Here is a 60,948-nt window from a genome sequence, read left to right as displayed (position 1 = left end):
CTGCCGCGACGCCGCTTTACTGCTGAGCGCCGGATATGACGTCACATACCGGCGCTCAGCATGAACCGCCGGCACCGTGACAGAGGTAGAGGCCTCATGGAGGAGACTGAGGGGCAATTGCTCCCCTGTAGAGACACCACTGGTGGTAACCAGCAGCAATTTACCACTTTTACTTGTTGATAAAAACTTATCTGATCAGCTAGCTAGTCCAAATGGGGAAAAGCCAGATCCCTGCTATCATGCCAGGTTCAGTCTCTATGATTCCACTATATATTGTTTCTTTAGAATTATGATGTTATTAACCCCTTCTTATGTAGGCCTACCTTGTGTTATATTGTATAGTCACTTACATTGGCTAAATGATGTGCTTGTACATCTGTGTATATACAAGTAGGGCTGCAACTAACGATTATTTTCATAATCGATTAGTTGGCCGATTATTTTTTCGATTAATCGATTAATCGGATAAAAAAATGAATGTACATTTTTCATTTATTTAAAATAATTTAATAAACAAATGATGTTAAATACAAACGCAGAATAAAAAAAAAAACGGATAAAATGCATTTCTTGTCTTTATTTCCCAACCAGCTCCCCCAATTTATGCACAATTGAGCACAGGCTTGCCACGCTGCCTCCCACATATACCACTCCACGCTGCCTCCCACATATTCCACTCCACCCTGCCTCCCACATATACCACTCCACGCTGCCTCCCACATATACCACTCCACGCTGCCTCCCACATATTCCACTCCACCCTGCCTCCCACATATGCCACGCTGCCTCTCACATATTCCACTCCACTCTACCCCCACATATGCCACTGTGCCTGATATGCCTTATACCCCCTGATACACCACTCCATCCTCCCCAGACATGCCACACTGCCTCCCAGACATGCCACGCTGCCCTCCCCACATATGCCTTATATATATCGTATATGCCTTATACCCCCAGATATGTCACTCCATCCTCCCCAGATATGCCTTATACCCCCAGATATCTCATAGTCCCCTCATAGTCACAGACCCGTTCGCATCACACTGACACCATACTTTTATAAATAAGTACTGGGTTAATCTTCACTGCCCCCAGGATTTAGATTCCCCTTAGTCTGCCCCCCTTTACCTCTAACTGCACCTTAAGTTAACTTTATTAAATTAACCCTCAGTCCTCATCATTAAATTAACACTAAACACCCCATTAACCATAACTACCCCTAAATTAACTCTAAATACACCATCAAACACAACTACCCTAAATTAACCCTAAACACCCCATCAACCACAACCCCTAAATTAACCCTAAACACCCCATTAACCACAACTGCCTCAAATTAACCCCAAACACCCCATTAACCACAGCTGCTGCTATATTAACCCTAAACACCCCATTAACCATAACTGCCCCTAAATTAACCCTAAACACCCCATTAACCATAGCTGCCCCTAAACACCCCATTAACCATAGCTGCCCCTAAACACCCCATTAACCATAACTTCCCCTAAATTAACCCTAAACACCCCATTAACCATAACTGCCCCTAAATTAACCCCCACCTCCCCTAACTTTCAGCAGCCCAAATATTAATTTTATACTTACAGTTAGATGAGTGTCACAGCCATGTGGTTCTGGCCTTCTGGGAGAAGGAAGGGGGCGGGGCCAGTTGTCACAGTGATTACAGGGAGGGACTGGTAAGTAGGAGCTGCTGCTGTGAGTCACTGAAACGGTTTATATAATGAGGGGTATTTTTCATTTTATAATCGATAAAAATCGATTCAACTAATCGATAATGAAATTCGTTGGCAACGATTTTCATTATCGATTATTATCGATTTTATCGATTAGTTGTTGCAGCCCTATATACAAGCACGTCAGCTGGCTAAATTTACTAAGGGGGTCAGAGCTTTTTATTAATTTGGTTTGTAAACTATAATAATACAACTTAATTTATACCACAGCTATCTGATGGGATGCAGTTTTCCTTAACATTTTCTTCACCAAGGGAGTTTTGTGCCCAAAAACCAGAGCATTTTTATGCTATGCTCCCTTAACCATGGTTCTCCTTTTTAAGGAGAAATTGAGTTTTCTTTTGATACCATTTTTAGACAAGTCTGAGTCATCAGCCTATTTAAAATTATTTAAATTACATTAGATTTTTATTTTTTTTGATGTGCGTCTGAAAATGTTTCGCCCCTCCTCTTATGGGGAACACCTCTCTTGAGCCGAAAGCCTCCCGGGAGCTCTTGAGTAAATCTGCAGAACCTTCAGAGTGGCAAGAGCAGATCTGGGAGAAGTAAATAATTCAGACACACACAAGGTGTTCGTTCTCAGTCACTTCTCAATTTATTCATTGTTGCGAGCGGTTTAAATACTATTTCAGGGAGACTGCTACAAAACCATTCACAAAGAAAAATGTAACACTCAGCATATAGTGGGTACAACTAATCCACATCAAACATAGACTAAGGTAAAAAGTTCTTATTTACACAAGAGTAAATATCTTCCTAGCATACAGACAGGTAAACATATGTTATCTTGTTACTTAAGGATGAGAAAGAAATCATTAACAAGACTTGTCTATGTTGGCAAAAGTGTCTACAACAACATGTATATTTAATACAAAATGGTGTTCATTTAAATTTCATATTTACCGTGTCCTCTGTACTGTGAAATCTACAGGTAGCGATAGGATCGCGCATTACTTCCTTTCTTCATGATGTTCAATGCCATGATGGTTTTTGGGCTCTTCATCACAGCATGGAAGGTCATAAAGGTTAAGGGGTTAAACTAGGTTATCTATAAATATATTAACTTGTCTTGAAGAAATTAATGTGTAATCTAGTAGTAAAACTGCAAAAATTGGCTCAGGCCCCCGCGTGGACCAATTATTTTATAGTCAATTTATAGTCAATGTTGAGGTCTTTTTATTACAATTCTGCACACAAAGTGGGTTGGCGTAGGTGAACGTTAGTGTTTGCCATGTTCAAATAGAGCAGATCTAAAAGTTGCCTGTTTTGACACAAATTATTCAAGACCCAGGAAAAGTTAATGGGATTTATTAAGACATATTTTATTAATTATGTCAAACACCAAGGCGCATGTTAAAAAATACATACCATTCTTCTCTGTATTACTCAATGTACTAAAATTATTTCGCATTTTTTAAAGAATACATCAGGAATTGTACAAATTTATTGAAAGCTTTCACAATACATCTAAACGAAGAGTCATTCTTCTCATAGCCTGTGTACATTGGGTTGTGACACCATTCCATCTGTATGTACATGTCCTTCAACAATAAAGCTGAACACTGGTTTACCTGTAATGAACATGTATCTTTAGATACTTAAAACAGAGAAACAAAGCACACTTGCTATAGACACTAAAGATACGTATGATCTAAATTTGTTCAGCTCTCTTTGAAGTACGTAAACACTAGCTTTGAAGGTCACCCCAAAGAATTAACTTGCACAGTGTAACCGTTTTCTGCCAAACTAAGGTAAAAAACAAAACTACATTATCTAATATATAACAGTATTTGAAACTTGGAATATTTTTATTTTAAAACTGCTATTTATTTAAGCAAAATGTTTAGTAGCTAGTTTTATACACCTTTTACTGACCCATATAAACGGATTTGGAATCTGGCCGGATAAACCGTTCTGTCCTCAGAGAAATAAGGCACTGCTGTAACAGTATCTAACATATACTACTATTCAGCTATTTAAAATTGCATTAAAATGTATTAATACTTAAATATAAATATCCTATCTTCCTGCTTGGTCTCAATAAATTACCAGCAGATTAATAAAAATTAACAAATTAAATTAAAACTTTGCTTAGCCATTTAGATGACAAAAAGCCATTTAGATGACAAAAGGATGAGCGCAATGCAGTGCTGTGCATTTAAGATACATCTTGAAAATAAGACCAGCGGCAGAGTCCTGCTCTGAACTTTAAGGCTGTAAACATCTATTTAAATTGAAAACATGTAAACACTTTTTTCTTACAGGTAGGTATATTTTATCATAGTAAAAAAAATGCATAAAATTCTACAGGTTTAAAATAATGTATGGTTTCCAGATGGATTTTGCTAGCAACACACTTAGTCCTTGGCTGACTGATGTGAGGACATGGAGATCTCAGATTCTACAGCACAAATACTTATCATTTGTTCAACTGTGCGGAGTGTATGGACGGGCAAGGGATCAAATGACAGATCTGCGTGGAATGTCTCCATTCATTAGACCTCTACGAAAGGAGTCGTATTTGCCAGGTTCAGCAGTAGGGGATGTTGGTGCTACTTTATACACAACCATATAAAATGAGTCACTTACCTATATTGTATCTTTACAATATATCAGGAGATAGAAAATGTGCACACCAGAATCCTGGAGTTAGGAGACTAAAAATGTAAAAACTTAACTAAGCTCAATGTAATTCCTATGTATAATTACCGTTAGATGGTTAATGCTCTAATACTGAAAATCATACATGAAATAAATAAGGGGATAACAAAATGTTAAATGAGAGTAAAGCTAAACTATTTAATGGTATGCGCTTCCAGATTCTGAATATTCACATTTGTAATATTCTTATTCGGAATAAGTAATCTCAAAACCCTTTGTGGTTTACAAAGGGTCAATCAGCAAGATTCCCATTTCTTCAGGATTACCTTTGCATACCTGGCACCACCCCTGAGGATCCAGTTTCTGGTTTGCTGTACTGCCGCTGCTGATTACCATTAGCTTATTCTCTGTTTAAGCACCGATAGTCCTTTAACTAAGATATTTTTCTTATCTAAATAGAGCATTCTGATGTGATTGGCTTCCTCATTATCAGCGTGGAACACAGGCCATGACAAAATTATTAATAAAATGGTAACCGGATATTTACAGTGCTGATCAATTATGTTTCCTATCAACAGACTATCATAAAATGAGAAGGATGCAACATTAAAAAAAATTCAATGCAGACTGTACAGGCATGTTCATAGTCGATGACACTGTACCAGACTAATAAAAAGGGGGTCATCTAGTCCTTTTTAGTTTCCTTCTTATCCTTGGAAGGTGCAGTCCTGAAGCTGTTCCACACTTCAGTGTACAATAGAGTTCCCAAGAACACAAAAAGTGTGCCAATCCAGTGCCAGGTGGTAAAAGGGTTACTGAAGTAAAGTATTGAAAAAATGAGGCTAAGGAACTTGCGAAGTGTGACAACCAGGGTGACCGTGAGAGATGGACACTCAGTGGTAAGGGTAAACACAGCTCGGATGCAAACATATCTGAGCAACAAAGTTAAGGAGAACAGACAACACAGGTTACAGAAGCAAGTACCATGTATTCATATTGTACCTCAGCACAGTATACTACATGTGCCCATAACCAGGATTTCTACTGAATTCATTCAGTTTCCTGCATTGTAACATTTAACATCTAATGCAGACTTCAATACAGTACGCCAAAGTAGCAAAACCATCAATCATACATTTGATTGCTTTTCTGTGGTCCCTACGTGAGCAGCAAGAAACCCCAGAGATGGGTAAAGCTGTGTGGCAAGGATACTGAGTGATTACGTTCATTAGCACATAAAACCACATGATCGGCATCTGTACTCCCAGAACGGGGACCTGGAACAGCTCTGCAATCAATAAAGCAAGGATGGGTTAACCATATGGGAATCTTTAAATTCTCAGAAAAATAACAGCAGGACAAAATAATGGCCTTCTTGTAGTGTTCTGCATATGACATACGCAGACCCTTAATTCCATATCTTGTGGTATTTTGATATGTAACAGGAAATAATGGTGGAACCAGTCATGCTAAGTAAGTTTAGACCTTCATGCCTGGAAAAAAAGGAACACGCTTCAGAAAGAAATGAGAGGTCGCAAGTAACGGAACACGGAGGATTGTGTCTAACCCACAGCACAAGCAGCGTCCCGCCGACAGCCTGAACACCTACCGCTCTTGGTGAACATAACCGCGTGATTATAAATGTCAGGAGCTAGGAGCAGGAATCCAGGCAGAGGCAATGCGTGCTGTCAGAGAAAAGAACACGTGAGAGAGATGATTTAATTCTACCATAAAGCTCAGGAGTTATATCAAACAAGATTTTCAATTTTTTAGGATCACCGTCTAGAAATACACACATAAGAACATAAGTACATGCTAAATTATACACAATAAATTAGTATATGTATGGTGATTTTGCACTGTACACCAAACCAGTGTAGCGTCTTTCACTACACCATGAATATTCAAATGACATACTGTATTTCACTGAAAAGCCCAGAAATCTTCTCCTGCAAGAGGGGCTGCACACATGCTTCATAATATATGTTTAAATCAGGGAGATACTATTTTATCAACATTATGGATATGTAAATGAATGACATTTAATATACACTATATAACTGGGCAAAAAATACCCCTACATTATGTGTGCTGGTTTAAATGTACATACACCTAAGAAGCGCCGCACAGTGTATTGCAGTGCAGCATAATTTGCATTCATAAATGTTAAAGCAGTAAATAATACAATTATAGCCATGCACTAGAACTATTCTTGATGGACAGCCGAATGTTATAGAATAAACCTCCTCTAAATGTAGTCTTCTATGTAGCTCCGGTACACTTCCCGCTGTTAACCTTACGTTATAAAATAATGCCTCTTTGGAATGCTTCCCGTATTCCTTATACAGCGTTTCCTGAAAGATTCCCATCCTGGCGGAAACTAGAAGGGCGAAGGTCAGAGCTGCAATACCTGCAGGGGGGGAAAAGTCACATAAGCACTCACTAAATGGATTTAACTGAACAGAAACATAGAGGCATAGAAAGGGACTTTACATTCATGCTACTACAGTGACTGAAAGTGTGGATGTCCCATCATCTCAATTAAAAATGTAAAAAACGACTTGTTTTCAGATGGCGATTGACAGGATTCCTGGCCTGTATGTGACCTGTAAGGGATGGGTGTGTGCAGCCTTGCTCTACTCTCAATGGGACGAGTTGCCTTGAAAAGCAGCAGTACTCATTAAAAAAGGTGACCGTGGCAATGGCAGTATTCATTTTACCGTATATGGTTTCCTAACCACAACAATTACTTTTGCATTGCTCTTTAAATCAATAAAATGAACTTTCAATGAATCAACTTAACTGGTAGTAAGGTTTGGCTTTTCAAAGTCTCGAAAGACCATGGGCTCAAGGCTTGGACCCTAGCCTTCAATAATAATTGAATTAATTTTATCATCTTGAACGTCCAAGCATGCTGCGTTCTAGAAATACTTTTCTTAGTGTAAACGTTTGATGGAAAGAACGGGAAACACTTACCTAGAAGCCACCATAAGAAGGCAATAAACCCATCTTCCTCAGTGTCAGATGGATGGGATGCCTAGAGGAGTGGAAAAAATTTAATATACTTCATATAATGCACCGTCATTCTAGTGACAATATTACTTTCACTAGATACGCGTCACTAGGCTTCTGGTTAAAAATAAACCCCACAATTTTCATATCTGATCAAAATAAATGCATACAAAAATATCACAGAAAGCATTACCACTTGCTTCGCAGACATTAATGTGCAAATAAAGATCCCCATAGACACCAGGCCAATAGACAGGTACTTGGATGTACTGTATCTGGGGAGAAATAAAAGAAAACATACACTTCACGCATATGATATTTTTTTACGGCTAAAAATACAGATAATCAATGGCATCGCACTTCATGGCAATACTATCCAGGTATGTAAAGAATTATGATGGCCATTAAACATACTGAGATAACGAAATCTAGAAGGCTATTGGAGTGAACAAATAATAGGGGATTACAGGTGGGGATTCCGTTACAGATTGATAGAAGATGTGGGAAGGCACTTGCTTAATAACAACTAGATAAACATGCAGAAAATAATGGGTTAAATGGAACAGGGTTGACAGCTGTGGAAACAAGGGGTGTACGTTTGAAGTGCAGACAATTATTTGATTAAATATCCTTCCCACGGTACAAGTTAGCTGCCTGAGATGGCCTTACTTTCTTAGTGCATTTTACATACAAATTCATGACAAATCCTTCATTTTGATTACTTGGTGAGGAAGCTGCATATAACACCAGTTACTGTACACTGTCACTATGGGCTTTTCTGCTAGTGAATTAAGCCATTACAGTAGCAACCCTGCATTGATTGATTGAGTGGTACATAATATTGTACAGATTAGGTCTCTTACCTATTTTTAAGAATAATGATGCCGAGTATCATATTTGCTATCAAAGATCCCTGGAATACAAGAAAACCTGTTAGTTGAGTGAGTTCCATCATCTGTTACATTCCAAAAATGAAATCGAGTGAGATGGAAGGTGTCTAATTAAGTGGCAAACCTCCTAAGTGTCTTGTTATTATGCTAACATAATAATAGTCATCTAAATGCTCAGACTTTCTGGTATAATAATGTCAAAAGCCAAATATACGATGTATCACAGATATACAAAATCAAAGTGCCGTCACACATGGAACGAGGACAGGAGAGCAGGGTCATTCTAGAACGTTGGGCTCTCCCATTGCTCCTTATGCTTGCAAGATTTGTGATCACCAATGCTGGGCTATGGAAGCCCTCTTGCTGATCACAGTGAGACCAGCACAGACAGATCAGGAGGAGAGGGAGAAAAAAAAATACAAATATGAGTTATTGGGAGACCCCAAGGGGATCTCGAGTCTAGAGCCTTAAGAAAAAAAGGGAAAGTAAGTGCCTCAGCGCTACTACTATAAGTAAAAAAAATGATATTAAAAATAATCACTACCCCCCAAACTCCTTAAGCCAGTAGTATTCAAAATATGTAATATAGGATAATATGTAAAGGATGGGTGATGGGTGTTGCCCTCTTGAACCTAAAACAAATACGTTTATGGGATATTACTACAAGCTGCAGATGTCGCTGAACATAAATTGTGTCATGTGACCCCCTACAGTACAGGAGAAATGTTACGCAAACTTGCAAATTTTTTTATTTTGTTTCTATTTCAGTATAGTTTTTAGTATCTGTTATGACTAATAATTATGTTGTATATATTGATATGATATATCGGTATATATTTATTTAAATAATAAAAAAAAAATGATGTGTAATTTGTTCCTCTTATACGAAAAAAGGAAAATCATGGTTTAACAAAAATGAAAAAAACATTCTGGTCCTTAGGATATGAAAACCTCCAAACCTGCTACGGAGAGGGTGGCGAGTGCATGCGGGTATATAATGTTCCAAACACAATGGGTAGTTATAGCAAATCTTAGACATCTCCAAAACTGCCGATCAACATTTTGATTTTGTTATGCTCTAATAATGTCATGTTATAAATACATATCACCCTATGATAATTGTTTTCAGTAAAAGGAAGAGTTCCAGAAGGTGTTTTAACACTTACCGATCTAAATATCATGTGTAGCGGCATGGAGATATTGAGGTTGAGCGCATAGTTATTCACCACGCTGACTGTGAAATACATGGCTACCATGATTATGTAATACCTACAACAAAAAATAGCAAATAGGCTTGTAATCTGTAAAGTTTGGGGAAACATATAAACAGGTCAAGGGCTCCACACTACCAAATCTAGTTGGTATAACTAAATCAAATGAATGGATACATGCATGTTGAATTAGATGAATAAGCTAGACGGGCAACTGGAGCAGGATGCTTTACACTATTTACGGGGCAGTAGGTGAAACGTATCTGTATATACACACGCGCACAAATGGTAAATAGTATGCTGGCATGTATACAGAACTAAAGTAAACTATGGGCAGTTTTTTTCCACAAGCACATCCTATGACATTAGGCATCAGCCTTAACCCCCCCCATGGTTTATGGCACTGTAAAACTACTTTATGAGAAGGTATTTAATGCTATGATATAATAAAATCACTTTCCAAGAAGTTCAACTTCCCAGTTAGAAGTCCAGTAACTGAAAACTCGTAGTCTGGAGCTGAGCACACTTAGTATCTTGGTATCTATTACATCAAGTTGCTATAATAACGTGGCACCCACTCGGATACTGTAAGCAACTTAGCACCACTCAATAGGTTTGTTAAGTAAGCAGGATCAAGAATATGAGCCCAAAGAAAACTTTCCCAAGAGTTACTAATTCATTTTGCAATAGCTCTACTGTGGGATGAGTAGCAGACTTTAGTCCAGTTAACAGTTTGTTACCTATAAAGTTCATAGTTATTTTTTAATAACCATGGTTATTATTTACTTCTTCCACTCCATAGATATTACATAGTTACGATCAGCATGGTTAAATGACTTTTGCCTTTAACTGTGCTGCTAAAAAACCCATAATATTACAAAAAGTTAGGTTCAATAAGATATTGCGGCAGCGAGTAATATCCTACCTTATTGGAACGGCTGGTTTCCTCCTACCGAAATCTGCCTGGAAGATAAAGCCTTCTATGGCTATGAATAGAAACTGTGCAAACGTAACGATGTTTCCACATCCTGGAAATTTCCTGGAAAGAAAGAGGATTACTTGTGAATAATGTCTTAAATAAACATTCTCATGTCCCTATACAGCCCTACCAACGAGGAATGCGTAATAGAGTCCATTAGTAGGGAGTAATTTGCTGCTTTTCGTGCATGCTTTGGCCAAGACATGGCAGGAAAGTTGTCCCCACTGAAATAAAAAGGGAGAGCGCTTTCTGCGTACGTGCACATATTAAAGGACCACGCAGCTTTTATATGCATATGAAGCCTGGGGAGTCCCTTTAAATACATGCAGAACCCCCCCATGCATTTGCAAGGAAGATCCCACACAAATCTAAAGAGACGACACAGTTATATTATGCATATGATGGTCGAAATAAAACAAAAATGTCAGACCTGCTAAGGTGTATTTGCTTAACATGAAAGGGAATACAGTTGATGTTTTGCATAAGTCAGGCATTATATTATTAATGTTAAAAGGAACAAATATGTATATTTAATCGTCACATGTTCTAATGTTTATTTTCCACATGTTTATTTTGTGGTAATATGAGCAACCACAGAGTATCTCACGAAGAGGTCTATATGTACAATGCTTGGCGGATTAGACAAAGTAACAATGTGGTGGCTCTTCCATGGCATTCAATGCACCGGTTAATGCTTCACTTGTGTTTCTCTCAAACGCTGCATGTTTTGCGTGACATTGGCAGTGCCCCTGGGAGTACTGTACACACGTGTTGTACGCATGCTCACAGGCACTGGTGATATGCAATCGTGTATTTTCGCCTATAGCCCTGAGGTTCAAGGTTGAACATGTAGCATCCACCCTGCACAGCGGCTGCTAAACAGGTTAATGCGCTATTAGCAAAGAGGGAAGATCGGCAGTCACAGTAAACGCTTCACATCAGATCACTGAACACACCTTCCTGATGCAGAAGCAGAATACAGGCTAACATGTACTTACAGGATGAGTAATATGTAGCAATCACCATTTCACACCATGGTTTATATCCTTCAGTTCCAAAAATTCTAAGTTTGTCTCAAAGGGCATACAATAAGTGATCCTATCGCTTCCAAAACGATGGACGTGAAAGTCTCAGAACGCATACTGCTCATGTGCGTACCCAGGAACTCAAGGGTTTGAGCCCAAATCTCGGGTTTTTGCTGCAATCCCACAGTGAAGCGGCAGACTCTTGGGTTGTCTCCTTCCTGCTCTACCGTAATCATATGTAAGACTCTCAGTTGGTGCTTTTGCTCCCTATACGTTATGGTTGATTTCCCTGGTTGAATATAGGTGAAATAGTTAAGAGCATCTTTAAATACTTAGCGAATCTGCATGACGGGCCATTAAAGGGTTAATATGTAACCGTCATTTACAAAGTTCCCAGGTATGTTGATTCGCAGGGATCACCGGATAGCAGTAACCACCAAGAAAAATGTTTAGTTGGACGCGACCCAAAACATGCCAGGCTTGCGTATAAAGCACAGAACTTATTTTGTGACCCTAAATTTAGTAAACCGGGCTATTTCTTCTATTGCAGAATGACATGTCCTCCGATGCAGTGTGTAAGTTACTCTGAAGGTGTAGAGGAGACAGAGGAATGTGTGTAAGTGGAACTCAATCACTAGATACTACTGCAAAGTATCTCATAATAACAGCCTAACACGGCACGCAGGTATCGCCAATACATAGCATTCAGTTAAGAGTGGGAATGAATGGAGACTGCTTGTTTACTCTCACCTGGCTAAAAGTTCCAGAAACACCACGTTACTGCAGCAGCCCGCGAACACCAGGCCCACGGCCACGGCAGGGTGCATGCTGACGCGTCCGGTAATCCACCTCCAAGCGCAGAAGCCAACGAGGCTCAATACGCAATTAGATTCAAAGAGCCAGTGTCTGGAACAAACCGGCGACCGCTACCTTTAGGTGACACGTCCGCTCCAGGCGCAAAGGCTCGTGGGAAACGTAGTTTATTAGCCGATACGCAGCAGCAGATAGCAGAAAAAGTAACAACAACTCCCAGAAACCCCTGTGGAAACTGGAAGTAACGGAAGTACCCAATCCACGAGCGGTTACCGCACCCGCCATGTTTACTAATGGCAAGTTTACCGCAACTGGATATTTAGAGTGTGATGTCTCGTAACTCTTCGCGTACGTGTCCAGGGCTGGAGACAGGGGTGTGTGTTGCTAAAAACAGTAACTACCCCCAGTTAATTAAACTAAACCAGGAGTATGAATAAGCCTTTTCTTTTGGAGTCACCACATACCTGGGAACACCCGAGGTTATATCCCGACTCTCAGGTTATTTGCTCCAATGTCCGGGTGACTCATTCCTACTCTACACAGATGTGAGGATACTTAGCATACCTGGAAACCTTCTGGCCCGGGTTACCCAGAGCCCCCCTTGTGGGGTAGGAGTAGAGATGGGAAGGTCTGGGGGGAATATTTTTTTTTGTTTTTGTTTTTTTCCAAAGCCATTTTTTTTACCAAAAAAAATTGAAACAAAATGCAGTGTGGAATATCTTCTTTTACAATGATAAATAATATGTTTATGACATGGCATTCAAACTATATTACATGAAGACCTTTATGAAAGATGCACAAATAATACGTTACTTCACTTTTGCATTAGCAATCGGTGCTAAGGTGCAAATCTGTCCGTCCAATCCATGGAGGATGATGAAAGGGGATCTTTTGGGGTTTTTTTGTGTTGATGGTTTCTTAATTTATTTTGCTACATTTGAGGGAAAGAGGGGGTTGTCTGTTCTTGCGTATACTTGAAATGTTCTTAACATATACAGACCTTGTTGTTCCAGAAATAAAGTTTTAAAAAGCAAATTTCATTTATTATTTACTGATTTCAATCATGATACTTTTATATACACTGCATTTCATGTGTAACCCAGTGTAACAAAATCATTTTACATTTCTAAAGCTACTCCATTCGGACAGGGTTCACGGCACAGAGTCCTCACAACTGGTTTGGGAAATCCCTCTAACCGGCCTAATGTCACTTAAGGCCTCTTCTTCTGTGCTCCCTCGCATTATACAGTGTGGTAGCTACAGGGGTCCCAGCTCCCCGGGACGACCCCTGCAACCACTTTTTCCTGTCTCTCCATACTGCTTCAGAATTGTTCAGAAAGGACCCTTCCGACTTGGACCGCTTCTTATACATATATTAAAGGGGAATGACAAGACTATAATTGACAGACTAAGACAAACCGAAGACAGAGACCTGCTTGCAAGCAGGTCTATATACATTCTAAATTTATTGAAAAATATATAATCAAATAATGTTCATAAAGCGCTCTATATACTGTATGTGCATAGGAATCAATGTTCTAGAAGGCTGCTTACAGTGATTATTAATAACCAATTTATAATGATAATTTTTAAATACAAATATATTTTCAAGTCCAGGTTGGATGAAACACGTTTATACTTGATGCTGACACAAGATACATTGTCTCCAAAGATATGAAGCTATTATGTTTCTTTAACTAAGATGTTAATAAATAAATTATTTGAACGTTTGGGTCTAGCTTCGGAGTGATTTATTTAGATTAGGATTGATCTTGGCAACCAATTTCAGCTGTGCTGTAAAGATGAGAACCATAAGAGTTGTGGTCCACATGAGCTCTTCTGTGCATTTTAAAAAATATTTATATTTCATAAAATAAATGTGTCTTTATTTGGATTTTCCTGGAGGACTTTGACTGGGGGAGGGGGGGTCAGGGGAAGGGGGTCGATGTTCACAGCGTCAGACCCCTGCATGGGATGTCATATATCAGTGTTATGCAGATTGTAGAGGTACAGCTCTTTTCACTAAAAACACTAAACCCTATAGAGACCCCCACGCCACATGTGTGTGGTAATAAGCACATGGTAATAGGCGTGGTAATAAGCTCATATTGTTGTCGATAAAACTTTTCATTCCCTACAGATGTGCGGATCAATGCATTAAGGCTGTTAATGTTTGCCGTGCATATAAGTATACTTTTATTTATCTATGTACATCTCTTTATTGACAGCTTTTCCCATTTATGCATAATCATTGCTCTTCTTGCTTGCTTATGTCTAGAGAACATGCAAGATCTATACAGTAAATGTTCCTTTCAGCATCTTCTTCTATATCATTACCTCCTTTCTTTATCAATATTTACCCACTTCACATCTAGACTCAGGATTTATTATTACAGTATGATAGCCTGGTATTGCCTACTACTTGAGATATTTCTTACTGTAACAACAATTTCATACCAATTTAATGAATTCAAATATTTGGTATCACAGGACCCCAAGATGAGGCTGTTACAAAACTTTAAATAAACCTGTCGATTTACTTTGTGTTGCGCATCATGTTTATTAGGCACTAATGATTCCTGATCACCAGGCGTTGCCTTGGCACTGCCGAAACAATCAGCACCTCTTATATCCCCCATGGAGGTGGTCATGAAGCAATTCTAGCTGCTAATCTCTGAGGCTTCAGAAAGCTGAATACCGATCTGGCACATCGCAGAACGATGACCAAAGGGGCATGGAACGATCAAACACAATTGCTGCAGCATATAAGAATACATATGATAACTAATCTGATGAATGATTATAAAAATATAATGTGAGCAAAATGATAATACCGCATTTGCTCGATTACTCGATTCCCCAAACTTTGAATATTAATTTAGGGAAAAGCCTGAATATTAGACTACCTTATAGGAAAAAAGTTTTACTAGTAAATATTAATTCACTTGTAAACTATTTTTTCATATTTCATAAAAATTATGATTGAGAAAAACACATTTCTTGTTTTTATTTCCTTCTATTTGTCAACCTGCACCCCAGTTATGCACATCTGCCCCCCAGATATGCCTTATACCCCCCCATTTGCCACTCTGCCCCAGATATGCCTTATACCCCCCCTATATGCTGCTCTGTCCCTCTGATATGGCACTCTGTCCCCCTGATATGTCACTCTGCCCCCCAGAGTTACCAATGCATCCCCAGACTTGTCCCCTGTGCTTCAGACTCCCTGGTGTCTAGAAGGGGCAGCCGGTGAACGTCTGCACAATGTGCATAGACAACCTCTGCTGCTACCCGGCACTTCCAGAGGTGCTTCTATGACTGAGCTCCGTAAGGTCATGTCACGCCGGTGTTCCGTCATAGAAGTGTCCGGCAGCAGCAGAGGTTGTCACGTTCACCGGCTGCCAGAGAGGAGCCTTATAGTCAGACCTCTATTTGAGGTTGGATTATAAAACGACCTTGAATATAAGACGAGGAGTATTTTTCAGAGCATTTGTCTTATATTCGAACAAATGCACAGTAACAAACCCTTCTTTGCTAGGGTTCTCTTAAACCTGGAGGGTTTTCACATTTCTCTCACAAACTCTTTTTTGATTTGGTGTATCCACAAAGACAGACAGGATTTTTTTATGTGTATAGTCCAATAAATATTTTGTGAAAAGCCCTGACCCATCACTTTAGTTATATTGTACATACTCTGCACGGTCCTTCCAGCAGGTGTCAGAATTGACATCCGCAAGAAGAAAATGCCTGATCAGGCATTCTAACAGTAACGGTGTACCAGCTTGTTAAACGGACTTACCTCCTGTGCAACGGCACTTCGCATGGCTCAGTAAATCTCTTGTGGGCGTCCGCTGGATTTTTTTCCAGGGAAGGGGCAACATATCCTCCCTTCCTGTCCCCTCTTTCACCCCAATATCTCCTTACCTCCTCCTAATTACCTACATTTATTTGTTCAGGGAAATACAGTAGCCAACATACCAGCATGTACCTGCGCAACATGTGAGTTTTAATTTACAATAGCTGGGCTAGTAAAAGTTAGCCACAAGTACCCCAGTCTACAATTCCTATGGTGTTCAGACGGTAATGGCTGACTGTATATCAAGGGAGCTGCAGTCAACAACAAAAGAGTTATTGTGCAGTATGGGCCATCACAACCCCAGTTTATCTAGCAATATGGCCAGCTGAATTAGACTGTAGATGCAACCAACAAATTATAGTTAGTATATTAGTGTAGCACTCTTCCTTGCAGTCAACAAAGGGTAATGTAGTGTAATGTTGTGTAGCTTTCTGGGAGTAAAAGGGTTTGAGATTGGTGTGTCCTTGATCAGTAGATATACTGTATACATGTCCAGGTTATTAGAAGAAACATTCTTCCAGGAAAAATTAAGCTCTTCAGGATCCATTCCAAAAGTATGACAAGTATTCTGAAAGCTCAATTGTTGAGCTGGCAAGTTAGGACATGTGCCAATTAAGAACCATATCTCCCAAAATCGTTCGTGTTTTTTTTATTATTAACAAACATATTCCACATTTTAGGATTGCTTTACTGATGTCATACTTCTCTAAGTGGAATTACAAATGCAGTAATTCTGCTTATCAGATCTTGTGCTGTTTTATTGTGCTGCTTTATAGCATTTTCCATTCATCTACTACCTTTATGATCAAGTTTTGAAGAGTTTGCAAACTGGATACCTTGGACCATAAAACACATTTTAAACTGAACTATGCATGACGGCATGGGGTGTTCCAATGCATTAGTGGAAGAGCTATCTGGCATCTTGTCACACAATGCATTAATGATACATAGTCAAAGATATAGTGCTGCGGGGTCGGAGATTGGACCTGTCATGTTGCAGATCTGATGAGAAAAGACTGCAAATGTCCAAAATTTGGTAATATCACATAGAATGTAAAATTAAGAGAATTAAGTGAAACGGCATGCTGTATGATTTAACAAACGAAAAAAAGGGATCTTATTATCTTTCCATATTTATTGCCTTATTAGTCTTGTATTCTCTTCTCTACTGTTAATGATCATGGATGCATTTTCACCATTTGCCTAGAGCACCATTTTCTAAACAGTGCTATATATTAAAGATGGTTATAAAAATTAGCCACACATACACAGCCTATTTCAAGCAAGCCCATCCATACGATTTCTATTTACCATTACTTTTTCCATATGGATTTGAATGGAGCCCTTGAGGTACTGGTGCTGAAGGATTGTTCTGATGTACATTCATCCATGCAAATGGCCTTGAGTTGTTATTTGGACCATGGTTTCATCTGGACTCTTTGGATGGTTTTCAGAACCAATGCTCTATGAACTTTATGAACAGAACTGCAAGATCTCCAGCCTCTTCTCACTCTCTTCCTCAATGAGACTGATCATCCTTGATGTGTCCGATAACAAGATACTTTCCCTCACAGAAATGCGGCATGTCCTGCATGGACTCCAGTACCTAACTCAGCTGATGTGTCTTAGGTTGATTGTTGTAAATGTATAGATGCAGTCAGACTGTGGTTCACATTTCCATTTATGATAACATGTACCAAAAAGCATCCCTATTTAGCTTGTTTATTTTTCCAGGCATAATTAAGCAAATATGTTGCAGACATCTGGCCCCACATGTGTTTTATATGATCATGGTGATATTTTAATTCCTTAATGATGTTACTGTATATGCGCGTTATTATGAGCCAAGTTGTTAACATGGTATGCAAAGTCAAGGTCATAGGGTGTGGTAAGAGGCATATCTGCGGAACAGGCTTTACAATATTTTATGCAACTTTGTGGCCTATTCACAGCTATTTATGTATGAATAAGTCATTTAGAAGAAGAGGAATTTATTAAAATATTTACGTTGTAAGCACATTTTCTTATGTTTATGTATACGTTATTGAGCCTTTTAGGACCATAGAGTTCGTAGCATAAAGGGGACATCTGGAGAGGAAGGAGATTCAGAGGTATTTGTACCCTAAAGAGGGACTGTGAGTGCTCTTGATAGAAACATAGAATTTGACAGATTAGAACCATTCGACCCATTTAGTCTGCCCATTTTTCCTGATGGAAGACTCAGGTCTTAATCAGTGCTTGCTCTTGTCTTAGATTCAGAATAGCTCTATGCCAATCCCCTGAATGTTTCATTTCCTTGACTGCTTAGGCCTAGAGTCCAACCCCTTTTATCCATCCACCTTAAATAACGTATGGGGCCATTGTTGTGGGTAAGGGCATTGGCCACAGCTTTATTAAATCTCCATGTCAAATTAGCCATATAACCTTTACCTGTTAACAACCTGCCAGCACCTAGGCATTAAACCTAGCAGGCGTAACCAAAACATTAAACTAAGAGTTCAGCCGCCCGCTGGACCCGCCACCCAAAGCCAATTCAGGCGCAGCCTCCAACGTACCATTCCAAAAACTAGTTAAAGATGTGGAATCTTAGGCCACTGCAGCCCCATGGCCACTTATGCCCCATCAAGGCCAGTTCCCTCTAAATACCTGTCTGCAGGCCCATGTTAAATATATCCAAACCAATAGCCAACAGATACACATCCTCAATCATCTTTATTGTCTCTCTCCAGTTCCTTATGCCTGACAGCTATTCCTTTGTGATGATACCATCTGCCTACCCCTCTTCAACATCTCACCCTGCTTCTGCCTGATAAACTGTCGGCCAGACCAAGTTCCCTCTCTTACCAGAAACTGTAGATGTTTTATACATGTATTTGCTCCTTTATGTTTGTTTATTGTCACCACCCTGTCCTAACTCTTATTCCCCGTTCTCTGTAATCTCTGCTTTGCCTGCTCCGTCAGAAATCAGGAGAAACTGCAACTTATAACTAACCAGAGGCGTCCAGGAATGTACAGGGTTTGAGGTCGCCACATTGGGGAGCAGGATATTGCAACTCACCTGGGTCTGTGTCTATAAATACCAGTGTCCTGTTTAATAAACCTTAGCCTGTTTCTCACCCTACACTGTGTCTGAGTGAGTGACTGAGTGAATGAGAGCTATAATTACTTAGCCTCTTAGTGAATTCATGGAAAGGAAGACCTACATGACAGAGATACCCATCCTGAGTATGGGTCTCTACCACATCCTCCAATTCTCTTGAAAAATCTTGAGATTGCTGCATTCAGTTTCCTCCCACATTGTATTGGCGCTCTAGGGTTTTATGACTCTCTCCACACCGGCCTGGACACCAACTCTGACCATACCAAAATCACTTCTTTAAGAACTACACATGTTCTAGCAAAATCTAACTTAATGGTATGAATTAAATCAATTGTGCTAACTTTTCCCAGATCGTCCCCCCCCCGCGTGGATTACTAGCATAACAGATGAAGGGACAAACCTGGCCAATGAACACCATTCAGGGTATACCTGGTCCTATCATATGGTCTGTTTTCTTAGTTCAGGGCTGATTTGAAGTACCATGAAGTGGTAAGCTTTCATTTTATGGCAGTGGGATCAACTAAATCTGTTTTGCAATAGTGTTAGGCTGTATGTTCCTTTTGTATCATAGTTTTTGTTTCATGCTTGCTTATGTCCATGTCCTTCACTTTGATTTGCCATACCTGCTTGCCATCTGGATCGGCCTCGACACCTGTACCACTGGACCAGCCCTGACCTGTTTTGTACTGATACCTACTTCTGCAAATTGGACTCCCACTTACAACCCCAGTGGTTCCTTACACTATAAAGCATACACATTGAATGTGTTTCAGATTCAGAAAGCTAATCAGATTTGTGTGTGCTGGGTATTAACCCTGGTGAAATATTTGCTGTGTCGTTGTCTTATTATATAGCATAATTATGTTGCTATCCTGTAGAGGAACATCTTGACCAAGGACATCAGATACACAGCAGCCATCAAACTAAACACATATGTAGAGATTATAGATAACCATCTGTTGAAGGAGCCTAGTAAATGTTCACTAAAACATTACATTTATTTATAAAGCGCCGGCAGATTCCGCAGCGCTGTTACAGTCAGTAGAACAATTTAGAAACACATACAATAACAAACTGGTGCAAATGTTACAATCTAAGCACTGCAAATGCAAATCAGTCATTTGCGGGACAACATAAGGACTGAGCACAAAAGAAGGGCTTAATGATATGGCCAAGAGAAAATTAATGGAGGAACTTTAAACTAAGCATAAAAGGTGTAGAGACCAGCATCCACTACCTCCATGGCAAAATAATGTGAGCATGTGCAGAAAGCCGTTGTGGAATAATTGTCAGGCTTGGTTCATTTGAAAATTTTGGGCACCAGCTGCTATTAATTGATTTGTTTTGTACTGTAGTCTAATTGTTTTGGCTTTTAGTACAAAACTGTGCTAAAGAATTAAATATTTATGGCATTGTTCTACTGGATAGGTTGCCTATGTTTTCTAAGGATAATAGCAGGTTTTCTTGGTACCTTGCAAGTTGGGCTGCGTAATACAATATTGTGTGTTTTAAGAAGTACGAATTAAAAGGTTTTACCCCCTACTCCACCTATAGAAATGTGTGTTCCCTTCATCATGGGGACAGTATTTGATACCGTCTCTGAGCATATGTATATTAAGGATATTGTAGATTGTAAGCTCGTTTGAGCAGGGCCCTCCTCACCTGTTTCTGTAATCAAATTGTTATGTTATATACTGCGTTATGTCAGTGCTACGGAATTTGATGGCGCTATATAAAACAATAAATAATAATAATTCTAATGAAAATGTTGCAAAATAGCACATGTCTATTAATTTCGGTCTGCCAGTAATAGCCACAGCTGCATATGTATTTATGCAGGTAATAGTTTCTTTTATTTGATAGTTGACAATTCCCAATGACTATCCACACGCAGTAACATATATTTTCTTAGGATAAGAGATTTACAGAAAGAGATGGCACAGTATGATGGAAAGCTGCATGAGGTGATTGGTTGAACCGTATGGTTTCTGCAAGCAGCCACTGGCGCACCTTTATGGGCATTTAGTGATTCAATCATTTAAGGACCGTTTTGCATAAATTAAATGAGTATAATTATCCACATTTTATTCAATGTTTTGTTAAATTTTCCAAAACAGCAAAAGGATACATAATTTTTAACTCAGTCATCTGTTTTGTAGCATTTCAGATATATCGATGCTATGCCACAAGAGGACCTTTACAGCACTGATAAGATTCCAGAAGCTATGGACCATTGAGTACTTACTAAGTTCTGGAACTTGGAAAGAGGAAGCCTGGAAATCTACCCATTAATGATCTGAAAGACCCTGAGGAGGTAAAGACTTAACTCCAGAAAATAAAATATTTGGTGGCCATTGTTAATCTACAAACAAATTATAATTTCATAGAAAGGGCATCATTATTTAGAAAAAAAACAGCTTTCTGTATCTAATAACCACTTAAGTTTTGTAACAGTAGTAGAGTTACCTTGTGCATATTTTAATGTGACCTATTTTGAATATACCGTATTTGCTCAATTATAAGACGACCCCCCAAAATCTGAATATTAATTTAGGAAAAAAAAAAAGCCTGAATATAAGACGACCCTATAGGAAATAGGAAATGTTAATTCATGTAAACTATTACATTTTTTAATAAAAGCTATGATTGAGAAAAATATTTTTTTGTTTTTATTTCCTTGTATTTTCCAACCTGTCCCCCAGTTACGCACATCTGCCCCCAGGCTTGCCATTCCAATATGGCACTGTGGCCCATGATATGCCTTTTAACCCTCTATATGCCACTGTGCCCCATGATATGCCTTTTAACCCCCTATGTGCCACTCTGCCTCCAGAAATGCCTTATACCCCTATATGCCACTCTGGCATTTAGGGGGTTAAAAGGCATATTATGGGGCAGAGTGGCATATAGGGAGGTATAAGGCATTTCAGGAGGCAGAGTGGCGTTCAGGGGGTTAAAAGGCATTTCATAGAGCACTCTGCCTCCAGAAATGCCCTATGCCCCCATTTAACACTCCCCCCCACACACACACTTAGCGGTGCTTCCAATTTCCTGCTGTATACCAGGGCAGCAGTCTTCCTTCTGTCTCCCCCCCATTTAACACTCCCCCCCACCCCACACACACTTACCGGTGCTTCCAATTTCCTGCTGTATCCCGGGGCAGCGGGTTGACGTCCACGCGATCCGCATACACAACTTACGCTGCAGCCGGAAGGAGGTGTGGCTAGCAGCGGGGGTTGTCTGCGTCCATCGCGCAGACCGGCACCGGTGCGGGGAACTCTGATCTCTGACAGTCGGGGAAAACCTCGTCTTATAATCGAGCAAATACGGTATATATAAAAAAAACTAAAACAAAATGAAAGTAACTGCTTTTAGCATATTTGTAATGCAGATGCAGGAAAAGTATAATTTTAGTATAGTATTATTTAACTAGAATGCAAATGACAGCAGGCTAATAGAGAATGGTGAATACCAAGAAGGACCAACAAGCATATATCTATGTATATGTTAAATGTGTTTATGTTTATGTTTTTTCTGTAATCTTTTGTCTAAATGATGTAACAATCTGCTATAATGGAGCAGGCACGTTGCAAAATCACTGTGAAAAAGACAGTTTTCTGAATGCACACATTTTCTGTTTCTAATTTACTAATTACTAATTGTAATTACTGGTCAGTCTATTTGGAGCAAAACATATTAAAACTGGTTTACAGCTGTATCCGATGTACGGCTGATTTATAACCCCTCTCTGTCAGTGAAATATCTTTCAGCTGCAAACAAGATGATGAATAACTGTCAGATTATTACATCCAATGAAGGAAATATTATGAGAGCATTTGTGTTTTACCTTAAAAGCCTGGGATGATGTAACAATGTCAGTTTCCATATGTTTGTGATCAAAGATAAGCAAAATCTGACAAAAACTATAGTTTACAACAGGGAGTTGCTAGTACACGGTATCAAGTCTAGAAATTGTGCTATTCCTTCGGGAAATATCTTCAACAGTCCACTCTGAACCTAATAAGTCTAAGGATAACATATCATTCATTCACGCTATGTGTATATATATATATATATATATATATATATATACACTCACTGGTACACCTTGCTAGTACCGGGTTGGACCCCTTTTGCCTTCAGAACGTCCTTCATTCTTAATGGCATACTTTCTACAAGGTGCTGGAAACCTTCCTCAGAGATTTTGGTCCTTATGGACATAATGGCATCACGCAGTTGTTGCAGATTTGTTAGCTGCACATCCATGATGTGAATCTCCCATTCCACCACATCGCAAAGGTGCTCTATTGGATTGAGATCTGGTGATTGTGTTCAAGAAACCAGTTTGAGATGATGTGAGCTTTGTGACTTGGTTCATTATCCTGCAAGAAGTAGCCATCAGAAGATGGATACACTGTGGTCATAAAGGGATGGACATGGTCAGCAACAATACTCAGGTAGGCTGTGGCATTTAAACGATGCTCAATTGGTACTAAGGGTCCCAAAGTGTGTCAAGAAAATGTCCCCCACACCATTACACCATCCCCACCAGCCTGAACCTTTGATACAAGGCAGGATTGATCCATGCTTTCATGTTGTTTTACACTAAAGTCTGACCCTGCCATCTGAATGTCGTAGCTGGAATCGAGACTCATCAGACCAAGCAACGTTCTTCCAGTCTTCCATCGTCTAATTTTGATGAGCCTTTGCAAATTGTAGCCTCAGTTTCCTGTTCTTAGCTGACAGGAGTGGCACTTCTGCTGCTGTAGCCCATCTGCTTCGAGGTTCGATCTGTTTAGAGAGGCTATTCTGCATACCTTGGTTGTAACGAGTAGTTATTTGAGTTACTGTTGCCTTTCTGTCATTTTGAACCAGTCTGCCCCTCTCCTCTGACCTCTGACAAGGCATTGTCATCCACACAACTGCCACTCACTGGATATTTTTTTGGACCATTCTCTGTAAACCCTAGAGATGGTTGTGAGTGAAACTTCCAGTACATCAGCAGTTTCTGAAATACTCAGACCAGCCCGTCTGGCACCAACAACCATGCCAGGTTCAAAGTCACTTAAATCCCCTTTCTTCCCCATTCTGATGCTTGGTTTGAACTTCAGCAAGTTGTCTTGACAAAGTATACATGCCTAAATGCATTGAGTTGCTGCCATGTGATTGGCTGATTAGCATTTTGTGTTGAAACTGAATAGGTGTACTTAAAAATTGGCCAGTGAGTGTATATCCACTAATCAGTGCATTAGGTATTACTGTATCTTACCATATTACCGTATTGTTTACAAGTGAAAGTGTGCAAACTCAAAGGTCACTTAATCTCTAAAGGGGGAGTCAAGCACGGCTCCAGACTTGAGATCTCCTCTCCAAAGGTCTTAATGAGAATGTGATCATCTCACTCCAAATAAAGTTAACATGCAGGTTTCCCTGAGGCTACTCCATATTGTCACATTACAGTCTCGAATTGTAGGGGTGGTATAGTATTTCTGTTTGTTTCTAAGGCCCCCTTTTCACAGGAGAAGAGAACATGAAAACACCATTTTTGCAGGTGTGCTAGTCATAAAACTGCCATGCGAGGTGAAAGATCATGGGCAGTCCACAGCTAAGCCATCCTTATCCTGCCTGCAGGCTACGGAGTTATGTCAAGAATCTTTCTTTAGAAGAAAGGAGTATCATAACATGGATGTTAGCAGGGTGTTCACAAAGGACAGGGGTGTAACGTACCATGCCATGCCAACATTATTTATCTTCATCTTTCATCTATACACTGGTGGGAATCACTGCTGAGTGCTGCAGAATACGATGGTGTGATAGAAATCCATACATAATAATAGATAATACATAACACACATATCCACATATTTTCTTTTTTTCTTGATGCAGCATTTCCGTATAACCTACAGAATGTAAATGGGTACAGACGGTGCTCTTACACCTACCCTGCTGAATCTAACAGTGTTATTATTATTATTTAATGGTTTATATAGCGCCATCATATCCCGCAGGGCTGTACAAACGGTAAACAGGACATGACAAGTAGTATATAACATAATAATTTGACTTACAGAAACAACAGGTGATGAGGGACCCGCTCCAACTACCTTTCAATCTAGAGTATTAAACTAAATTTAAAAAATGCCATTCCTAGCACTGTTTAATGCCCAAACCCTTTTCGGAAAGAATTCTTGAACCATGTAAAGGTTTGCCTTTTTCATGGTTTCTGAAGGAGCTACTTGTCTTAGGACACAAAGCTAGGTAGTAGGTACTAACAGGTTAAATTTGGTTAAGTTAAAATTGAAGTACTCAAACTTCTCAAAAGGAGCTTCAAAGGATCCTGTGAAATACACTGGAATTTAAGATGATTAACCATTTGAATACCAAAGAAACCTGACTAAACATGGACATTACTTTTCATTTCATATTAACAAAACCTTTATTTACTGTAGATGGCTGTCATAACTGGACACTTGTGGTCTTTTTTTTCAATATTTGTGATTCTGTTTTTTTAACCCCTTAACGTCCATTGACGGCATGTCATTTCATTAAACAAGCTTAGAAAGTGATCTACGATCATTTTCTTTGCTTAAACTGTGTTGATGTAATGCCTCGATGTTGAGGCATTCAACAACACAGAGATCGGCATCAGGGGCCATGTCTGGCCCCTCCCTGGGGCGTCAACATCCGCCATACATTGCATGGTGGCGGACATCCGTTTTAAAAGAGTTAAACTTCGATAACGAGGCATCAGAGGCGTATCTATTGAAAACAGCGCCTATGGCAAGCACTGAAATTGCGCCCCTGTCCAAATATCTAAAACCCATTTATTAGACCCTGCTGCCGATAGCAGGTATAGATCAACACATTAACACACAAACCCAGCTTTGCATGTATAGATATCAAATAAACAGAATCAGACATACAAATCCTGTATTTGCAGGTATACAATAATAATAATATATGGAACATAGCGTTGCAGGTATAGATCAAATAAATACATGGAAACAGCATTAATCAACTGAATATGACATAATAATGTATGGAAACATAGCATAGCAGATATGGATCTACAGAATAACACAAAAACCCAGCTTTGCCGCTATAGATCAATTGGAATTCACATAAAAACACGGCATTAAAGGTATATTTAAATCCTCCTAAATTACAGGCATAGATCACAGGTTGCACACCCCAAAGCCACAATTCTATTCATTTACGTACAAAAATGGCAATTGGGGGGGTATGAAACTGTTCCAGAACATAATATGAAATAAAGCAGACTACATTATTGCAATACCCATATGGAATTTATCTAGCCATTTGGTAATATCTTCTGGGATATGTTCTGGGATAATGCTTTAAAGTCTCCATAGCTTTGCACAAATAATGTTTCTACTAAATTAGTTCCATAGAAAGAGAGTTCAATCTGGGCAAACATATTTTGTGTGTGAATGTATGTCTATAAAGAAGTTTGAGCCCATCCATACAGTGTGTGCATTACCTCACTGAACTTGGAGCTCCCACTAATTTTGAGGTAGGTAGCCTATAGCAATGCGGCTTGCCAAGCTACCATCATGGAGATTTTAGTCCACAGCGGGACAGTAACAGACAGTAACATGTACTACTGGCATGTACGATACGGCACATGAAGTTCTAGTGGTAAAAGCATAATCAATAACTGTTTAAAATTAAAAACCTTCAATAGGCAGCCTATTTATTTGCGGTACAGTCTAGTGTAATATGTATATTTGATCTTAAGCTGCACGCTAGTAGAGCTGCGAGGCATATAGCAAACCTAGGTCATAGGACCCGGTGGAAAGTGTTCAATGCAGTTTTTTTTAAGTCTATATATCTTACAGTCTTCTTAATACCTAGCGTGTGTTGTCAGCACAAGGTATGTCACAAAAAATAGTCCTATAGGATCGATGACGTAGAAGGCGCATCATGGATTAAAATCAGTGTTTTAGCTGTCATGATCCTACCCAGGCTGCAGAGCTGCATATCTCACTCTTGTTTCAGTTTCCCTGTTTTGCTTGAATCCATTCCTGGATTTCCTTTTGCACTGTTCTGATCTCCTATTCCTTGCTTCTGCTTCAGCTCTTTGCTTTTGCTTTGTATCCTTTATAAAGTGTGTCCCTCCCACGTGTTCTGTTTGTCTCAGTCTGCAGTCTAAAGGGATGTTTCAGTGCTATGTGTTTAGTTTACATGTTTAGTTTGTTTCCGACCTCTGTCAGCAGGGATTAGTGTTAGGACCCACCGTCATTGGAGTACTTTGGCGTAGTGGTGGCCTAAGCATACTATGGCCATAAGATGTGACGGCATCTCCAATAGTTATCAAATAGTCCTAGGCTAGTTTCTGTATTTTTGTGTATCAGTCTGTCCCTTATCCCCGGTAGAGGGGTGTCCTGTCTTGTTCATGTCTTGTTCCATGTAGTGCCCTGTATCATATATCTTGTTTATTATGTTTCGTGCCTTGTCTCCCTGTCCCTTTCTTGTTATGTTTCTTCTATAACCTCTGCTTAGCTTCCACACTCCCAGCCTGCAGCATCCTGCACATGAGTCTTGTGTAATGTCTCATGCCTGTTCCAGGGAGCCTGCAGGATTTAACTTCGTTCTGGACTACATCCGCTGCTATATCTGGGCGCTGGTGTGTGGCTGCACACCCCTAGATGCTCATCACCCGTGTGAGTGCAGTTGTTCTGCACCAGGCCCTGTCCTGAGACTCCGCTACTGCATACTGAACTCCTGAACTCCTGAACTCCATCTTTTGGCGCGCTGGGTCATTACAGTCGTCCGTATGGACCCAGTTTCCTGACATTAGCACCCATTGGCCTGGTGCCGGAAAGCTGTTTTATAGAAGCTATTTGGGGTATCTTGCTCTGATTATACATGATCAACAAAATTACCCTATAGCTACCAGAGAGTCTGCAAAAGTCTGTGACCAAGCAGCCGTTTTCTCTTCTTTTCAGAGGAAGCCTGCATGTTTGACTGTAAACCCACGGCTTTCCTCTTTAACTGAAGAATTGCTTGTAAAGTATAACATGCAAGAATTACGCTGAGAGAAGTAAGATAGTCGCTGGTCTCAGGAGCCAGTCAGCAGCCCCCCTACTCTACAGAAAAGGATTTTGTGCAATCATTTTTAGTGATGAGAGAGAGGGAAACTAATATGCCACCATGTATGAGATACATGGTTGGCTCAGTGGTTCTACTTTGCCCACATATATAGCTGGCACTGATGGGGTTAAAGAGAAAACCTTTATGTATTGGACCTTAGTAGTCAGGGGATCTTAGCAAATAGGTTGGCAACCCAACCTTGTGCAATGCTAATGAACACACCAAGCACAACTGGCCTTCCACCCTTTCTTTAATAATACCAATTGCACATATCCACTTTCATTTTTAGTCCAAATACATGTTTTGCATATTATTCTACATACATACATATGTTATGGATATTTGCATGCATGGAGTGATGTATGCCGAACCCTTAGCATGTGTTCAGCATATCACACTTTATCACCAAAGTCAGCATTCAATCATTTTGTCTCAAGGTGCAGCTGTTTTCACATATGGCCAAAATCTGGTAAATGTTTTTTTGACTTACTTGATTCACACCAGTTTTGGTATCTTATATATATATATATATATATATATATATATATATATATATATTATACAAATAAAGTATAAAACAGTAAGTAGCATGTGTCCTCTAAAACCTCTACTAGGAACATTATCCATTCACATGAATATCATTCTTCTAAATAATAAAACACATTTGGCTACGTTAAATCCTAATGTTTACAAAGCATGTTACTTTTGTTTTTAGTCTGATATAATAACACCTGGGAAAAAAGTGATACAGAAATGTATGGTTAAACTTTGACCAAATACGTTTCTTGTATTGTAATTAAAATAAAATTGGGGGGAAATCTCATATCTCAAGTGGCATATTTTAATAAAATGCAGAATCAACTGGATTTGTTGAAAGTAATTGGTCTTACAGTGAATTTAAGGTGGTCAAATGGAAATATATATATATATTGATTTGAATTCTCTTATATAGAATGTGTACCTATAATGCTTCCTACTTAGTGCAGTATTTTGGGGCAGGCAAATATTTGTGTTTTGTGTGTGTTGATTTTTCCATAAAATTAGTCATCGGGGACATTCTATAGTGAACTACAGTGGGAAATAGACATCTGTTGCCTGACTCTTCACCTTCTTCACTACAAGACAAGGAAATCTATTGCCCGAGTCACCAGACAAATGTAATGAGATTACCTCTCTGAGTCTTAGGCTAAAATAACTTTTACTACAGACACGTTTTTCTCTTAACAATACAAAAAATAAAAAATGCTTTTTAAGCTATCACTGATTGTGTTGCATGTTAGCACGAAGATCTGCAATATATCTCATATGTAACTAACATTAGACTCATTTTGTTTTTGACCACAATATTCGAGCTAAAAACCCGCATACATCTAATTAAACTGTTACTGTTCATAGTATTCAAATCAAGTACAAAATAGTACCAGCGAATGCTATACGAGAGCATGAGAGCTCTCATGCTAGTTTGCTTGAAGGTATGTAGCATTCACACTATTACCAAATACATCTGCTTCCCCTATATAATCTTTTAATCTCTGTAGTGACAAAATTGTTCAAATATTTTAAATCGCAAGCAATCTTGGTCTGATTGGCAGTGTTTAAAAGTATCAAACTCCCCCATAGTATCATATACAGTGACACGCAGCTGAGTGTTACTGAGATAGCAAACACTAATTTTAAGGAATGCTTAAGAGTCCCAAACTTTCCCCAGCCTGACAACTTTGAAACTATCCATTGGCAACTGCTATATATGTACAATGATTACTTATGAGAGCTGTTAGAACATAGTACTTATATCTGGACACATTTCTGCCAAAGATAGGTGGATACTTCTGGTAACTTTATGTTAACCTTTTGATGTATTTATAATAATGAACACATTATCTCAAGTAAAAGAGCTGCAGAACACGAGACAGATGAAAGGAAACAGGGAGCTACTAGGTGATGATTGAATGAAGCTTCCTCAGACTTATTATTGTTATTATCTTTTCTTTATATAGCCAACAATTTACTCAGCACTTAATACAATACATATATTCAAGGGGTATGACAAGACGAGAATTGACAGACTAAGACAAACCGATACATTAGGTGGAGACAGCCCTGCTAAACTTAATGAGTGACTGATACATTAGCTTCAGGCACTGACTTCTCTGGTGAAACCATGGACACGAACCATCAGTTGGATACACTATATGGACAAAAGTATTGGGACACCTGGCCATTACACCAGCAGGGACTTTTATGACATCAGATTCTAAATACATAGACATTAAAATGTAGTTACCCCTCCCCTTTGCAGGTATAATAGCTTCCACTTTTCTGGGAAGGCGTTCCACAAGATTTTGGAGTATTTCTGTGGGAATGTTTGCCCATTCATCCAGAGATTTGTGAGGTCAGGCACTGACGTTGGACAAGAAGGCCTGGCTCGCAATCTCCGTTCCAGTTCATCCCAAAGGTGTCTCGGATAACGTTCTCTTGGCATCCGCCAAACCCAGACCACCCGTCAGACTGCCAAACAGAAAAGGGGGATTCTTCACTCCACAGAACACGTTTCCACTGCTCCAGAGTCCAGTGGCGGCGTGCTTTACACTACTCGATCTGGCACTTGGCATTGTACTTGGTGATGTGAGCCTTGCATGCAGCTGCCGGGTCATGGAAACCCATTCCATGAAGCTCCCTCCGCACAGTTTTTGTGCTGATATTAAAGTATATTAAAGTGCTGATATTAATGCCATTGGAAGATTGCGAATCGGTGACCCCGCTCTGTGACTTTACGTGGTCTTCTGCTTCGAGGCTGGGTTTTTGCTTTTCCTAAATGCTTCCATTTTCAAATAATTCCTCTTGAATTGTGGACTATCTAGCAGGCATGAATTTTCACAAACTGACTTATTGCAAAGGGGGCAACCTATCACAATACAACGCTTGAATTTAATGAGCTTTTCAAAACGATCAGTGTGTTCTTCCATTCAGTTCTTTCACTCTCACACTTTCACTTACCAGATTCCTTACTCTGATATAACATCAATTCATCAAAAATGTAAGCTTCTAAGCTTGCCCACTTATGTGCATTTCTGATGTAAAAAAGGATGATTACCTGTTTTGCCCCTGAGGGTAACTAGCGGTAAGACTGGCCCGAGCAACACATTAATGTAGTTTGACTCATAGCCTTTCAGCTTCAGCTATGTGAATTGCCCATTTAGTAGCCCAGAGCACGTCCACTTTACATTCCATGATAGGGGCTATTTCCTTACGCAGCTGGACAATACCATATCACAATGTACTTTGGCGTTTATTCTCCATTACATTTTATATTTCATGTTAAATGTAGCCATATGGTAGGGTGTCACATGAAGGTCATAGATGTTCATTCAGTAAACTCTGTGAGACAAAGTATACAATTTCCCCAACTTTAACATGCATTCTGAAGAACCAAGCCTGGTAAACTGGATTTCAATAATGCTTTGTTAGACTGGCGAGAGAAACCTCAGCAATTTTAACTCAAACCACCTACAACCCGTAGTTAGAGGTCATAGTCTAAAGGTTTAGATGTACTGTAAGGAAGCTGTTTACTGTGGTAGTTAAGTGGAACAGCTTCCCATCAGAAGTGAAGTCTAATACAGCAATGGAATTTTATCATGCATGGGATAGGCATAATGCTATCCTGAATCTAAGACAAGATCAAGCTGTTGCTAAATTAGTGGTGCTGGTCCATTTAGCCAAAACATTTATTGAACTCTCTACTATGTCAAGCGAATAAATCTTAGCAGATCATTGTCATCATTGTCATCACTGCCATTTTATTCTGCCCTCTGAACATTTAATCACAAAAACCTTGAAAGGCATTTCAGTTTCCATGGCAACAGTAATATATGTGCTTTTTGTGTCACATGACAATTGTTTCCATAAAAAAAAATAGGAATGAGGCAAAATTGTTCATGATTAACTAATCATTTTGGGAAAGGTTTGGGCCTTCACCAGTACTGGACATGATGTGTTTAATAGTGTTAACTTCAGCCTTAAACACTAAACTCCACTCAAAAACTCAACACAACCAAAAGGACGTACCAACACACAATAAAGGAGTTAAACTAAAACCGCTAGTGTTTTCAAGGATTGTCGTGTATCCTCATTCTCTGTCAATGAAACTTGACAGAGTAGGACCTGAATGTAGCATGTAACATGTACAGACAGGGGAGTTGTTCTGTCAAGTCCAGACAGTTATTACAGCCTGCGGACAATGGAAAAATAAGCACACATTTGAGTGATATATGGCTGCACTGCGCTTTGCCGGCAAGCCCTGGGCTGTAACTTGTAAAAGAAATCGCAGTTTTTTTTCCTCTGAAAGCCTCAGGTGTTGTGTGTTGGCAATGGTACAAATCCTTACACAAAGTGATAAATAAATGACTTCATATAGGATGTGTTTTAAGGAGGGATTCTGTCATTCATATACTTCCACGTAATACAACCCTATAATCTTGCATGTCACATCTCATAGGCTTTATTATTTGTGTTGTAGAATCTCATATGATGTGCCCTCTGTCTTTTATGGCATGTTTTTAGTACACCTTACGTTCCAGACCTGATTTGTTATTTGACACTCTATGGGCAATTCGGGAGTACTGATTATGGTTCCCTTTCTTATATATTGAATGGCAGAAATAATATGGAATATAATTCTTATTTATTGTTTTATATAACGCCATCAGATTCTGCATTGCTGTACAAGATAACGGGACATAAAAATAAATGTATATTAAATGAAATGTGGCATTAAAAATACCATGTATAGAACTGTTTAATGCCTTATTCATGATTTTATATGGAATTACTTGTTTTAGGACACAAAGCTAGGTAGTAGATACTAACAGGTTACATTTGGTTAAGTTGAAATTGAAGTACTATCATCCAACCACATTTATCCAGATGGGAACGCTTGTTTAGGCAGAGCCAGACTAACCATGAAGTTGAATAGATTTTATTTACATATTCTTAAGACTTTCAGGTTAGTAGCATACTCCAAAGCTGTAACCAGTATGCTGTGTCCAAAGCAGGTGTCCATGTTCTGCAATATGGAGGTCACAGTCAGCATGCATGGCCCAATAAGGATGGATGTCAGTACCCCTTTTTTGGGCCAGAGGTCCTAGGAAGTAGCCTATTGTTTTAATAACTGAATTTACCTATGACCATGATAGAGCTAATTATAAGAATATTTTTATTTCTTCTGTATTGCTTCAGTGTGTCATAAAGTCCCAAAGTAAAGGTTCTTATCTGCCAGCACATTCTATATTTCTATGTGAATAGTTGGTCCTACCACAGACTCTGCCCTTGACCAAGCTCCATCTATTTGTTGCCACACTCACGCTATCCTCTTACCATGTCACCAAACTAAGATCCTCCTGTTTTGAGCACTTAAAATGTTGGGGGTATGGTCTACATTAACACAGGCCTCTAATTCCTGACCTGAAAAGATAGTATTTCACCATATTACTTTATATAGGTTGTGAATGGTAAGCACAGAAAGACAGACTATGTTTTACTTTCATTGGTATTATTATATTAGTAGCTGTAGAATTAAAAAAATGCTGCTGAAAACTAATTAGTATACACAATAAAATAATTATATAAACATATGTATATAATAGAGGCTATTACCAATTATGGCATTTACTGGAAAATACAAAACCTACTGTGGCAACTAAAGAAAATAGAGAGTGTGATTTGGAGCCTTTGGAGAGCAGGCGGGACAGTGCGCCAACTCCAATTTTTATATTGAAAAGGCAATATAAAATGAAGTCATATTCATACCAAATGAGCTGACCCTGAGACTCTTGAAATATTAACCATTTAATAGCCCATTGTAAAGATTCTGTATTGACTCACCAAATGGGTTACCCAAATGGCTCCTATACTGCTGTCATGGAAACCTTTACTTGTCATTTCTTAATGTTACACTTAATTGAGTCACCTACACAGGGATATCAGCTATAACATACCGGTGGAAGCTGAGAATCTGCCCCTTCACCCTGAGATTGGGGAAAAAAACTAGAGACTCAGGATCAAACCCTAAAAGTTCCCAGTTATGGCCATATTTAGACCTGGGTAACCAAAATATAATTGTGGTCGTTAGTATGTTATTTCATAGCTGACCAAAAGCTGTTTAAGGTATGGGGAAATGTTGAAATAGAATAGACCTGCTGTATGACATCTACAGTTGCATTATATATTTTAATTAATTAAGTTTTCCATACTTATTTTGTTTTTTTAATGATAGAATTCTGAAGCTAGTAGGAAGTTTAAATAATAGGAATGAATTGTAGCTTGAAGACAGACCACAGGATAATAGCTAGACAAGGTTAAACCATTAAGTATGGCCTCATGAATCACATATTGACGTGTCTGTAATTCATAGTTGTAAATATTAAGCTCTTTGTGGTTTTGTTGCAGGTACTGAAGGCTGCGGCGTGGTTGCTGTGACACCCACCAAATGGAACCTCAAAAGACGGGCCATGATTTGTTTACTTCCCTTCACCCATAGGATATAGAAATATAAAGGTGCTGCATATAAGACTGTGGTGAATCTATTATGCTGTGAAGACCTGTAAATAGATAAAATATTAACTGGTGATGTGAGCTACATGACATACAGGACAATGAATGTGCACAGATTCGTATCAGTTCTATTTGTATGAAGACATGTCAGTGCTACTTAAAAGCAGCGAAAGTAGAAATAATGATAGCAATTACAATATACTGTAATGGCTCGGATATAGGCCGCACCCTAATATAGGCCGCACCCTAAAAGTTTGGTGCTTTTTAAAAAAAAAAAGTTTTTTAATAGATATGCTGCCACTCTGTCCCCCCCGAAATATGGTGCCACTCTGCCCCCCCGAGATATGCTGCCACTCTGTCCCCCCCCGAGATATGCTGCCACTCTGCCCCCCCCGATATGCTGCCACTCTGTCCCCACCGAGATATGCGGCCACTCTGCCCCCCCGAGATATGCTGCCACTCTGTCCCCCCCGAGATATGCTGCCAGTCTGTCCCCCCTGAGATATGCTGCCACTCTGTCCCCCCCTGAGATATGCTTCCACTCTGTCCTCCCCCCCTCGAGATATGCTGCCACTCTGTCCTCCCCCCCTCGAGATATGCTGCCCCTCTGCCCCCCCGACTTACCAGAGCAGACTCCCGGGTGTCTTGCGGGGCCGGAGGGGGACATCTACGCGATACGCGTATACAACTCCCGGTGCCGGTACTCAGCGGAAGTGCCGGCACCGGAAGTTGTATACGCGTATTGCGTAGATGTCCCCCGCCGAGGTAAGGCAGAGGTAAAATGCATCGTGCGGACGTTCACCGGCTGCGGCGATACGCGTAAACAACCTCCGCTCCCGTGGGAATTCCCGGCAAGGGAGATTGTTAAAGCACATCGTGCAGACGTGCCGGCAGCGGAGGTTGTTTACGGGCATCGCCGCAGCCGGTGAACGTCTGCGCGATGCGCTTAGACAATCTCCTGTGCCGGCACTCCCCCCGTGGGAAGTGCTGGCAGGGGAGGCTGTCTGAGCGTATCGGAGAGTAGGATGCAGGTCCCCTGCACAGCTGCGGGGGATCTGTATCCTAACCCTGCTGCCTGCCCGGTGCCCGGAACTGCATGTCCCGGGCGTCGGGCACTAGACCCCGAATATAGGCCGCACCCCCACTTTAAAGACTTAAAGTGGGGGGAAAAAGTGCGGCCTATATTCGAGCTAATACGGTAAGTGTGTTTAACACGATCGCAGAGGTGTGTAAAAACTGCTTGCTCATCATGGCTTAGTAAACAAAACAGATTAATTATTTTACAGAAGTCAGTGACTTTATTTGGCGCCATCTAGTGGTAGTAATCTTAACTGTAATATAATGATCATCTTTTGTCTCAACAATTTGTGCAGTGCTTCTTACAATCAATACATTCAAAGGGTATGACAAAACTAGACTTGACAGACAAACCAATACATTAGGTATAGAGCTTACAGGATTTGTTGCAATATCTAGAATTATCCATTATTTCAGAACCTTTTGCAAACCCCATAAGACAATAACAATCTGCTTGGTAGGAACCATGACGTTTTCTCTGAGGCGCTTATTAAAATTACCTATGTCTTAACTTTATCTCTTAAACTTGGTTCCCACTGAAGTCAACATTAACTCTGATTTAGGAAAGATGGCAAAAGAACAGTAAATAATCAATAACCAACAGCCTTATGCTAGCCCAGCATTTAGAGAACTGCTAACCAATGGGATAAGGACCCTTACTCCTAGATGGAAGGAGATTACTTTACAAGAAGTTAACATTAAGCCCGCTACCTCTTTATCCAAACAGGTCACTCCACACATGACATCAAATTACTAAAAAAAGAAAGTCATTTTAAGCCAAAAAGATAAATTTTTATGTATTTGAGTTTCTAGGTACATTATCAGTGCTTTCTATAACCTGGGAAGGGAAGAATAATGAATGCTTGTCATTACAAAATACTGTTATCCAGACAAACGATAATGACACAATGGTTTTGTGTGGCCCTGTTGTACAGCTGTTTGGAATATGATGTCACTAAATAAATACATTAAAGGATTGTGTTATTTCACACATTTTTTAAGCTTGCCTGGTTAATTTTTGTTCTATTGTATTACATTCATGATATAACAGGGACTGTATTACAAAATAATGCATGGCCCACACCACGAGACAGAGCTGTCTTTGATGTCCTGCTTCATCACATGAAGTGAAGTCTCGATGTGTGTAAAGGATAATGTTATTCAACATTTGTATTCGGTCTTGTCTCTGTACAAAGATTTAATTATTAGAACCTAAAATCTTAACTAATTTTGTTAGCTCAGTCATACATAAAATACAGTAAATCAGTAGAACATGCATGTGTTTCTAAAAAGCACACTCTAGCTATTATATGGACTTAAATGCATATGATAGAAGAGTGCCCTCTTAAATTGTTCTCTGTTCCAAATTCATGGAGGGATACATCAGAATCCCCCTATGCATTTTGCACTATTTCCCCTCCTTTTGACATGAAGAAGATGCTTTGTATGCTCATCTAGAGGAATCCATCATAGAAGATATAAAAGAATATATGCAATTCTAATTTTTATCTATTTATTACAAAGGATGACAATTGAACAAAGAAGAGACCCAGGATATAGTAATGTTAAGTATATCCAGGATATCAACTACTATGAAAAACAGCCATTCAGATACTGCCAGACATATTACTTTGTGATTTTTGTTATGTCTGCTGTAGACCATACCAGTCAAGTCAAGAATCCACAAAACATGTAAGTAAATTAGAAGAATGGTCGCAAATGTGGCAGCTGCAGTTTAGTATTAAAAAATGTAACATAATGCACTTGGGAAGTTAAAATCCCAAGGCAGAATATCGCATTGGTAGCACTGTTCTGTCGGTGACAACAGAAGAGAGGGATTTAAGAATAAGTATTTCTACTGACTTAAAGGTAAGCAGACAATGCAATGAAGCATCTCAAAAAGTAAGCAGGATGCTAGGTTGCATAGGGAGAGATATTAGTAGCAGAAAGAGGGAGATGATTCTGCCACTTTATAGATCTCTGGTCAGGACTCACCTAGAGTATTGTGTACAGTTCTGGAGACCCCATCTCCCGAAGCATATTGACACATAGAGTTCAGAGGAGAGCTACAAACATGATTAGTGGTTTGCAGGACAGAAATTATCAGGAAAGGTTAAAGGATCTTAATATGTATGGCTTGGAGGAAAGAAGCGAGAGGATGCAATAAAAACAAATACTTAAAGGGACTTAAAGTACAGGAGGCAAGCTTATTTGAAAGGCGGAGCAATGTTAGAACAACTTGAAGGCCAGAGGCTTAGATGTAACGTAAGGAAGATGTGCTTTACTCAGAGGGTAGTAGATAAATGGAACAGTGTCCCAGCACAGTGGTGGAGGCTAATACAGTGGGGAGTTTCAACAAGCATGGAATAAGGCTTTCCTTACTATAGGACCTGACCACAGACTGACTATTTGGGCAGACTAGATGGGCAGAATGGTTCTTATTTGCCATCAAATTCTATGTTTCTATAAAATTTTACCTTTAATGAAGGTTCAAGGGGTAGTATGGTTATCACTATTACTTTAACAATTCAGTACCGTTCTTTCATTTTTAGTCTATTTTTCGCACAACAAATTTCATTTCTTGCCCTTTTGGTTCAGAAGAAAACCAGGTGGCATTTTGCATTCTGATATGCAATTTATTTTCACTTGCCATTGTTCACTTTCTCATGCTCTTTCATACTCTCACTTTCTTACACTCTCATTCACTTTCTCTCTGAATGTCTGCCTACCTTCTCTGCCAAGCACTTTCTCGTCACTGTCTCCTTGCTGCACAGCACTGCATTTCTCTTGCATCTTCTTGTTCTTCTGTCTTCTTTCTTTGTCTGCTGCTCCTTGTGTCTTCTTTCTCTGTCCACTTTTCCATGGACATGGCCTCCTGGTGAACTTCCGCAAAAGGACGGAGGGTGTGCACATAAGCTCCATCCTTTTACAGAAGTTTGCTGGGAGGCCAGAATACTGAAGACAGATTTGCTAGACGGAGAATCATTTCTATACCTCTCTTTTCATTGAGTCTATCTGCATTTTTTTTTGCCTCTCTGTTTTTCCACAAAAGAGTAGAGACATGGGGACAGCCTCTCCCCTGTTCTGTCCTTTTGGGGAACTTCAGCAGGAGTGAATGAGATTGTGGTGGATGGTGGGTGAGAGTGAAAGTACCAACAAAATTCAATAGAAAATTTGGAGCTCTTTACCTTGTTTTTTTCATTGTGATTCTGATTTTCATAGATTCATTTGCATTGCTGAAATTAGCAAATTTGGTTAAAATAATACATTTTACTTGAATCCGAATGCACAACTATATATATATATATATATATATATATATATATATATATATATATACACTGTTGCTTTCTGCTACGCTATGCCCCAGGTGAGTGATCTCCCAATGTATAAGCTGATTTGCTATCACTGATCTGTTTCTGACATTCCTGATTGCAGTTATTTTTGCCCAGAAGGGACATTTTTTTGTCTCACGCATTCCATGGAAGTGTGAGGTAGTGGTCCATGCACAGAAGGGGAAGATCCATCCCCAGGCCAGGCAGGGCTGTGTGAACCGAGGGAGGATTCAACTCCTCCTCTCCGTTCATAACCTTTCTACAGTCAATCCTTCACTTTCACTCCAGCCAAAGCCAACACTCCAGAAATCCTTAAAACTGCTGGATTTATTCTGAAGATGCAACCTACAATTAAGAGGGGATTATAAACCATTTATCAACAGTGTCACCTTATCTTACATGAAGAACCAAGCCATCAACCAATTTTTTTCCACCCAGTTAACTATGTTTCTGAGTTTTTCAGGTAAGATTAAGGAATTTGTATTTATACATTATATAGTTTGTAACATATGAGTTCATTTTTCACTCTAAAGAGCTAAAGCATTAAACAGTTTAACTTATGCTGATACTACGTGGCTAAATGCTGATTTCTCATTGCAATGTGATATGACCTGCAGGTTTGAATTTTTTTTTTGCACGCCCCAACACATGATTGATATCCCTAATCATCAAAACCAAAGATTATTAACAGTTCCAGTGCCACACAAATTACTGTTTGCTTTATTGCCCATCCATGTGACTGCAGCAGGCTTACTTTTAAGAGGTCCAGGTGACACATCATTTGTATTTTGTATAATTGAGAAATATAGAATTCAGGTCTTAATTGCTGTCACTGTGCTATGTTTTTCACGAATTGAACATTCATCCTCAATTATCTGATGAATTCAATTTTAAACAAGAAAATCGCATCACATATCCAGTCACTGACTTGACTAAGCATAACGAAGAGCCCAAACCATGCATTAATAAATGCATTACGTAGGGCCATCCCAGTCCCCTTTTGATATACGTTTTTGAGGTGTTTAATTGATGTTTAGTTACTGGAATAATGCTGAAGAATGTTAAGATGGGATAACTTTTTGAGGTACTTTTGCCGTAAAATTTGTATTTGATTCACTGTCATTTAAGGATAACACACATGGCACACATCAGACCTTTTTTAGAATTATGGGCAGATATACCTTGTTACAGGGTCACCGTACCCAAGGCTGGGTACCCCTGTTTGAGGGCTGAGGAATCACCAGTCAGTCCCTCATATGGATAGCTCCTGCTATCCATGGATCAGTCAGACCACCATTCGTAGTAAACCAAGAAGAACTCTCTTTATTACAAACACACAGAATTTATATACAATCTCAATGCAATGTGTACCGAACCCAACCCCCAATCCCATCAGCCACATCCCATCACAAATCCCATCAGTATACAGGGGATGTATCAGGTGAGGGGATTACAGAATACAATGGGTTCCCCCACCTGTTATCCCCCCTGTAGTGTGGGTGCCGTCTGGGCAGACAGGGCTGTGTTGGCTGATTAAGAGCCCCAGCCAGATTATAGGATTGTCTCTTTGAAGGCTGGAGCTGAAGCCACATCAGTCTCTGGGCCGGTTACACAAAAATACACAATATAAAATATTACCGGGTCATGGTATACGGAACCGGACAGAAAAGTGCTCCGTGACCCGGCTAAACTTCATATGACACATGAGCCAGCTAGATAATGTACAGATGACCCCACTGTTAATTTCTTCAAGAACATAGCAGATCTGGCCCACAGATCCAAGTTCTGTAATGACATATGGTTTCCTTCCACACATGAGCAGAGCTTAACATAAAAGCACATTTTAAGGCCTATGTACAGTCTAGCAGATTTAAAGCCCTAGTTAAAGGACATTGTCTGTTCTGTCTCTTCCATTCCTCATGCAGAATAAGAATTGTGATCTGATTTTAAAAACAACACTAGATTGAGTCCATTCTCTTTTTGGATTGGATGCTTTCAAATATATGATGGATTTATTGTGAACTATGTACATTCACATTAATCTGAGCTATATGTATGTAATTCAAGTAGAAATCCAACCAATCGACCAACGAAAACATCAACCTGGTAAGTGGAGTGTCGGCTACATGTATGTGCATAATGATCTTTTATACCCCGGTTCTCTTTTATGGTAATATAATTAAACACAGGGTTAGATGAGTTCAAAAGGACTAATGGTATAAGTATGTATTAGCTAAGTGAATAAGTTGGTAGTGTATAGGGCCAGATTGGTGATGATGAGATGGCTGGGAATGAATGGCTGCACGTTACGCTTGGCAGATCGGGTGAGTGTGTGGCTCTGTCGGCCAGATGGCCAGTCCGGGCCTGGCAGCGTACATATACACGGTACATTTGATTTTTCATATAGAAGGAATATATTTGGCAACGTGATAAGATGGAGAATGTGAACACACTTGTTGCAAGAAGTAGTATTATATGGTGGCACAAAACAGGGTGTACTTTCATGAGTATAAGCCAAAGAGCAAGTTATATGTTCAGTAGCCTTATTTTCATTTCAGTGGTCATCTGACTAAAGGGGATCATGCGCTTGAGTTTCTCTAGCTCTTTTCATATGGAGAAATATTGGCTTCGAATGTTCTGTTATTGATTATCCTTTTGCTCAATCAATATGAGAGATGTCAGAGTCTGTCTTCAGGAGATTGAACATTTCTTTTTGAAATCATGTCAAAGGGCTGAAACTCCCTACATCAGAAGAAATTGTTTATTGTGTACATCATTTTATTTTAAGCGTCTTTTGTGTGTTGTATTTAACATTAAGGTCTTCATCTGAATTGATATTTTGATTGTGTTTTTACAAATTATATCTGTTGCACTTAATTAAATCATTTTTGTGGGCTATTTCATTGCAATTTCCATGAATGCCTCTGTCAAACCTTTGTTGTTTTATTCATGCAGGCATAATTTCATCTGTATATGTATTTTTTTATATAGTGGGAAAATGACACTTTTACGCATGGGCTTTCTAGCGTGATAACTAGTTGAGACATAATATGAATTTTTAATATGGCATACATTATGTTATACTTATACATGAAGGAGAATCTTGGCATACTAACTGAAATATTGTTCATATAATGAAAGTTAATACATTGAAAGGCAGGTAAAATGTATTTGAACACAGGAGATAAGGCATGTTAGTATGGCACTAAATAACAGATGCATGGACTTGGCCAGATTGTATTGCGTTTATAGGTCTCTGTATGAGATATGGCATTTTATTAGTGTACTCAGAAACATGAATGCTGTCTTAAAGAGCCCATTTTTTTGGAACCTCGGAGCTATAATTTAAAGTTATTAAAGGCTTAGTCCTGGGCATATGTGTTTTAATTGAAACAATGTGTAGGGTGTGATAAAAACTGTTTTTAGTTTTGTTTTATGACATACAGGTGGTGCTTTGGTAATCATTTTAAAGGCCAAATTCTGTCTTAATTTCTGCCTAGGAGTCATATAATGTAGTTATGTAGTACTTGAAAGACTTGCACAGCAGGCATTAGTTAATATTGTATGTGAGTTTGTGTGTCTATATACATACATACATACATACATATGTGTCCATTGTTGCATTAAATGGGACCGTCAACATTAATGAGAGTTTTTCTACTCCTTTCATTTCTCCTCTCTATTCACTTATTTATAAGACTTGGAACGCCACCTTCCTATAAAGTAAGTAAGTGATTTTTACAGATAATATGCCATTGTTCTTGTCATATACAAGGTGGGTATGTGCCAAAATGTTCTTGGGCATATTTCATTCATCTTTTTAGTTCAATGCCATTGAACGCTTATTACATGGACATTGGCAGCTATTCAGTAAAAGCAACTGTGAGGGATAAGTCCACCCTTATTTTAAATACACACATGGGATGATTACCAATGATTTTAAGGCAACGAGGGCCTTAAATGTGCATTGCAGTTCCTTGTATTAATTTCCTTTTCAACAGGCACCCCATGGACACTATTGCTAAAATTATATGTTGGGTCCATAAGGCTGCTAGTTTTGCTCTGATGAAGATCCCTGCGTGTTTGGTTGTTAATGCATGAGATTAACAATATGGGGCATGTTTTTCCCATTACATGCATATGTTTTTTAGATGTAAAGGGAAAAGCAGTGACTGTTTTGCAACATCTGGAGTTAAGAATTAGCTGGATTATAATACCCATAATCCCCAACCAGTGTTAGATTGGCTGACTGTGGATTGTAGGCTAGCAGATAAACCATACCTGGCAACATAGGACTTCAGCGGAGATAAGAACCATTCAGACCATCTAGTCTGCCCTTTTTTCCTGACGTAGAGACTCAGACCTTAATCAGTCCTTGGACTTGCCTTAGATTCAGGATAGCTTAATGGCTATACCATTCATGTTTAAATTCCCTCACATTCATCTACTACCCTCTCGGTAAACCTCTGACCCTGCAGTTTTTGACTATAGCCTCTTGTTCTAATGTTTCCCTTCCTTTGAAATAAACTCCCCTACTGTACTCTGTTAAATCTCGTTAAGTATTTAACTGTTTCTATCTCACCTCTCTCTCTTCTCTCATCCAAGCTATAGATATTGAAATCCCGTAGTCTTTCCTGCAAACCATATACCATTTTAGTAGCCCTCCTCTGAACTCTTTCCAATATTTCAATATCCTTCTAGATGTGGTGTCTCCAGAACTCTACACAATACTCTAGGTAACGTCTGACCAGAAACCTGTAAGGTTTCTGGTTTCTCTTTCATCTAATAATGTCTCTAGCTATAGAACCCAGCACCCTGCTTGCTTCTTCTGACGCTTTATTGCATTCACTGCTTACTTTTTACTCCTCTGAAATAATTAGTTCTGCTCTCCTGTTGCCAATAAACAAACAGTGCTCCCAATGCTATATTGTGCCTTTAAATTCTTACATCCCAAGTACATTATTTTACATTTATCAACATTAAACTGAAGCTGCCACACTCTCTAATTTACTTAAATCACTTGCCATATGGCTTGTTTTACCATAAATGTCTACCCTTTTTGATTAAGTAGTACCACAACTGCTAATTGCCAGTCATCTGGAACTACTCTTGTTAACAGTGACTGGTTAAGTAAGTCTGAAAGATATGTTTTTTCAAAGCTAACTTTGGATATATCTTTTTTTTACTTTGGAGAGTTGAAGTAGAACGTTTTCTTCTTTTTAATTGAGGTCCCTTCACCTTCTTCTGTAAAAACTGAGCTAAAGTATTTATTTAGGCAGTTGGGTAGCTCTTTATCCTCATTTATATTACTCCCTCCATTTGTCTATAATCTAATAATTCCTTGTTTGCTTATTCACTTTTCACTTATATATATATCTAAAAAAAGATTTAGCACCCTTTTCTGTTAACCGGGGAATTTTATTCTCAGTGTGTGCTTTGGCGCAACTAATGTTTTTTGCCTTCTTACTCTTACATCAAACATGGCTGTAGACCACCAGGTTGCCTGCTCAATTATACTCTTATCATACACACATTATCATTTCTTCTTCTGTTTCTTTATTTTTCTGTGGTTAATGTTTGATGTCCTATCTATTTATTGATCTCTCGCTATATATTTTTAAGAGAAATACACTATTATTTAAAATATGTACTGTGTAATTTAAGAATCACATATTTCACAACTTCCCAGATTAATATACAGAGCCCAAGGGAAACTGATAGAATCTCTAAACATATGTCCCTAATAAAGCTTTGTAGATTTGTGTAGAACTGAAAACAGTTAGTTTACTTAAAACTAAAGATCACTTTTATTTAAAGGTGCTGTTCTACCCTCTGTACCACATTTATCACTTTGTATAACTAAATGCAGCATAAGAAACATCATTCAGATGACAAATGAAGCAAAATGTTGCTTCATTCATGATTTGTCCTGGGAACTCTGAATTACCATGTTAAGCAAATACAATGTCCCCATAAAAATGAAAAAACATTCTTACAAGGTGGAGGATGATTTGATGAAAATGGTGTAATTGCTATTTCCCAGAAAATGGTGTTCTAATAGCCCTTACAAAGTGTAAACAATTTACTGTATGGATTTTCATATTGTTAATATCTATGAAACACATTTCATGTTCAAACATGAACACAAAAGTGTACTTGATGTTCAGAGCTGGCTGTGCGAGCAATACTGTTGTTTTAACATGTGCAAATGGGTCTGTACTTGGGTGACATTTTATTTCTGCCATTCAGGGACACACTATGAAGTGCATGAGATCACACACACAGGTGTATATATATATATATATATATATCTATCTGTTAGACGTGCATTTTTAACTACATAATATGTACTTATTTCTTTGAAGTAAAGACTATGATTGAAATATGATTTCAAAATAACAGCTAAACTGGCAGTTGCTTTAATATTAGACCCTGCCGCCGATATATAAATATTAGCCCCTGCTGTCAATATATATATATAAATATCAGCCCCTGCTTCCAATATATATAAATATTAGACCCTGCTGCTAACACATTTTATATTGAAAAAATTGGACCCTATGCAAGCATTTCCTTGGGCCCCGCTCCACACTCCCTAGCATGCAATCTAGATTAAATAAACAACACATAAAACAGCACTTGCATGTATAGATCAAGTGAATAAGGCATACAAACCTTATATTTGCAGGTATACATAAATAATGTATGGAAACATAGCATAGCAGGTATAGATCAACACATTAACACACATACCCAGCTTTGCATATATAGATCAATTGAAATTCACATGTGAACTCAGCACTGAAGGCACCTGTATTTGCAGGTATACAATAATAATGTATGGAAACATAGCATTGCGGGTATAGATCAACAGAACACACAAGCCCAGCATTGCAGTCACTCACGAATTCCCACTTTTATTCACATAATTAATTCACACAATAATTTATTCTCTCACTCATTCACACAAATCATTTACACATATTCATGAATGCATTCTCACAAATTCATTAATTCTCTCCCTCATTCAGATAATTCATCCACACAGTAATTCATTCTCTCACTCGTTCTCACTCTTTATTTCAATATTCTTACTATCCTCTTTCTCACTATGTACCCCCTCTCCCCCATGTCTCACTATCTACTCCCTCTTCCTCCCTTGTCACTATCTACCCCCTACCTCCCTTGTCACTATCTACCCCTTTCCCTCCTCTGCTTCACACTCTCACACTAAAACGTGCACACTCACACTAAAAACATACACGCCTCTCATTCTTACCTGGCCAGAAGTCTTTTTTTAGCTGCTTACACAGTGTGCAAGCTGGCATACTATTGTTCATGATAATGTTGTGTTATGTGATCCCACTGCTCTCTTGCCTCCAGTACCACACCAGCCCTGTTTGATAATTCTGGGGCAACCCAGGGGGCAGTTTTCCCCATGACCTTCAAGCCAGCCCACCCATAGCTTGAGTCCTACACTAGAAACTCACAGGAATTGGCCTTTCATGATGCATGGTGAGGTCAGGCAATTAACATGTCCCACATATCTGCAAACTCTTGGTTTGGTGAGTTTTGTATTTACATTACATGTACTTAGTGTTTTGGGTTAGCTATGGAGAAGTAACCCCTTATTACTTCAATATGCAGTGCTTTTAGCAACAGAGTGTTATTTCTAACTTAGAATATTTCTTCCTCTTCCCAAATATCTTAGGGGGGAAAAAACAACAAAAAAAGATCTTTTTGATTTTTCTCTTTTCTTCTTTTCCTTTCATGGCTTCAAAGTTTGCATCTTTAGTAATTATATAGTGGAACTCTATGAGTCTTTGAATAAACATACCAGAAAGTTTGGAAACCTGCTTTTGTAGTCAGGTGTTTTACTATTTTACTGATATAAAAGGCAAAGTGCATTCCAATAGTATGACAACATAGTTATTATGGAGCATTTAACACAAGACTCATATTAAGTCTGCCTGGCTATTTATCATGTAGTCTTTATTTGAACTTTTCTTTCTTTCATCTATCGTTATACTGGATGAAGAATTTTAATAGAAAAAGAAGCATGTAGATGTATGTTTTCATACATTAATACTAATAAACCAACTAACCTAACAGCTGATTGATCTGAAATATATATTATGCATGCCCATTAGACTTCTCCTTCACCTGCTTTGTGAAAGAAAACATTTTGACTTCCATTCATCCTTAGACTTCACCCCCACAGTGAAGTTTACCAGACATAAATCAGTAGGACTGGACTGGTATATAAAACGGGCCCTGGTACTTTAAGGCCAACAGACCATAGAAAACATGCAGCCACACACTTTATTTTTATATTAACTTGCATGTAGAAGTGTAGCGTGAAGCTTCATTTCCACTATCTACCTTATGGCTATGTGTTACATTATTATATTGGACGCTTAAGGGCTCTTGATGGGGGCAGGAGGAGCTGGGCAATTGCATACGTCCCAACTTCTACCCACAGCAAATCGGGAGCCAGGAGGATGAAGCTTGGGAGGTATCTCATGCATGTTTGGATTCCTATACTGTATGAACAAATATTTATATATATTTATACATCACTTAATTTTAAAAGGTACAAGTCCCAAAATCCATTTTTGGTTTCCAGATCTGTAAAAAGAAAAAAGACAATACCATATAACTCATTGTTCTGCAAAAACAGGTATTCAGCTACATAACACAGCTTTTTATCGATAGGCCCTACAACGGGCATCACAGGATAGTCAAAATGAATTTGACAACTAGATATAAGCAAGCATTTCAGTTAACAAAGATTGCACGATTTGGTGTGATAGCCAAACGATCTCCAGGTTAGTGTCAAGTAAGTCATCTCAGGTCTCAGAATCTGAACTTTAAAGATACATGGGTGATACCCATTGGAGTGTGTGGAACTTTCTATTACAAAGAGCAGCATGAGAGGTTTTGGAGTATTATATTGTAGTTATATTATTATATTTGTGAGTCCAACTCAAGATGTATGCCTTCACTGAAGTCCACTGGTGTCTTTATGAAGATGATAAGCAGTAAAATAGATAAGCGGTATTAGCCAAGCACTGCTTAGTATAGATAGTCTGGGTCTGGGCTCATAGAGTCTCTTAACTAAATCTCGCTACAACGTTTAACTCCAGAACTATCATAAAATGACAGAATGACAGAAATTGAATATCCCATTTATGAAGGTGGCAGATATACAAGGTCAGTGAGCAGTTAATCTTACAATTACTTATGCATTTAAGTGAGAAATGAACAGACCAGGTCATGGTTATAGAATGGTTTAACATCTGCCACAGGACTGCAATCATTATATAAGAGTGTTTTAAAGGAGTTTTATGATACATGATGGTATGTTAATTTAATGTTCAAGTTTTATTCCATATGACAAACCCTGCAGAGATCTTAAGACAAGTAATTGTATTATGTATAGCAGTCCCTTATAAACTAAATTACATTACATGACTGAGGTCCATGTGTGCAGGTAACCAATAAAATATGATTTGATTTTAAAATAGGCTAATAATGAGGGGGGACTTGTACATGGGAGGGAACAAAATTATGAGCATATGTCATATATATGTCTTAATAAAATGCATATGGTATAGTAGTTTAACTCTTTAAAGCCTTTCACAACTTGACAGAAGTATAACACTTTGAGTGATATAGGAAAGGCAAGTCTGTCCTTAATTAAATGACTAAACTGGGCTGTTATTTTTCTGAGCTTCTGAGAGTATAAACATATAAAAAATATTTGAGGTTGTGCAGTGCAAGCAGTTGCATTGAAGTTGCTTTTTTTCCTAAACAATCAAAGTAAATCAGTCACCGTTTGGTAGAGATATGCACTCTCATTAATGAGTGCTGCTTATATGTTGCTAGGTATGAAAGTTCAAAGCCAAGTGCAACATTCCAATATAATGAGAATAATTTCAGCTTCCACTTATTTCTTTGTTACATGTTTACTAGTGTGAAGCTGCTCAGTGTGCTGGTTACAAGGAAGTTCCCTGATTTATCCAAACTGCCCATTAATGCTTTGGAGAATAGTTCTGAGCTGGTACAGCCTCAGTAGCACACTGTACCCAATGCCACATATCCTTTCAAGTGCATCATCGGGATATGGCTTCTTACTCTGGTGCTCAGGTTGGATGGTGGGTGCAGAAGTAGGTGTGGGGGTGCTGCCCTAGGACAGCCCTGGCTATAAATAAATCAATACAAAAAAGGGAGACAGAATTCTTAACCCACTCTTACTCTACACTAGAGTGTACCACGCACATTCCTATTGCATGGATCCTGTCTTCTTTGCACATGGTGCAGGGTCACAAAATGCTGGGATACACTTTTCACACACAGGCAACAAAAGCACATTAATATACTAAACACTCAAACTAGGAAATTTAAGGTATCAGTTAGGATGGGCCAGTAAAAGAATCATTATTATATGTTAATAAATAGTTGCATAATAAAAAATGTAATCAATCAATCATTCAACTAATGTTCGCTGTTGAGTACAACTGACTGTCATGCTCAGCATATCAGGGGAGACTCTGGTACAGAGTAGGATATTGTGTCCCCACATGAGGAAGCCTGTTGGTCTCAAAAGAGTTTTTAGCCCTTCAACAGGTTCCCCCTCGGGTTGGACCTTTTGGATTCAAGTGGCTGTGGGACTTTCTGATGGTCCTCTGAGATCAGGGACAAACTCAGAAATGTGCACACATAGGATAGTTGAGACAAGCTGTAGTCAGGCAGCCAGAGTAAAGGGTAGTCAATATCACTGAGTCTCTGAGGTTTTTATAGGGCACAGGACAAGAAAAGGCGGCAAATTTGTATTTGGCGACAAAATTCGAATGGAGCGATGTCACTCCGTTCAGGACATCCAATCACACCCATTTTGTGTGACATGTGTGCGAGACCACAGCCAGCCACTGTTGTTGAAAAGATCAAGAGCAGCAGAGGAGTGGGACATGTCTGAGGATACTACTGCTTGGGGAGGATCCATCGAATCTGGTGGGATACAGGATGGAGGTCAACCCTGATCGCTTGGTGACATTGCTAACCTAGTGGCCCTTCTGGGAAACTGACCCCAATGGCAGAACCACTGACAGCAAGAATCTCTGTGGTGCTTTCCAACTGGAAAGTTGAAATAATAATGTCTATTTTTTTAAAAATGAGCATGCTTTATTAAATGTGGTAAGCATTCCCTACAATATGCAGCGTAATAGCCTGAAATTATGATAACTCAGATCATAGTGCCTACCAATTACATGGCAGTTAACTGTAACAGCAAAATGCATTTTTGTTCAATTTCCTTACTGGTATAAAGAGCAAACTTTTTAACATGTCTTTTAAAATCCATACTCAATTTTATAAATTTTCCTTTGTGTGAAATTATGCATTTATGACTAAATGACTAAATGAAATGCTTTCTTCATAAAGAATATACCATACACCCTCTTCTGTGGATGTGAGATTATTAAGGGATGGCAAACAATGGATCTGTAATGAAGAATGTAACTGCATGTCATATTTAAATTGATTCAAAATACATATTTACATAGATCCTTCCCAATTATGATAAGGTATTGATTTATATAGCGATCATATTAATAGGGTATGGTGGGAGGCACTCCACAGTGGGATTGCGATTAGGAAAGGTGAGACAGTGGTAGGTGAAAGAGATGAGTTAACCTGGTAAATTATAGGCTTCACAGAATTTGAAGACGTTTTGAAGGACAAGAGAACAGGGAATAGTCTAAAACTGAGGTAGGGAATTCCAGAGGGAAGAGGCAGCTCTTGAGAAGTCTTCTATAAAAGTATGTGAGGTAGAGATTAGAACAGAAGACAAAGATCATCAGGTAAGAAGAGGGACTAAATAAGTGTGGATGAGGAGATGTAGTCAGGACAACAGATGTGAGGAACTTCTAAGGGGGGGCAGAGTTCTGGAGCATGCAGCATTTCACAAAGTTCTATGTTTTTGTCATGCCAGATATTGGGTTTAATCCTGGCCACGATAAATTGTGCACTAGCAGAGGAGGGGTGGCAAAATTCAACACGGGGGTGGGGAAGACAACCAAATGGCCCAGTAATGAAAAGGTCAACTATATTTTTGCAGACGAGATGCTAAAAAGCACACAATAACCAGCATACACTCTACAAAAAGGGCTGTACTGAAAATCAATAAACTGTGCACAACTATTTGATTGTGGTACAAATGCTGCCTTAAGTACATGTTATGCTAGATAATCTAGCAGCCTACTGTAGAATTCCAAATAAAACACATAAAAGACAATGTATTGGATCAAAATTTTGAAACCAGAGCACACCTGAGCTTGTCTGCTTCCCTCTATGCATGTGACTATCCCACTTTCCAATGTCTAAAGATGGATGAAATGTAGTAACTAAGGGTGTATGTGCTATAGTGATTAAAAATATTATAATGTATCAAATTAAACTATGTATTTACTAGTTATTAAATGAGGTCAAGCTAGGCTGCATAATTGATTAACTTCAGTATTTAATATATTTATCCAGTTATTTACCGTATATTATTTTTGAGTTGCAGATCATTTGCTTCTCTCTCCCTTGTAGATTCTTAATTAAGTTTACAAGGTTCCAAGGCCATTGAAAGAATAAACAAATATGAATCTACTGGTATACCTGAGAATTCTCATTCTTACATGTCTTATGGCAGAATGCCCAGTTTGGGCCCAACCAGAAGGTAGGTTATTACATTTATGGGATCAATTTGTATTTTCTGGTCAATTTGTAATGGGTTATACGTGATAAAAAGCTACCCTTGTCACTGTACTAGGATTCTTTATTATTATTATTATCTTTTATTTATATAGCGCCAGCAGTTTATGCAGCGCTTAATACAATACATAAATTCAAGGGGTATGACAAGACGAGAATTGACAGACTAAGACAAACCGATACATTAGCTTACAATCTTGAGGGAAATGGGGTGACAAACATAAGACACAGAGAAAGGGTGAGAGGTAGTGTGGTGGTTCTATCAGTGACAAGGAAGTTCCGGCAGCTAAGATGGTGTGGCTTCTCTGAAGAAGTGGGTTTTTAGATGTTTCTTGAATGTCGGGAGGGAGGGTGAATGCTGAAGGTTCCTTGGGAGTAAATTCCAGAGATTATTCGCAAAAACATTTATCAGTGGTCTTACCCTCCTAATGGGAATGGGGTGCTCACTTTCAATCTACATGAGGTTGTCATGTGAAGAGGAGAAAGGGAAACTCCTCTGCTGCAGTCCAAAACAGAGTACAGAAGGTATTCCTCAAAATGCAGGAATATGGAGGAAAATTTTGTACTCTGTTGCTTGATCTGTCTTTGCCAGCTACACTTAAGTGCCACTTCCACCATTCACATTTTTTTAAGTAGGTAAAGGTTATTTTTACAATACACAAAAAAATTTGATAAATATGATGTATGTTTTAGGGCTAATACTTTGCTTTCTATAGTTGACTGATCACTGAAAATTGCCCGTTAGTCCTACAGTGAGAAATGGAATGTAATGTTTTTTAAGGTGTCGATGCCTCATTGCACAAGTAAAAAAAGTAAATAAAAGTAAACATAGTTGAACAGTGAAAGGAAAATATTATGACAAAAGGCACACAATGAAACGTTTGATAAGTATTGGTTTTGTATAATGCTAAAATCTGCTATTTGCCATAGGATCAAAGTACCAATGTCACAAACATACAGCCCATCACAGTAGATGGTCCTGTGATTTTTGGAGATCCCCTCTATTGATGTAAAGTAAACTGTTTTTTTGCTGACCAATGTTGTTAAGTTGTGTGCTAAATATTGTTTTTTTGCTCAGTGTGCACTTCAGCAGAGGCAGCTGATATCTTATTTTTGGTGGATGAGTCATGGAGTGTTGGAGAAGCCAATTTTCAGATAATCAAAGACTTCATCAGGAGTGTAATATCATCATTTCTAAACACCCAGGTGCTTGGAAAGGAGGGGTTACGTTTTGGTGTTGCTCCTTATGGAGATTTAACAAGGTGGGACTGTTTTTTGTGAATATCTGTGTTTTTATGTTGGTTGGTTAATTAATGTTACAACCTTACAGCTATGAGTGTTTTAGTACTGGATTTAGATATTGCTCCTAACTGGCCAGTAGTAACAATTACAATTTATATTTCACTTAATTATAGCTAACATCTTGCCACCATACATTTAGACAAAATAGAAAATATAATAAATACGAACAAACCCAAGGAACATTGATTACAGTTGACTGGATTTGAATGATTTCTCTTCCTGAGGAAAGGCTAGACTGGTTTCTTTTGAAGCAAAAAGACTGAAAGCCTTTTTTGAGGGAGCCTTTGGTTTGTAGAACTACATTCAAATTATGAAGCGAGACCTCTTCTCTGAGTCATAATATATTTTTCAAACTCTATCTCTACATTATCTCTACATTATAGTTCTATGACATAGATTCTGTGTAATCTTTTGCTAACATTGCAGGTATAGATAATAACACCTATATACCAAACAATGATATAGGGTAGGAGTCAGACTTTGGAAGATGTCTGCCTATTGACTGGCTACTTTTGCCCATAGCCAAAAACCTTTGACACAGAAGAAGTCAAAAACAAATTCACATAAGGACTCAGTACCAGCAACATAATAGCCTACAAATAATAATAACTGAGTTCTGTCTCTTTCCAGGATGAGTATTGAGCTATCTGACTATGAAACCACACAAGAAGTGTTACTGGCTCTCCAAAACATTGAATATAAAGGCGGTAACACCAAGACTGGAGAAGCCCTGAGATTCTTGGCTGATAAAGTATTCAACCCATCTGTATCCAGAGAAGATGTAGCTAAGGTTAGTTGAACTTCATGGCTTAACGTATGTATTGACAGATACTTATTTGGAATGTTAAGTAATTGATTTTGTGTGAGACACATTCTGATTAGGGAAACTAAGATAATTAATTTACACATTTAGATATCAGATGGACAATTATTTTCTGGATGGTATAATGTTTATTGTCAGTAAAGTGGGCCTTTGCATAATTTTTTTACTCCTAGACTATTTACAAAAGATTCTATATGATATGTCATGGATGTGCCCAATACATGAAATAATAGAAATAAATAAAATATCTGAAAATAAAACACTACATGACTCAAAATGATACTGTTGCTATGTTTTGACCATATTCACTTATAGAAATGAACTAGTGAAAATAAATGAGCATTTACCATGCCAAGTCATGGTATGTTTGCATGGGACATTTTAGTATACATGTTCATATCCCACTCAACAGAGGAGGCCTGGCCATTTTAGCCTGGGCTAATACGGTAATATATAGACCTTCAAAAGCAGTTGTGTCCCACATGTACTGACCTTTTAAAGGTGTACAGAAAGGATAAAGATTTAGTACATTTCATGCCTAATGTCCTTGTTATTCTAGACACCTCACTGGCTATATGGGGAGTTGCAAATAACACTCAACACAAAATATGTTTTGGGATTAAAACCAAGCAGCCCAGAGTAAAATTGCCCCGCTGACTCCTTGTCAGCTCTCTTCTGTAGTTTTAAGTTTTCTTATTATGAGTTATATTATTTTCTACATTAATAGATAATCCTCTGTTTGACTGAGTGGGACCTCATTCACAAAAATATTTTATCATCTAAACAGATTGTTGTGCTGTTGACGGATGGTAAATCTGGCGATGCTGTGGAAGAGAAGGCCCAGCAATTACAAGACAGGGGCGTTGCAGTATTTGCTATAGGTAGGTTTCATGGTTTAAATAAAATCCAATTTTAGATACTGCATTTAAAAACAAAGATGACTGTAAAAGCACTATTAATCTCTTTATTGTGGCATCTTCAGGGATAAAAAATGCAGATATGGGTGAGCTGCTGAAAATCGCCTCTGAACCAACAGAAGAACATATAATCCTTGTGAGTGATTTCTGGTTCCTGGATGATTTGCTGCCCAAGATTGTGCGGAGAATTTGCTTTGCTGCGTCTGAGCCCCCAAGACCAGTCAGACAAATTGTAGAAAGTGAGTCAGCTGGGGTCCCGAGGAAGCTGGAAGATCTAAGCTATTGTTTTATGTTTTGCATTCATTTTACAGAAATACAAGTTTGATTCATTTGGTACAAACCTTACATATCCTTTTGATTGTTGGAAAGACCACCCATGTACTGTTTCAAGGTAAAGCTTAGCCAGTGGTTTCCTTGATTCCAAGCCTAAGGATCCATTGCTAGCCAACAACATGGGGAAATCACAGGGGTGTGGTTTCAAATAGCCGAGCCAGCATTGTTCTCAATTCTGTTTAGTAATAGTGTTGTTGACATCCCCCCCTTGTTCTAGGGCAGGTTTAATGAGGCACTAATATGTCTATATGAAACCATTCACATCTTTATATTATTTTATTAAGTCTTTTTATTAGGACTATACATAGTTTAAGGTCTTAAGGGCACTCCAAGACTTCTTGATGTACAAGTTATTTACTACTATGCTGCAAACAAGCCTTTGTTATGTTATCATTGGCTTATTTTTGTTCAAAATAGCCACTTTGCCTTTATTTACTCCATAATATAACCACAGCACATCTTACAGGGCAGGTGCCAACTTTTTGTATGATGCCAGTTTGGTTAATATAAAATTAGTATACTGTACAATTTAAATCTATATTTATAGTAGCACATATAAATAATTACCCCATAGATTTGGTTTAAATATTACATTTATTTAAAAATATTTCTGGTAATTAATTACTCTATTTACAGTATAATCATTTTCTACAAATTAAATAAATGGCTTTAAGCTTCTCCTTTATAGTATCCCTGCTTTAGATGAGTAATATTTTCACCAGTTTGCTTACACATCTCTCTAACTCCTGATATCATAAGTAACACATGTTTTGTTTTTTTACAACAGGTGAAAAGATAGTAGGCCCCAGAGACCTGATTATAAGTGAAGAAAGTTACAGCTCAATGCGCCTCAATTGGTCCCCGGCCACAGGTGATGTTACAGGCTACCAAGTTGTCATTAATTCACTCACAGCTGCTGGCCGCCTTAACACCAATGACCAGAGACAGGTAACCAATGGTGTGCTACAACAATGACAGAAATACCACAAATAAGTCTACAATTAGACACAAACTGTTTTTTTATGTATTTGGGAGGACGTACCTTTACTACCACCTGTTTTCTTGACTGAAGGACTGTCCACGGTTCTCCCAAAAATAACCACACATACACCTTTTAAAGTTTACATTGCATAATGGAGGAATATTTCAACATGGTATGACTAGCAGTCAAACACACTGTGACAATTCTCAAATAATTTATACATACATTACATTGTACACAGAACACATAATACAGGCTAATTTATTTAGCTTATTTTGACTAACACCATGAATAGTGTCTACAGATGGCCAAACTTGTGAAGTTTCTTAAACACTGAAATAAAAACCATTAACTCATTAACCACCCTGGTATAGGCATAATGTCATCACACCTGTTAAAGTTACTGGCGTCCCCGCTAGCATGGTGGCTATTACAATCGGATTTTCAACACCTGGCCCAGGGGGTGTACTGAACATGTGGCCAAAGGTATGTGCAACACTAGCAAGGCTACACCCACCAATGGCCTGCTCCCGCACTATACAAGGTAACCAACTCCGGACATTACACTACAAAACCATGGGGAATATAGGAGGGACCACAATTGTTAGTCTTGGTTCAAAATGAAGGGGTCAGAACTTCCATACACTTAAGTAAGTATCCCCACTTCCATGCCCAAGCTCTCCTATTGCTCACTAATGCCTTTCCCAACTATGAGCAACTGCTTCCCAGCACTGTTCCTTTAGGCTAGGTGTTGCATGTGCTACGCATGTTATTGTATAAAGAGGCAGACGTTTATGAAAAAAAAATCAGCAAACATTTTCCCAATAATACTTTACTATGTATCATTAATTTGAACGGTAATTACATGTCGATTCATTGTTTTCTGCTTATTTGACAGGTTATGGTGGATAAAGACAAACAGAGTTTGTTGGTGACAGATCTTCAGCCGACTACAGAGTATTTTTTTACAGTGCTTGCTCTGTACCCGAATGTTATTGGGGATTCAGCTGCAATTAGGGGGAAAACAAGTAAGTTAATCTTTTTCTAGTTTTCTCTACATGGTAACACACCAACATATAGAGCAGCAATCAAAGCAGTAAAATGGCCATATTCATAATTACAAACTAGAAACATTTGAATGCAAATAGTTTTTCACTTACAGAGTACTACTAATAGCTTCCGTCCTCCTACAATAAGTTCGGATCTGCTATCAGTTTAGAATCATTAAACATGATTTTTTATGCTTAAAGCAACTTCCAAATTCTTAGAATAATGTATTTGTCTATGAATAAATGTGTAATCTGCACTTGTAAATGCTCTTGAAACAGTTGAAATTTAAATACACTGAAAAACAAAATTGTAGTAATCATAAGGCACCTTTTCTCTTTTTTATATTACATTTTCATATTTTTCTTTAAAGCTCCTGTTCCTCCAGTGACTAATTTCCGAGTTATAGAAGAAAGGCTATTTGGTTTAAAGGTGGCATGGACTCCCCCTCTGGGGAAACTGGATGGATACAAGATATATATTCCAAGATGTAAGTTATCAACAAAGCATCAAAAAATATGTTGTGGCAGCTGGCAAATGCAAAGATTTTGAGAAATGTAAGGATAAATCTTTTATCAAATAAAATTTTACCAAATTATTAATTCTGCAATTAGAGGTCCAGGGTAGACTTGTGCATTCGGATTCGTACAAATTGCAAATTTACAAAATGTTGGCAATTTCAGTGATTCGTACAAAGCCACAAAAGTGAGGCCAGATCCCCCACGAAGCAGACAAAAACAAAGCAAAAAGCTCATAATTTTCGATCGAAATTCACATGCTCTTTTCACTCACACTCTCTCATAGTCTCACTCATTCTCGTTTACTCTCTCACGCTCTGTAAATGTTTACCTACCTTCTCTGCCAACAATTTCCGCTTCTGCCAACCACTTCCACATCCTGTTGTTCTTTATTTTCTCTCTTCTACTTTTCGTCTTTCATCTTGTCTCCTTTATCTTTTATCGCCTATATTCAACTGCATCTCTGCAGGCATAACCTGGCACAAAAATCTACCATAATGGCGGCACTTCTGATGAGGTCCTCTCTCCTTATCCTCCAATCGAGGGAGAGGATGTCAATGAAAACACTGTCATTTTGCCATAAGGTGAAGTTCCACCCAATGCGTGGCACTTTCGCTGATGTACTCTCCCACAATTGGAGAATCAAATGCACAAGTCTACCCTGGAGTTTTTTCCTGCCTTCCCTTGCTCTTCAAGTGTCAAGGTAATAATTGTGCATTGGGAGGATGTAACTACAGTGCCTCACTGCAACATACCAAATTTGTTGTCATATTGCTATTTCAAACTTGATTGAGCTGCCATTGCAACTACAACCTTTAGTGAATTAACCCAATAAACTGAGAATAAAGTAAATATTTTTTAATTATTATGTATTGCTTTTTTATCAGTGTGTCAGATCAGTTATTCAGAGTGAAGTCTTCTTTCAATATACATCCTAGTTTATTATGTTTGCTGTAATGTTAGATTACATAAAACTAACCTATATACAAGTACTTATCTGTTCCTACTTATGTTGTTCACCTTGTTCTCTCTACTTAGCCAACAGACCCGGATTTGCATACGAACAAATTCTGAATGGAGATATCTCCTCACACTCCATTGATAATCTAGAGGAGGATAAAGAGTACACAGTCAGCATCTACGCTGTATATCCACAAGGACCAAGTCAACCTGTCTCAGCGGTAGGGCGTACATGTAAGTTAGTGTGGGTGTACTTAGACAAAATAAAATATGATATTCCTAACAATTTGCTGTTTTTGTCTTGGTTCAACCTTTATAAAATTATCCATATTAGTATTTTCATATAATATTTCATAAAAAGTTGCAAATTGGGGATTGTGAATAAACAAACATATGGTAAAAATGGCAAAAAATTATGAAAAGATAATGTAATATTATTCTGGCTCTATGTTAGATGCATTTCCAATATGACCACATGTGACACCAAAAGATGTAAAACAAATTTGCACTCTGAGTGTATGCTTCATTTGATTGCAGTAAAACTACTGGCTGTTAAAAGCTTGATACTCCAGAATGTCACAACGGGTACCATTCAGGCCCACTGGACTCCAGTAAGAGGGTCAACAGGTTATCGGCTTACATGGTCCTCTGAAGGTAGGAGACTCTTAACAGTTTTACTTTAGCAGATTTCATAGGGCAGAAAACTGATTTTGACAGCCATTTATATTACTTATAAGTAAAACAATATAGAACAACAAAAAATAACAAATCTAATTACCAATTGATTGATCGAGGACATTGATATAATTGCATTACACCCATATATATATAATCTGATATGATATGATGTACTATCTGATGTAAGATATATTTTGTTGAAGCAATTCTACATTTGAGAAATCTGTATTAATAATATTTTGCTCTTTACTGGCTAGAAGGAAATGCACAGAACATTAACCTTTCTGATAATTACGACCAGTACATGATCCAGGGCCTTCAGCCTGACACAGAGTATACAGTCACAATCAATCCCATATTTGTGGACATCGAGGGTCCTGTAATTACTGCAAGAGCTAAAACCTGTAAGTATTTGGAAGTTTATATATACCGTATATATTTTTTGGTTTCCCTGAATTTCTACAGAAATAGAAATACAAAATAAATTGCTAACATTCCCTAGAATCTAATTTAACATTTAAACAATGTCAAATCATAACATTTAAGAACAAATTGCCAGCACACACACATCTAAACCTACAAATATACACTTAAATAAATATGAGGCTTTAGTATTGTACTAAAAAAAATATAATACAGCTGCCAGAAAAATGAGAAGTGAAACACGAAGTGAAACACGAAGTGAAACGCGAAGTGAAACGCAGTGTTACTAAGGTAAGGCTAACCAGATAGACTTCCAAGCCATTATTTTATGATAGGCTTTTTATGCCCCACCTGTTTAATATGGACCTCAAACGGTGGTGGGGGACTTTTCTCCAGTCCACCTTTTTGTCTGAAAGTAAAAACATTTTGTGGGCGTTAAAAGAAGGCTAGGTAAATAGTCACCTCTCAAACAATCAAGATGCAGAATTAATTACTCACCGTTATTGTGCTATCAAATTCCATAGATGCCTTAAAAGATGGACTAGATTATTTTTTTAGTAAAGACGAGTATACACGGGTATAATTGGTTATAAGAACATGGTTAGTTATAATTTCTTGATACATTGAGAAAAAAAAATGTTATTTTGGAGTCAAGAATTATTTTTTTTCTTCTTTTTGAGGCAAAATTTAAATAATTGAAATTATGTTTCGTTTTGGTTGTTGTCTTCTCCATCATCTACTTCAGGGTTGGACTTAATTGACTTGTGTCTTTTTTTAAACCTAAGTTACTATGTAACAATTGTCTGTTTCAGTGGGTTCTAGTGCAGTACAGAATCTTAAAACTAGTGCGATAACTATCAGCACCGCAGTGATATCATGGAATGCAGTAC

At 38.5% G+C, this 60,948-nt stretch overlaps 1 protein-coding gene across 1 annotated transcript; it reads right to left on the bottom strand.

Moving 5' to 3' along the window:
* Positions 1 to 5,040: 5,040 nt before the first annotated feature.
* LOC149298760 (nucleotide sugar transporter SLC35B4-like) lies at positions 5,041 to 12,299 on the bottom strand. The gene is made up of 10 exons (XM_089487212.1): positions 12,223 to 12,299; positions 10,394 to 10,507; positions 9,424 to 9,526; positions 8,231 to 8,280; positions 7,561 to 7,642; positions 7,332 to 7,392; positions 6,656 to 6,765; positions 5,965 to 6,040; positions 5,568 to 5,643; positions 5,041 to 5,287 (listed from the first exon to the last, which is right to left on the bottom strand). The coding sequence occupies exons 1-10, from the start codon at positions 12,297 to 12,299 to the stop codon at positions 5,041 to 5,043; spliced, it is 996 nt and encodes a 331-aa protein (XP_089343338.1).
* Between the last annotated feature and the right edge of the window lie 48,649 nt (positions 12,300 to 60,948).

Source organism: Sceloporus occidentalis, unplaced genomic scaffold (genome assembly GCF_023333645.1).
Source record: "Sceloporus occidentalis isolate IW3139 unplaced genomic scaffold, rSceOcc1.0.p SCAF_31, whole genome shotgun sequence".
Classification (NCBI taxonomy): Eukaryota; Metazoa; Chordata; class Lepidosauria; order Squamata; family Phrynosomatidae; genus Sceloporus; species Sceloporus occidentalis.
Note: the sequence above shows the minus strand (reverse complement) of the source record. Positions and strands in the feature narration are given on the sequence as shown.

Excerpts from the sequence above, each read along its gene's own strand:
- LOC149298760 (XM_089487212.1), bottom strand. The coding sequence starts at position 12,299 with ATGCACCCTGCCGTGGCCGTGGGCCTGGTGTTCGCGGGCTGCTGCAGT. Across the intron at positions 7,393-7,560 it reads TAATGTCTGCGAAGCAAGTG|GCATCCCATCCATCTGACAC; the intron begins GTAATGCTTTCT and ends CCACTCCTCTAG. Across the intron at positions 6,041-6,655 it reads AAGAGGCATTATTTTATAAC|CACGCATTGCCTCTGCCTGG; the intron begins GTAAGGTTAACA and ends TTTCTCTGACAG.